The sequence below is a fragment of the Dipodomys merriami genome, unplaced genomic scaffold (genome assembly GCF_024711535.1).
Source record: "Dipodomys merriami isolate MVZ:Mamm:240054 unplaced genomic scaffold, mDipMer1.0.p SCAF_471, whole genome shotgun sequence".
Taxonomy (NCBI): domain Eukaryota; kingdom Metazoa; phylum Chordata; class Mammalia; order Rodentia; family Heteromyidae; genus Dipodomys; species Dipodomys merriami.
The window spans coordinates 551,982-624,070 of record NW_027206037.1 but is presented as its reverse complement, the minus strand read 5'-3'; the positions used below and the strand labels follow the sequence as shown (position 1 = coordinate 624,070).

The 72,089-nt window shown below is 42.6% G+C and overlaps 1 long non-coding RNA gene across 2 annotated transcripts; it reads right to left on the bottom strand.

The window, feature by feature from the left end:
- Window positions 1-35,906: 35,906 nt before the first annotated feature.
- On the bottom strand, window positions 35,907-48,973 carry LOC138808728 (uncharacterized). Of its 2 annotated transcripts, none has more exons than XR_011366596.1 (3): window positions 48,731-48,973; window positions 42,249-42,314; window positions 35,907-38,097 (listed from the first exon to the last, which is right to left on the bottom strand). It is a non-coding gene; the product is annotated as an uncharacterized lncRNA (long non-coding RNA). The 2 variants fall into 2 exon arrangements; XR_011366597.1 differs by lacking the exon at window positions 35,907-38,097 and adding an exon at window positions 41,877-41,933.
- Between the last annotated feature and the right edge of the window lie 23,116 nt (window positions 48,974-72,089).

The window sequence follows — 72,089 nt, the reverse complement described above, 5'->3', positions numbered from 1 at the left end:
TTGCGGTCCTACAAGGACAAATTGGAGAGATCTGAAACCAACAATTTAATAAGACATCCAAACCTCCTTGAAAAAGAGCAGCAAGATAAACCCCAATCCAGTAGATGGAAAGAAGAATTAAATGAATTAGAAACCAAAAACATCAGAGAAAGAATCAACAAAACAGAGAGTTGTTACTTCGAAAAAATTAACAAAATTGACAGACCCTTAAGCAAACCTTTTTAGAAAAAGAAAAAAACTCACCCAAATTTAAAAAAAAAAATCAACTCAGAGATGCAAATGGAAACATCATCACAAAAACAACCAAGATTCAAAAAATGATAAGGGAATACTTTTCAAACCATTATGCAAATCACTTTGAGAACCTGGCAGAAATGCACCTTTTCCTAGCAAATCTTAACATTCTGAAACAAACAAGATGAGTTAAATCAACTTAACATGCCCATATCAAGCATAGAATTAGAAACAGCAATGAGTCCTCACATCTAAGAAAATCCTAGGACCAGATGGATTCACAGCGGAAATCTATAAGGCCTTCAAAGTAGAGCTCACACCAATATTCCTCCAACTCTTCAATGAAATTGAAAGAGAAAGTTCATTACAGAATTCATTCTATGGTTCCATCAGAACCCTTATCTCAAAACCAGATAGGGACTCATCAAAGGAAGAAAACTGTAGACCCATTTCTTTGAAGAACATTGATGCAAAACTCCTCAACAAAATTTGAGCCAATCGATGTCAACAATTCATCCAAAAAATCATACACAACGATCAAAGAGCATTCATTTCAAGGATGCAAAGCTGGTTCAATATATGCAAATCAATTAATAAAATTCATCACATCAACAAGAGCAAGGATAAGAACCACATGGTTATCTCAATAGATGCAGAAAAAGCACTGACAAAATCCTACATCCCTTTGTGATGAAAGCTCTGTAAAAACTATGAATCCAGTCAACATTCCTAAATACAATAAAGGCTGTATATGACAAACCTACAGCCAGCATTATAGTTAATGCTGAAAAACTAAAGCCATTTCCTCTGAACTCAGGAACAAGACAAGGATGTCCACTCTCTCCACTTCTCTTCAATTTAGTAATAGAATGCCTAGCAACAGCAAAAGAAAAGATGCAAACATAAAAGGGCTCCAAATAGGGAAAGATGATGTAAAACTCTCCCTATATTCAGATGACATGATGTTGTATTTAAATAATTCCACCGACTCCACTCCGAAATTATTCATGCTGATTCAAAACGTTGGCAAAGTAGCAGGGGAAAATTAACTATCAAAAATCAATGGCTTTTCTGTATGCCAACAATGAGAAAAGCATGGCTGAAATCAAGAAAGCAACTCCATTCATAACAACCAATAAAAAATAAAATACCTAGGTATTTTATGAGAGGATCTTTATGATGCAAACTTTAAAAACCTGAAAAAGGAAATAAAAATGGAACTTAGAAAGGGGAAAAACCTCCCATGCTCCTGGATTGGCAGAATCAACATGGTGAAAATCGCAATATTTCCCTAGGCTATCTACAAATTTATGTGATGTTTATCAATATTACAAACTCGTTCCTCAAGAAAATAGAATAGGCAATCCAAAAATTCATATGGAACAATAAAAGACTCTGAATAGCGTAAAAGATCATTAACAGAAAGAAAAGTGGTGGAGGAATAAAAATACCATATTTCAAACTCTACTACAAAGCCATTGTAAAAAAAAAACAGCTTAGTACTGGCACAAGAACAGACCTCAGGACCAGTGGAATAGAATTGAAAACCCAGAAATGAAGCCACAGACCTATAGACACCTAGTCTTCGATAAGGGAGCTAAAAAATAGAATGGAAGAAAGAGCTTCGTCTGTAAATGGTGCTGACAAAATTGACTAATCACTTTTAGAAAACTAAAGCTAGATCCATATGTATCACCCTGCACAAGAATCAACTCCAAATGAATGAAAGACCTCAGAGTCAAAGCAGACACCCTGAAAACATTGCAGGACAAACTAGGAGATAATCTATGTGTCATTGGCACAGGCTGAAATTTTCTTAATAGAGACCCAGAAGCACAACAGATCAAAGAAACGTTGGACAAATGGAATTGCATGAAATTGCAGAGCTTCTGCATGGCAACGGACAGAGTTAGCAAGATCAATAGAAAGCCCATGGATTGGGACAAGATCTTCTTAATAGAGACCCAGAAGCACAACAGATCAAAGAAACGTTGGACAAATGGAATTGCATAAAATTGCAGAGCTTCTGCATGGCAACGGACAGAGTTAGCAAGATCAATAGAAAGCCCATGGATTGGGACAAGATCTTCACTAGCCATACAACGGACAAGGGTCTCATATCTAAAATATACTTGTAACTCAAAAAATTAAATCCCCCAACAACAAATCCTCAAAGAAACAACTGCCCAATAAATAAGTAGGCTAAAGACTAAAGAGAAACTTTTCTGAAGAGGAAAGAAGGATAGCCAATAGATACATGAAGAAATGCTCGACCTCCCTAGCCATAAAAGAAATGCAAATCTAAACTATATTGAGATACCACCTTACCCCAGTTAGAATGCTATAATGAAGAACGGTAATAACAACAGAAGCTGGACAGGATGTCGGTGGTTCTGCAATCTTGTTCAACCACTTTGGAAAGTAGTATGGAGGTTCCTCAAAAGACTACATATAGAGCTCCCCTATGACACAGCAACCCACATTTGGGCATTTATCAAATGATCACAAACAAGCCCATACTAAAGCTAGCAGCACCACTATGTTTATTGCAGTATTATTTACCATACCCAAGATATGGAACCAACACAGATGCTCCTTAGTAGATGAATGGATTGATTAAAATGTGGCAACAATGCTTGATAAAAAATGTGCTCGTTACCTTGCCCATGTAATTGTAACTCCTCTGTACAGTATTTTACAATAAAAAAATGTGGTATATATATACAATGGAATTCTATGCCTCCATCAGAAAAAATGGCATTGCACCATTTGTTAGGAAATGGAAACCCTTGGAAAATATTATATTAAGTGAAGTAATCCAGGCCCAAAGAAACATAGCTTCCATGGTTTCCCTTATTTGCAATAACTAGTATATGTCGGTGATAAACACAAACTCTCAGACAAGTTGATGTTAGGTGAAATGAACACCAAGATAAGGACTCAAATGGTTTTTCTTTCTTGCTGTTTTTTCTAGCATATTTACAAGATGATTTCTTTTTTTTTTTTTTTTGTCGGTCGTGGGGCTTGAACTCTGGGCCTGGGCGCTGTCCCTCAGCTCTTCAGCTCAAGGCGAGCGCTCTACCACTTGAGCTACAGCGCCACTTCCGACAAGATGATTTCTTTGTTGCTATTTATGTCCCTCTCCCACGATATAACCTCTATATTCACTGTATTTGATATTGGTATAATTTGGGGAGGGGAAGGAAAAAACAAATTGGGATACATGTGAACCCATTGCAACAATGACATGTATAAGACATTATGTCGAAAATCGAACATTACAACTTTGGCCCAGGGGGCGGGAGGGGGGGGCAGAAAGGGAGATGGGAAGGGATGGGAAGGGGAAACAAGGGAGGAGGCAACAATGCTTGATAAGAAATGTACTCATTAGTTTGTTCATGTAATTGTACACCCTCTGTATATATTTTCACATTAAAAATCATGAAATAATAAAGTAAAAATCCATGCCAATTTTTTTTGCCTGTCGGGGGCTTGAACACTGGGACTGGGCACTGTCCCTGAGCCCTTCAGCTCAAGGATAACACGGTACCACTTGAGCAACAGTGCCATTTCTAGTTTTCAAGAGATATATTGGCGATAAGAGTCTCACAGACTTTTCTGCCCACGCTGGCTTTGAACCACTATCCTCAGATCTCAGACTTTTGGGTAGCTAGGATTTCAGGCATTAGCCACCGAAGCCCAGATTCAAGACAAGTTTAAAAAAACAAGCTTATTGAAACTTCAGGATTTTTCTAATAAACAATGTTATTTTTCAGCATTAATTTATAACTATGAGTAATTTTTAGATGTAACTAGGAGTTTTGTAATACAATCAAATATGTTTTACTATTATTCAGTATCTCACAAAAACCCACTGTAATTGACTTTCCCCAAAGGCAATTATTACATACTATATTACTCATTATTATTATTACACTCTATATTACATATAGTGTGAAGTGAATATAGTTTGGACCTTTTCGTATAAATTAGTAGATGTTACTTTAGCACTATAAAATCACAACTGTTAATTTAAATGAAGGAAAGAAGTTTTTTGAGTTAAAATGAAATATAAATGTACAATGTGTCCCAATTGAATAACAAATTCTGAGTTCATACAGACAAAAATATTTTCTTTCCACTAAAGACTTTGAAGTAATACCATTGGAAATAGTGAGGCAAGAGGAGGAAGAATTAAAATCATGTCAAACAATGTCTGTTATTCTGCTCTCCCCTCCATTATGAAGACCTGCCCATTCCCAGTTGTCACAAAATTTCAAGTGTCTCGCTTAGAATCTATTTGGAATAATCATAAATCACTGACTATTTTTGTAATTTCTGTTATATGAACTATAATATTGACACAAAACAATTGAAATAAAATGCACACATATATTGAAGTCACCACAACTGGAAAAACAATCAACAAAGTAGAAGTCCCCCAGGAACAAAAACATGTTGTGCCCAGTTTTTTTAAGCACAAAATGCTGAAATACATGTTAACTTGGAGTAGAGCCATAAAAGTAACTGTGTCTCAGAAATATGGTTGCATTAATTTGTAATTAAATTCATCTAGATGAACCTAATATAGCAAATCCCTTGAATGGATCAAATTGTTTAAAACGAATGTATGTGGAGTGAGATCTGCACATATTTAAAAGAATAAAATAACAAAATCATGACATACTTAACAAATTCAGAAAAGCAATGAATAAGGCCAATATTATCCAAATTGAGAACGAATTCCTATTGACTTAACAAGAAAAAATATGCAAATAATAAAAGCTGAGCAGTGTACATGAGTGTATATAGCTTTAAACTACTCCAAATTACACTTTGTAGAAGACTGAATGTGGGTAATCTAAAGGAGAATATCAACACATGATATAAATGAAATTAAATATTTCATGAAAAGAGAGAAGTATTTCCTGGAAAATAATAGCTTAAGAAATGGTGGTCAAAATCTTTCTAGTACTGACAAAATTACATACTTATATATTTAGATCCAAAAAAAGACCCGAGTTACTCATGCTGATTTGAAATTTTGGCAAAGTAGCAGGATACATCTGTAACATTATTATGGATGTTGACTCTGGCATGGAATTCATTTCCTCTTTGATCTGACAAATGAATAAATGAAAGAACATAACTTCTCCAACTAAATATCAAGACCTAATTAAACATATCACCAGAAAAGTCATTATGTAAGCCATATTGCAGCTGGGGTAAAAGAAAAATCAGTCATAGTGATTCTGTATTTATTGTAAATGTTGATGTTTTTCATAAATTATTTCCTTTACTTTGCATTTTTAAAACATTGTGTTACATGATGTGTATCTTGGTAACTAATTTTGGATGCCTGCTTAAATTTTGTTCTGAGTATAATGTCTCTCTTCAGTTCCTAACTCATGAAATGATGTTGATTCCAAAAACATTCTAATAAACACTGTTTATAATACACAAAATCTCATAAGCACGACACCAGTAAGCATTGATTAACATTATGATACCAGGGTCTCATGACTTATGAGGACAATCTGCATGAGTCACATTGTACCTAGATTCCACAGCCTAAATTTAGCCACTGCTAAAAAATGTTTATATCTTTATTTGTCACCCATCAGTGATTAAATCTGAGTATAAAGCCTAAGGAAAATGATAAAGTAAGAATTTAGATTTTCTGGATATAAAGTAAACAAAATGCAGCATAGAGTAACTCATTGGTTTAAAGTCAACCTATTTCACCAAAACAGTCTAATCATTACCTTACAATGTGTATTATTCTCATGAAGGAAATGGGGAATATGAGAAGAGGACTAACCAAGCACTGTCTTCAAAATATATATAACTTGGATTTATCTCTATATTTCGCTATAAACATTTATGATAAAAACTGTTTGAATAATTGATTTATAATATATCCTAGTTTCATATACCAAATTACATTCAGAAAATGGGATAAAACAATTAACTAAGGAAAGTCCTGGTAGAAAAAATGGCACCTCTATACTATGTGACACCCAATTCTGAGGTGTTTCATTATGCCTCCATTTAATAAATGTGATTGTTTAAAAGTATCATAAAGTACTAATTAAAATTGATCAGGGTATTATACTCTAATTGTTTCCAATTTTATCTGAGAATCATTTATGAACTTCCCATTCAATCATGACATACATCACATTCCATTGGATTCATATGGATAGGAATGAGTTTCTTAGGATCTCCTGCCATTTGGAGGTGGCAGGACCAGGATTCAAACTGTGGGCTCCAGCTCCCAGCACTTCAACCCGAGGATAGGGAACTCACTGGACTGTTCAAGAACATCAGCAAGACCAATGATTAGGCAGGCACCAGTGGCTCTCAGAAGTCCTCCTTGATACTTACAAGGTTGTGATAGGAAGATCATGGTCAAAGTCACTCAAGGCAGAAAAGTCCTTGAGAGCCCTCTCCAACTTCAGGGCTAACAAGACAGAAGTATAGCCATATGACTCCAGTGTTAGAGGGCTAGCCTTAAGAAAAGCAGCTCACGGACTGTGCCTAGATCTTGAGTTCAAGGTCCAGGAGTGTCAACAAACAGACATACACAACAATCTGTGCAGCCATCTGCCTAAAGCAGGTCACCCTCAGCAGCCTTTATTTACATTTTATTATGAGGCCAATGCAGGAACAGTCAAAAACCAGGCTAGGGAAGAGAAGATCAGGTTTCTTAGAAGTAACAAGTATTCAGAAAATTAAAATTGGGGGCATAAAATGGTAGCATACTTATGTAAAAACTACCATTAAGAAAAACACAAGGGGGCTGGGAATGTGGATTAATGAGAGAGTGCTTGTCTAGTATGCAAGAAGCCCTGGGTTTGATTCCTCAGTAGTACATTCAAGAAAAAGCCAGAATTGGTCTTGGATGTCAGGAGGAAAGAAGGGAACACTCCCCAGTCATGAGGTCTTCTGCAGAGTGCCAGGACACCAACATGGTCTTCACACAACCACAGAGCAGGAAGACTGTCTCCCACTTCTCAGGCAGCCGAGGGCCCCAGAGTCAAGAGGGCAGAGCCAGGTTCTAACTCAGGTGCTTGGAGCCAGAAGAGAGAGGGCCCTGCCTCTCCTTGGACTGGGGATTTGCATTAATGATGTGGAGAATGAAGGAAGGAGAATGGACTGGCAGAGGTAGAAGAAGGGCCTTCAAATCTGACAGATGGAGAGTCAAAAACCCACTCCCTAAGACCAAAGAGCAAGGCTCTCTATTGTTAACCTAAAGATAGCCTGAGATTCCCGTCACCTGAAGAAGGAAGTTTAATTAGTCATTGTTTGAAGAGGCTGATAAAAGCCTCACCCTGGTGTAACTCTGACAAATATTTCAGGTTTCCCCTCATTGCTGGCCGCGTCTGGAATGAAGTGGTTTTGCAGCTCACTTCCCTGTTGATTGTGTACGTTCTGCCTCCTAATCCTGTAGGCCTAGGTCTCTTTGCCTATTCTGGCTTTTGAAACTGTTTTCTGCCTTCAAATGTTGTTACACTGGAGTTCTTCCTGCTAACAAGACTAGGCCTTGGAAGCTGAGAACTTCATTTGAACCCAGGATTAGGCAATGATTTTTATTTCCTGCATTTATAACTCAAGAACTCTAAGAAAATTTAGAGTGCAAGCAACTTCTCATTACCAAGGGAGACACAGGAAGCTCTTGAACATCTGACCTTTCAGTAGTAGAAGTCAGAGTGTCATAGACTTTCCAACCCTGGATGGCTTCATCCTGTGATACTCAGACTTCAGGCTCCTGAGCTAGGGTGATGGGCATGAGCTACTGGTGCTCTCCTAGGTTCAGAACTGTAATAACTTTTGCATTACAAGTCAACTGCTTATCACAAAGGGCTTGGGCAGCATATTAGGCCTTTCTACATTGGACCTCTTAGAACCATAGAACACAAGGTTATAATGCTAGAGTCTGAGAGGCTGTGCATATGGATGGGCTACGTTTGAACCTTGAGCTCTAACTCCAGTTCTGGTGTACGTGCACAATCGTTTTTCCAAAGAATGTTCTAATTAACAAAAAGGAAAAGTACTTTGCTTAACCCTCACTTTTTTTCCAGTTTTGTGTCTCAAACTCAAGCCTGAGCACTGTCCTTGAGCCCATCAGCTCAAGGCAAACACTCTACCACTTGACCCACAGAACCACATATGGTCTTTTTGTGGTTCATTGGAGATAAGAGTCTAACAGGTTTGCCATGCCTAAGCTGTCTTTGAACTGTGGTCTTCAGATCTCAGCCTCTTGAGAAGCTAAGGTTCCTGTTGTGAGCCACAGGCATCTGGCCTCTTTTTTTTGCCAGACCTCGGGCTTGAGCTAAGGGTCTGGGTACTGTCTCTGAGCTCCTTTTTCTCAAGCCTAGCGCTATACCACTTGAGCCACTCCACAGCTTGCGGGTATTTCTGAGTATGTGGCACTGAGGATTCAAACCTTACCATTCATGCATGCTGAGCCAGCTCTCTACAACTAAGCCACATTTCTAGCCCCACCCTTACAAATTTATTCCTCAACTTGACTATCCCCAAGAAAAGGCTTCTGAGTATAAATCATCTAAAAAATTCCTATAGGAAGGTTCTAAAGATAAAGAAGACAAAGTTCATACTTGGAACAGACTCTAAACATGTGAAGACTGTGACAAATGCTTCCATTTAATAATACTAAATACAGTAAACAATAAGTAAATGAGAAGTAAAAAATAAAATAGAAAATCAATAATAAAAATTATAATATGTAATAAACATACATACGTAAATATATATCATATATTACACATATGTAGAAATAATTTTTCCATTGCAGGGCCTTCATTCAGATGCTGGGAACTCTAGCCTGAATTTTTTTTCTTCAAGGACAGTGAGCTTTGCCTTCACCCATGGTGCAAAATAGTTACCTGGATGGTGAGTTCAAATACCAGCAATGATGGAAATACTGGCCCCAGTTACAAGACAGTGACTTAATTTTTTTAATGGAAGCAGTTATGTTTATTCAGTTACATACTGAACATTTTTTAAAAACGCAGTGTAGAATTTTGGACATCGATTCAGACACCTTGCTCTTACCCCCAAAATGCTTGTCTGAGCCCTCCTTTTTTTCATTTTTTATTGTAAAAATGTTGTACAGAGGGGTTACATTTAAATGAGCACGGTAATGAGTATATTTCCTATTGAGCATTGTTGCATCCTCCTTTGTTTTCCCACTATCATTCCTTCCCTCCCATCTCTACAAGTACTCCCTCTGCCGAGCTCAGTGACGTAATTTTTATTTTTGGATTTGCACTAGGTTTGAACTCAAGTAGTGGCAAATCTTCACTTTCCCTCACATTGCTACATATTTACCAAGACCCTAAGTTCAAATCCCAGGTTAGGAAAAAAAACTGGTAGAAATTCAAAACAAGGACTTTATTTCTTATTTAATATAGATAAATAATTTATTAATGTTTTTATGTATTCTTTATTTTGCCAACATGGGGCTTGAACTAAGGTCATGGCAACTCTGACTCAGCTTCAATCGCCCTAGAGTGGGGCACCCTCAGACCTTTAGTCAATCCAGGGATCCTAGGCCCAGAGGGCTTTCAGGAAGAAAAAAAATGTAGCATAGCACAAAAAGTGGCAAGCAGCAGAGGGCTGAGGGTTTTACATTTTTTTCTTTGCACAGTGACCATCCTAGGTCTGAATAACATGGCTGAAAAGTGGACCTGAACTGCCATACCTGAAGGCTGGCTTGCTATCAGGGAATCCATAGGCCAACCTGTGAACATAGGCCCCGGGTTCAAATCCCAGAACTGACACCTACCAGTGGCAAGAGATCACAAAAAATTCGTTCCTATGCACAGGAATACCAATTGAAAGAGTAGCTCATTCTTCAGTATAGTCTAAAATTGGATCCAATAATCCTAGGACGCTGATTTTAATTAATAGGTTATTATGCATGAAAGAAATAATATTCCTTCAATGGCGATATAATACATGCTTAAGAGTTGGTAGGAATGTAGTAGGTGCCATTCAATCATAGATAGACGGCTCTGATGCTCCTTACTAATATATATTTATTTGTATACCACACTCTGCTTATACTTGCATCACTGTTTTGGTCAATCCTGGGGCTCTATCTCAGTACCTGGGAACCACTTCACAGCTTCATTGCCTAAAGGCTGCTATGCTGACACTCATCCATTCATGAATTGGGTTGACTAAACCCTGAGTTCAGATCCCAGCACTGTCAAAAATTTAATCTTGGAGTATGAAGCCAAGTGTGACACAGGTTTTCCTTTTCTGTGAGAGTCCTGGGAGTCAGGCATGATGGAGAATATATTTACAAATCTGGATGCTGTGATAGGATGTAAACAATGTAATAAATGTTAGAGGGGTCATCAGAGTCAATGAAATAAATGATAAGTCAATGAATAAAACAAGAAATAAAATGAATAACCATACCCAACAAAATATGGACTGACTATGTGTATGGAAGTATAAATCCTATCTTTAAAATGGATATAAGGAGTATGTTTTCCAGCTCTTAGGCTTGAATTCAGGCCTAGGGAACAGGCCTGACTTTCTTGTCTTCAAGCATGTTCAGATTCCCTTCCGTCATGGTGCTGCATATATACCCAGACCTTGAGTTCAAATCCCAGACCTGGCAGAAAAAATGTCATGAATTGCAAACCAAGGCACTAAATATATTTTTTAATTGAGGGCTATTGGAGAAGCCATTGTCCCGCACTGCAACATAAGCCTACAGTTCGAATATAGTCATTACACTTCCAGATGGTGGGAGATCCTAAGAAATTCGTTCCCATCCACAGGAATAATGATGGAATGTTATCGATATCACAGTTGAATGACATGCTCATGAATGACACTTGTACACAATTAGACTTCATGATTTCAGTCGGCTGATTGATTTTATTTAATATCTTATAAAACATTAAAAGAATACTATTTCTCACACTGATTTACTTAATAGTTTATTAAAGATAAAAATAATAACATTAATTACATGGAGACATAATAAACACCCAAGAATTGGTAGGAATGTAGCCTATATAACTGAACAATTGATAGACATCTCTGGCACTCTGTAAATATATATATATATATATATATATATATATATATATATATATATATATATATGTATGTATGTACGTATAAATTAGTGTACTACGATCTGCGTGTCAATCTGTTCTTATTTTGTCAACCCCTGGTGCTTTATCTCAGATCCTGGGAACTGCCTATCAGCTCAATTTGTTCCAGGATGGCATGCTAACACACACACATTCATGAATTTGGCTCTGTGGGCCTTGAGTTCAGATGCCATCATGCCCAAACAATGAATCATGAAGTAAGAAACTGATGGTGACATCTGTTTTCTTTTTCTGTGAAAGTCCTGGGTGTCAGGTATAAGTGGAATACATATGCAGATCTATATCCTATTTAATCAATGTAACCAAAGTTCTATGTAGCATATTAGTCAATAAAATAAACAGTCAATACATGTTGTGTCTTTGTTTGCCCCCGAAAGATGTATGGGGCCTGGGAATGGTAAGTGGGCCACTCGTCCGTTCTCCCGTTCCCTTAGACTGGGAGACATTCACACACAATGGGGAGTCAAGTCAAGCAAGAACTCATTTACTACCACACAGCAAGCACCTTTTAAAGGGGAAAACTGTGAGGCATGGAAGGGGAGGGAAAGGAACCAACCAATCAATGTAAAGGTCACACCGTATCATGCGCCTAAGCTTTACCCAATCGGATTTTAAGGTAAAAAATTGGGCTGTGCCCACTCAACTTCCTCTCAGCACCATCTTTGCTGCCCATGTGCCCCACAAACACATGAATAAAACAAAAATTAAATGAATAACTACACTGAATGCAATATGGTATCAACCTATGTATGTAAATATAAATAATATATTTAAAATGTACACAAATAGGATGTATTCTTGTGCTGGGGATCGATTTCAGACCTAAGGAACAGACATGAATTTCTTGACTTCAAGAAGGTTAGCTTTCCGTTTCCACACAGTGCAACAGAGTTAACCAGACTTTGAGCTCCAATCCAGTCCTAGCAGTAAAAATGGCACCTTTATACTATGTGACGCCCAATTCTTAGGTATTTCATTATGCCTCCATTTAATGAACGTGATTGTTTAAATACTTCATGAAATATTGATTAAAATCAATCAGTGTCCTATAATATAATTGTGTATAATTTTATCCTAGAATTATTTAAGAGCTGCCCATTCAATCATAACATACATCACATTCCCTTGGTATTCATATAGATAGGAATGACTTTCTAAAGATCTCCTTCCATTTGGAGTTGGCAGGACAAGGATTCCAACTGTGGGCTGCAGCTCCCACCATTTTAACTCAAGGATAGGGAACTCACTGGTCTGTCCAAGAACAGCAAGACCAATGATTAGGCAGGCACCAGTGGCTCTCAGCAGTCTTCATTGATATTTACAAGGCTGTGATAGGAGGATAATGGTCAAATTCACAGTAGGCAGGAAAGTCCTTGAGATTCCTGTCCAACTTCAGTGCAAACAAAGCCAGAAGTAGAGCCATGTAGCTCCAGTGGTAAATGGCTATTCCTGATCAAAAGCAGTTCACAACACACACACACACACACACACACACACACACACACACACACACACACACACTGCAGTCTAATCATCTATCTGTTTATATATTGGCCATTCCTATGGGTTGATCTCAGGTCCTCAAATTTGCCCGCCAACTTCTCTTGCATCAGACTGGCGTGCTAACAGTTACCCACTCACGAAGTGGGCTGCTAGCCCCTGAGTTCAAGTCACAGAACTGCCAAAAACTTAATCCTGGGGAAAGCCAATTGCCCCACTTGGTTTCTTTATCAGTGAAATTTCTGCGACTCAGGAATGATGTAGAATACATAGGCAAATCTATGTCTTATGTAATATGATGCAAAAAATATTATATTTGTAATCATATTCACTAAAATATATAAGAAACAAAACACAAAATAAAATGAATATACTAACTGAATATACTAACTGCAATATGCAGTTAGTATACAGTAAAAATGTGTAGGTCAATAAAAATCATGTACTTAAAATATATAAATATATTATTTTTTGAGTGCCAAGACTTGAATTCAGGCCCTAGAAACAGGCCTGACTTTCTTGTCTTCCAGAATGGTGATCTTCCCCATCCCCCACAGTGCTGCAGATTTACCCAGACCCTGAGTTAAATTCCCAGGCCTGACAGAAAAAATGACATGAATTCTAAGCCAAGGAGCTCATAATTTTTTAAAATATTTTTAATATATGTACATATGTATGTATGCATGCATGTATGTATGTATGTATGTATGTATGTATGTATGTATGTATTTTTCTTTTGTCAAGCACAGGGCTTGAAATCAGGTCATGGCAATTCTGCCTCAGCTTTCATCACTCTAGCCTGTGGTGCAGCCACTGGACCCATAGCCGCACCTGGGTTCCTGAGACTCAAAGGCTGACAAGAAAAAAAAAAATTAATGAGACACAGAAAAAAAAAAAAAAAAAAAAAAAAAAAAGAACTGGCAACTTGCAGATGGCTACCGGATTTACATTTGTCTTCTTCTCAAGGTGACCATACTGCAACTGAATGACACGGTTGAAGAATGTTGGTAACTTGGCATTGCTGAAGGCTGGCGGGCTACCAGGGAAGCCATACATGGAAATATAGTCGCTGTGTTTGAAGCCGGGTCCTGACGCTTACCAATGGAGGGAGATCCTAAGAGTCTCCTTCCTATTCATAGGAATACCGATGGAAGATTATGAATGGCAAGGTTGAATTAGTTTTTTCTGAATACTACTATATAGAGTGATTTTAGGAGGCCAATGGATTTTAATGAATATTTTTGACACATTAAATGAATACTATTAATTACATGGACACAATAGTTTCAGGACAGTGGTTGATTTAACTAATAATTAAGGATGAAAACAATAATATTAATTACATGGAGGTATACTAAATACCCAAGAATTGATAGGAATGTAGCCTATGTAACCGAATAATGTATAGACATCTCTGGCACTCTATAAAAATCAATATTTATTTGTGTACTACCATCTGCATGTCTATCTATTCTAATTTTGTCAACTCCTGGAGCTGGATCCCAAGTTCTGGAAATCCTTGTGAGCTCAATATGCCTCAGGCTGGCCTACTGACACTCATCCATTCATGAATTAGGCCTTGTAGGCTGTGACTTTAGATGCCAGCACTCACAAAAATTGAATCATGGAGTAAGAAGCCCATGGTGACACATGTTTTCCTTTTCTGTGAAAGTCCTGGGTATCAGGTGTGAAATTTCATACATAGGCAAAACTATATCCTATGTAATAAATATAATAAATATTTCATGTGTAATAAATGTCAATAAAATAAATGGTAAGTAAATAAATAAAACCAAAATAAAATGAATAAGTACACTATGCGCAATATGGGATCAACATACGGGGTTCGATTTCAGGCCCTGGGAAGTGCCTGGCAGCTGAATTGGCTAGAGGCTGCTGTGCTGACAGTCAACCATTCATGAATTGAGCCTTCTAGGGCCTGAGTTAGATCCCACCACTGCCAAAAAATGTAATCTTGGAGTGGGAAGCCGAGCATAACACATGTTTACTTTTTTTTTGAAAGTGCTCGGTGACAGGTAGTATGTATAATTCAGATGCAAATCTATATGTAATATATGCAAATCTATATGTAATAGGATGTTGTAAATGTAAAAAATGTCATAGGTGGAAGAATTGTCACTACAATAAATGAAAAACAGATATAATTAGTAGTGAATCATTCTAGGATGAAATTAGACACAAAAACTATAGGATGTGGATTAAGTTTAATATTTTATTAAGTATTACCAGAATAAAAATTGCATGGAAACATAAATACCTAATAATTGGTAGTAACACATGATGCATAATTTAATAATATATAGATATCTGTCTCATTCTATAAAATATGAAATTATGTGTATGGCTGTATGTACATATGTGATAAACAATAACAAAATATTGAGTAATTTAGTTAATGCTTTATTAATTGTTAACTGGGAAACATCATTAAATGGAGACATAATTTAATAAGTAATAATTGATAGTAATATCCATAATTAATAATATACAGACATCTTTCTGTGTATATAATGCTTATCTACATCAATCTCTATCTATTTATATCTCGTTCACTCCTGGGGTTTGGTGGTTGACTGCTCACCTAGTGAGCATGAAGCACTGGGTTCCATTCCTCAGTACCACATAAACAGAAAACTCAGAAGTTCTGCTGTCTTTCGATCAATTGAGTTCTACCCTTGAGCACAAATGCTTAGGGACAGTGTCAAAACCCTTACTCAAGCCCCAGGACTGCCGCCAAAAAGAGGTATAATGTTCTAATTGAAACTATAAAAGGATAGGACTTCAAATACCACATGACAGAGCAAGCTAGGAGTCTGGTGCTGACAGCTGCCACCTAACCTGACTTAGCAAGATATAAACTGCTGCAACCCAGCTCCACGGGTTACCCCCATCATCCTGGTTTACCCTGGCTTACCCCTGATATACTGGCCGCTCTGGGGCTTTAATACATGGCAGGAAGTCTGCTAGACTCTTTGAAATATGGCTCAAAGTGGTAGAGTTCTAGCCAGGTGCAAATGTTATTAGAAAAATAATATCCCCAAGCTTTAAGCTCAAGCTCCATGACTAATCCCCCCCCCAAAATCCCACTAAACTGTTAGGTGTGAACTTGTGTGGTTTGTGAAATGTTCCTCAAAGAATGGTGATATTGATTAGAGCGCCCTCAGTCTAATGACAGCTTGTGGGACAGAGCTATTTGCTGAGTCCTCCATAGGGTACTCTGTGCTGAGTCCTGCACATGGTGCTATGTGCTGTGTACTTCACAAGGTGCAGTGTGCTGAGTCTTGCATTGGGTGCTGGGTTCTGAGTCTTTCACAGGATGCTGTGTGTTTAGTCATGCAAAGAGTGCCATGTGCTGTTTCCTTCACCAGGTATATTCTTTAATTGGGCCCTTGTGAGATCTCCCCACTGAGATGATTATGCAGACAAGAATATTGGGGCTCAGATATGTCTCCATGACAGGGACAAAATTACGTATTACTGAAGACTAGTAAGTTGTCTACTTCAGACAATTGTTCTGTTTTGTTTTTTCTGTCATGAACCTTGAAATAGGGACCTAAGCCCTGACCCTTACCTCTTGGGTTCATGATTAACACTCCATCGCTTGGAGCCATGGACCCCATTCCAGCAGATGCCACAGCCTAGGGGTCTATAGCTGAAGTCTCTCATCCTGCCTTCTCAGGCAGTTGAGATCTGAGGATCTGGGTTCCAAATTATCCCAGACACAAAAGGTACCATGAGCCTATTATCTCCAATTCACCACTAAGAAACCTGAAGTGGAAGCTAGGTGCTTGTCACTCATGCCTGACATCCTAGCTACTCAGGAGGCTGAGATCTGAGGATCATAGTTCAAAGCCAGCCTGGGCAGGAAAGTCATTGAGACACTTAGCTCCAATAGGCCACCAGAAAAGCTGAAATGGTGTTTGGCTCAAGTGGTAAGCACAAGACTTGAGCTGAAGAGTTCAAGGACAGCACCCAGTCCCAGACATGAACTCCTACAATAATAAGAAAAGAGAGAAACAAACTAACAAACCTGAAGTTTAGGGTTTGGAATGTGCCTTAGGGGTAAAGTGCTTTGCAAATATGAAACCATATTTGATTTGGGTTTGATTTCTCAGGACCACAACAGTAAAAAAGGCCTGAAGAAGCTCTGTGGTTCAAGTGGTTCAAGAAGGCTATGATTGTACAAGAGAAACTAGGTACAGTGCTCAGGTCCTGGTTTCAACCTCCAAGAATGGTGTATGTGCCTGTGCCCCTGTGTGCCCGTGTGCATACACATGCACACAGAGAGAGAGAGAGAGAGAGAGAGAGAGAGAGAGAGAGAGAGAGAGAGAGAGAGAGAGACAGAGACAGAGACAGAGACAGAGACAGAGACAGAGAGACAGAGAGACAGAGAGAGAGAGAGAGAGAGAGAGAGAGAGAGAGAGAGAGAGAGAGAGAGAGAGAGAGAGAGAGAGAGAGAGAGAGAGACTAAAAGGAATGCTGTTACCCAAAATGGTTAAACACCGGGCTTCTGCACTGAGTTCATGGTCAGTACCCTGGCCCTGTGTTCAACCCCAAAACCTAGCCACACAGGGCCCAACTAGGAGAGGTCAAATGTTTCAAAACCTGATGAGATTCACCAGCCCTAGATGATAGGAAGCTTTGTGATATCAGATATGTGCTTGGATTTCCCAAGCTTCCTGAAACCTAGAAGAAACATCACAGGCCCATCATCACTGGTACTGAAACATTTAATTAAGTTCAGTGCCCTAGTTGTCTGCCAGCAGGACTCTTGAGCACTGTATCTGAACAGCGGAATATAGTCTCACAAAGGAAGGATAAGTGCACAGGACTTGGCCTGACACAGGGGGTGGTACAAATGAAGGCTTCCTAGCAAACCACAGCACTGGGGATAGAGATAGTTTGGGGTACAAAGAGACCTTTTTCTCCTGACCTTCAGAGCCTGCCCAAAATCATCCTCACTATCTGACCCAGATGGAGTTGTTTGTTACACAGCTGTACAGGAGCGAGGCCTTTTGTCTGCCTGTCCAGACAATGAGAGAGACTTCTTCCAGCAGGCCTGGGATGCAGAGAAACCCTCAGGCTACACTGGGAACAGTGAGGGGAGCCCTGGATTATGCACTGTCATGAAAGCAGTCTCTGTTACTAAATCATTTTATTGAATACAAATTTCCTAGCTTGGTGCCATTCCTCATAACTACTGTGGAGCTTCACCTATAGGAATGCATCCATACATACCAAAATACATGGAGATACAGGCTATTTTTGAGGAGGCAGTTCCTGGGGTTGAACTATGAGCCTAGACATTGTCCCTGAGCTCCTTTTGCTCAAGGGTAGTGCATTAACTTTGAATCACAGCCCAACTTCTGGGTTTTTCTGTGATCTCTTAGAAATAAGAGTGACGTGGATTTTGCTATGCTGGCTGGATTCAAACTCAGATTCTCTACACCTCAGCCTCCTTAGGAGCTGGGATTACAGTGAGAAGCCACTGGCACCTTCTTTCTTTTCTTCTTCATTGTTTAATCTGGACAATCTGACTTCTTAACAGGGTCATTCCAACGGTTTGAATTTATGAATTAACTACCCAATGTTCTTTATAGCTGTTATCTCTGAGAAGAATTTTCTCTCCTCATCTTCTCCTCTCGGTCACAGGTTTGAAGCCAAAAGTTAGAAATGAGTGTCACAGGATTTGGGAGCAAATGTCCACAGGACACGCCAGTTCTGTCACTTAGCATTGAGCTGCAGTGAATTTGTTGTCTCAAGCTGAAAGGACCAAAAGCTGGAGCGATCCTCAAACTGTCTTCATTGCTCCTTTTGTCTATAAAATGATCTAATAATTATTAGTGTTGTGTGTCTCCAACTTTAAGTATCTAGAACACACTAGACGCGTCTTCATGTTTCTCTTTTTCTCTAGTGCCTCTCGAGGTTTAGACTAAGGGTTTGTGTGGAGGGGCTCCTTGGTGTATTCCTGAAGAAAGCTGCTTGATTCCTGTTCACGAGATTGCCGTTCAAATTCAGCCTGAGCAGAAATTCTGTGAGACTCTTATCTCCAAAAAACTACCAGAAAACCAGAAGTGGAACAGTGGTCCAGCGAGCAGAGCTCCAGCTTTAAGAGAGAAAGACGAGCAGGATGCACAGGCCTAACCAGGAAGGAAAGCCTGGGAGGAGCTTATGTCCAATTAATGACCAGATGGCTGGAAGTGGAGCTGTGGCAGTGGTAAATCCTCAGCCTTGGGAAAAACAGCTGAGGAATGCATCAGACACTGAGTTTAAGCACTAGTATGGCCACAAAAATTTTCAGTGCCCTACCTACTTATGCTGTATACTACCTCCCTGAATGCAAACAGACCTTATGCAATGCTTCTCCTTTTATTTACTAATTTATTTTTCAGATATGCTCCTTGTGTATACTGCATCATTCTCTTCATTTCAGCCCCATGGCTTTTCTCTTCCAGGGTTCCCGGCCTGGGTACTTATATGATACACTGACGCTCTCAGCAGCCTTTATTTAGATTTTATTATGAGGCCAATGGAGGAACAGTAAGAAACCAGGCAGGAGAAGAGAAGATCAGGTTTTGTAGAAGTAACCAGTATTCAGAAAATTAAACCTGGGGATGTAAAATGGCAGCATACTTACGTAAAAAACTACCATTAAGAAAAAGATGAGGGAGCTGGGAATGTGGATTATTGAGAGAGTGCTTCTCTAGCATACAAGAATCCCTGGGTACGATTTCTCGGTAGTACATACACAGAATAAGCCAGAATTGGGACTGTGGCTCAAGTATTAGAGTGCTACAGACAGGGCCCAGGCCTTGAGTTCAACCCAAGAACTGGCAAAGATATACTGAGGTGTTGGGACTTCATCTGTCCCATGAAAGACTGACAGGGTACGAGGAAAGGTCAGTGCAGCGCTCACCAGTTCCCTAGCCTCCCTCATCCTGGGAGACAATCAGACACAGCGGGGAGCCAAACCAAGCAGGAAGAAAAACTCATTTATTAACAGAGAGCAGCACTTTTTAAAGCCAAAAAGGGCGGTTGGTGCCACGTGTGACTGCTGCTCACCACAGTGACTCAGGGCCCAGTGGCAGGATGCCTGCACTGTGCCCTGAGAAGTCCCACCTGGGAGAGCATCTGTCCTGCCTCCAGGCCAGTTCAGGCCTGCCATTGTACACAACAACCCTTGTTTCCTCCTCTAACAAGCAGCTCAATAACCAACCACCATGGGAACCCAGTCTGAGAGGCACAGGCACAATGAAGGGGAAGCTGCCAAAGCAAGCGTTTGGAAAGGAGCAGAGATCACAGCAGGCAAAGCAGCCATGAGGATGTGTCTGCAAGGAGTCCTTAGCTGGGTTCAGGAAAGAGAGGACAGCGCATGTGGGCGGGGCACTGCCATAACCAATTTGAACATCTAATAAAGCTGCCTGTGGTGGATAGATGGCTTCTGATTTGACATCGGCAACAGAATAAAGGGCTGCAAATTCAATGAATAGTCTCTGACCAGAGAAACAAGGTCAAACGCTTAAGTTTCTGCACTTCCAGTGGTTCCTGGTATCTCCAGCTGAGTGGACATCTTTCTGTGGCCAGTAGGTGCCATGCCACCTTCTGCGGAGTCTGTGTGAGAGATCTTGTTAGACAAAGAGCTTCAAGGAAGCATGCCTGCAGGAAGGGGGTGTTGGTTTCTTTGTTGCTTTGTATGTCCCTCCACTCCCCCCACACACTATAACCCCTGCTTTCACTGTATTTGATGTCGGTATAATTAGTGGAGGGGAATGGAAAAAAGCAAATCGTTTAAATAGGGATACGAGTGGACCAATTGCAACAATGAGATGTACAAGTCCTTATGTCGAAAAACGAACTTTACCACTTGTGGGGGGGAGGAGAACTCGGTGAGGGAGGTGGGGTGAGATGGGAGGGCTATGAAGGGGAAACAAAGGAGAAGGCTACAATGCTTGATAAGAAATGTACTCATTATCTTGCCCATGTAAATTTAAACCCTCTGCTTAATATTTTCACAATAATAAAAAAATTAACAATGCACATAAAAAAGAAAAAAGAAGGGAAGTCTATGTTGCTTCATGGTTCAGAGTTTTAGTTGATCTTGGCTGAGAGACAATAGCCAAGAATAAAACATGATGGTGATTTCGGAGCAGAGAGAGAACTCCTGAAAAGTGTGTTTCTCATTTTCCCTCCTTTGATTCTAAGTTCTAAGACTTCAGGATAGTGCACGATCAGCATGTGTTTTTCCACTTTAGCTAAATTTCTCTGGGAACTCAGTCTCCCATACACCTAGTTGTGTATGTTATTGCTCTCCTGCATATTTTTCAATCCAACCAAAGTGACAATATGACTTAACCATTTCATTTGAACGCAGCACCCAAACACATCTCCTTATACAAAAACGTTCCACTTTTGTCTCCAAAAGACCTACATTCATGCTCAGACAGTAGCATAAATGGAGAGCTAACAGAATGCATTGCCCCTCTCCAAAACTCTTTGTAGCTTTGACTTCCAACACCATTCAAAATTCCAGCTTCAAAATGTCCACAGAGACTCAAAGAAAATTCTTAGCTGAGAGTTGCCATGAAAATAAAACAAAATATGGCTGGAAAGGTGGCTCAGTGGTAGAGTACTTGCCTTGCATGCATGAGGCCCTGAGTTCAATTCCTCAGCACCACATAAGTAGAAAAAGCTAGAAGTGGGCACTGTGGCTCAAGTGGTAGAGTGATAGCTTGAGCTGAAATGCTGAGGGACCGTGTGCAGGCTGAGTTCAGGCCCCATGATCAACAAAAAAAAGTAAATATATTTTTTTAAAAAAGCAAAACCAATTATATGCCAAGTATAAAGGCACATGCTTTTAATTAAAGCTACTCAGAGTGAAGACAGGAGGATCACAATTCTAGGGAAGCCTGAGTAAATGCACTAGACCCTATGTGGAAAACAAACTAGGATAGTCCAGGTTTAAGTGGTAGGGTGTTTACTAGGACAGTATGAAGCTTTGGTCCAATAAAGAAGAGAAAGAGAGGAAGAGAAGAAGAAGAGGAAACAAAGAGGTGGAGTAAGAGGAAGAAGAGGAAGAGGAGAAAAAGGAAGTATAGAAAGAGCAACAATGAGGAGAAAGAAGAGAAAGGAAGAAGAGGAAGAGGTTGACAGAGAGGATGAGGAGCACCATATCTTCAATATATAATAACATAGTGTAAACATTCCTATTCCAAAACAAACGAATTGGAGAAAAAGGAAAAAAATGGATCAGTAACTCAATTAATGGACAAAGAATTTGACTTGAAATTTCTTAATCGAACAATGTGTAAACAGACAAAAGCATTAGCACCTCTAAAATCACTTATAAAATAGAAATGAGATGTCATTTCATACTCACCAGAATGGGTAAAAGATGTGCATTAGAAGGTTTGACAAGGATGTAAAGAAATTGAAGCTCTCATACATTGTAAAATAGCACACTCATCTTGGAAATTAGTGTAAAAATTCCTCACAAAGTTAGTTATAGAAATACCAAACAGCCTAGAAACTTTGTACAGCCTAGAAACTTTGTCTATAATTTTTATACACTTAAGTTCAAAACAGGAATATTATCCATGACAGCCAAAGAATTGAAAAAAAATTCACGCTGACCAATAGGAAAACAGATCACAAAACATTTTATACTCACGAAATAGCCCATTATCAAGTAAAAAAGAGAAATGGAGAATTGATATTAGTGGAAACACTGACAACAGGCTAGATGGAAAGAGCCAGAACAAAATAACAAATAAAATGATTTGATTTTAATGAGAAATTTTTGAATTATCAAAATCAGGCATAACAGTTTCTTTGGGGGTTGGAAGTCTAAGGAGAATTCAGAATAGCTGCAGACAGGTATGAGATTTCTTTGTGAATGATGAATATTTGAGAATATTCCAAGGTGATGATGATTGAATATACTTTCAGAATACAAAGAATCCATAAATTTTATAGAATTAATTTAACAAATATAAAATTTTCAATTACATATAAAATGATTTTTAAAAGGGATACTAGATAATCTTTAACCAGCAAAAGTGTTCTACCATGAAAGTAGACATAGAATATAGCAAAGTGGTAGAAAGCAGGAGCACGTAAAAAAAAAAATCAATGCATATGCTACAAAATTAAGAAAAATCAGAGAATAAGTGGTTGGGAGAGATGAATGGAAATGTTAAAAAGGGATTAAAGTGATCAAGATGCATTGTATTCACAAATTACTTTATTGAATGGCAACTCCTTTCTTCAACTATTCAAATAAAATATTTTAAATACTAGCAAAAATAATTAATTAAACAAAAATAAATAATGAATAGATATATAAAATACAATAAAAATAAACTATAGATCTATAACAATATAGGCCAGAAATTTAAAACACAAACAAGAATAAAGTAGTTTTGTTGGTGCTTCTAGATATATAAGGTAGAAAATTTTGACTACATCTAATTTATTGAGTTCTTTTGTCAATAGCATTAATTATGCCAGTAGTAAAAATAATCATGAAGTTCTGAAATGAGCAACACAGTATCTAGGATATTACTAATTACTAATGCAAAGATAGATGCAAAGAAAGATAATGCAAAGAAAGATGGAATAGTATATGTTTGTATGATTAGATAAAATGTCAGAATGATGTCTGTATGTAACATAGATATCACAGAAATAAACAATAGAAATTTAAATGTATAAGCCAGGGTATTACAACATGATTACAGCAAGTAATTTATCTTTTTTTTCTGGAAATAAGAGAAAAATAAAAGCAATAGTGCACAGTACAAGAGTCAAAAACTACCAAAAGTGGTCAAAGTGACAAATACTACTTTTAATCCTATAAAAGGAAGGTGAAGTCACCCTAAAAATGACGTGTGGGAAGATAAACCAAGACTGCACTGAATTCTCTATACTCACATTTATACAGTGAAACATGACCACACATTCTTTTAATAAACTCAGCACCACCTTATGTTTATTAACACCTGCCTATGGTTTTCTAAATTGAAAAACTGGCCCAACATCACTGCATTGTTATAGATTAATTTAGTGCTAAATAAATTGGTTTGCAGAGTTTAAGCAAATGGTATGAATTCAACAGTACAGTACCAGAATTGTATACAACATACCAATTTTTAGCTTATTTTTGGAATATGATCTTGTGTTTATACTTAGGCTTTCCTGGATTGAGATCTTCCTATCAAAACTTTGTACATAGCTGAGATGACAGACAGATTCCAACTTGACTAGCAATTGGATGAGATGTGATCATTGTTAAGTCTACAGGGAACCTACCCCCTATGCCCATCTCCTTCACCAGTCTGAACCCAGTAATCACCTGAATGTCCATTAACTAACTGTGTGTCAGAAAAGGATCCTTGGATCTGAGATTACTTCCTCCAAGTCTATTTCTATTGTGACTTACTCATTTTAATTTTTTTCCTGAAATAGTCCAGGGGCTTAAAATAAGGATCTATGCACTCTCCTGAGCTTAATGTTGGATCAAAAGGCTAGTAAACACCATATATGAATAAGCTTATATTAAAATGTAATGGTAAATTAATATATATGATAAACTGATAAGAGAACCTACTAATGCTTGTGTGTGTGTGTGTGTGTGTGTGTGTGTGTGTGTGTGTGTATGTGTGTTTTATAAGAGCACACTTTTAATACTCTATTCACTATAAACAGTAGACAATTATCTAGGATGTTATTTTTAGGATAGTAAGTTCTGTAGAATCAGTGACATAAGCTTCCACATTCCAGGATCTTGAACGTATTCTGTTCTTGTTTGTTGAACCATGAGCTTTGAAAGCAAACTCTCCTATATCTGAATTGCCAACAGGGAAGTAGCAGTCTAACACTACATACATATCATTGAATCTCAAGGTAATAGTTTTTTTTCACATCAATAAGATAATTACAAAAGGGATGAACACACAACAATTAAGTATCTAGAGTGAAAGGGAAACAAAAAAGTAAGCTTTTTTTGGGGGGGTGGGTCCAGTCGTGGGGCCTGAACGCTGGGCCTGGGTGCTGTCCCTCAGCTCTTCAGCTCAAGGCTAGTACCTACCACTTGAGCCATAGCACCACTTCTGGCTTTTTTTCTGCTTATGTGGTGCTCAGGAATCAAACCCAGGGCCTCATGCATGCAAAGGAACGCTCTAACACTAAGCCACCTTCCCAGCACCAAAAGTAAGCATTTTTTAACTCCATATGATAATTTCACAGGGGATGAAAGAACTACAATTAAGTATCCAAAAAAGACCCATCATACCTTCACAGCATCCTGTTATATTGTTACAATTGGTAGCTCTTGTTAACTTCTCAGTATGCCTAATATATAAATTAAGCTTTGCCATAGTTATTATTGTGAATCTCTTAGCCTATCATAGTATTCTGTTCATTTGTAGACCCCCAAAAGATGACTTACTTCTTCTATTTAAAGACATGCCTTCAGCTTTAGTGTTCAACCATGCATTTTCAGTCTTCTCAATTATGAACAGCTCTTTTTCTGAGTATATGTTTTTTTCCCCTTATTTAGGAATTGGTACTGAATGTTAAAGAATCCAATCTAACAGAAAGTGTAAACACCCCTATGCTCTAGGAGAGAGGTGTTTGTTTTTTTTCCTCCCGGGATGGATAACAGGACCTATTAATAAAAAGGCTGCTCTAGAACTTTGTGTCACTGAAACTAGTACTGCTTTATTGTTCTAGCTGTTCCTGGGGCTTGAACTTAGGGCATGAGCCCTGTTCTTGTGGGATTTTTTTCTTCTACCACAGGACCACAACTCCACTTTGGTGGTTAATTGGAGATAAGAATCGCTTGGATTTTTCTGTTCGTCCTGGCTATGCATTATCCTCAGAACTCAGCTTGCTGAGTAGCAAGGATTACTGGTAAAACAACAGTGCCCACTGCTTTAAGTGTTGATTTTTATTGTTATTCTGAGCCCCAACTCCTTTCAGGGTGAAATGCAGTCACTGGGGACTCAGTTTTGCATGGGTTTATTTGTATAGCAATTTTTAAATATTTATTTGCTCTCTTGTTACATTGTTGCTACTTTATCTTACCTTCATTTAGTATTGGTGTCTACATTTTACATTTTATTATTACCAACATATTTCATGAAAAAATGGGATTACTGCACCGAGAAATTCAAATTAGTACAGTATTAGTGGTTTGCCTCATTTGAGGAAGGTTCTCTGCCATAGAGTTCCCAACACATAGAGATTCTCTTCACTTAGAACACCAGGCTACCACTGAAAAAATGGGGCCTGACAGGAAATTGGATAGCACCAGTGGGGTATCTCCAGATAAGGGAACTCTTAGCCACATTCCACAAACTCACACTGCCATCGTCAAGATCAAGAAACACACCAACCCGGCCCAGAGGCTTCTCTACATAGTGAGGCAGCAGTGGGGAGGTGGTAAAAATGGTGGAAAGTGTGTTTTCTTTCACAAACAAAAGGAGGAAAAGATCCTCAGATTCAGTGAGGTTGCTCTCTATGGAGGAATGCCTAGTAACTCCCAGGGCCCAGGTGGAAGAGTCATCCACACTAACCTCCCAGTAATGTTTCCCAGAGCTGAAGACTTGGCGTCCAAAAGCAGTAAAGTGGAAGGACTCTTCAGAATTCAAAACTGCATAGGGATTGTCGTGTCCAACACAGCTCCCAAGATCTTGATTCCGCGTAGCTTCATTGAAAGCAATCTCCACCTGGTACTGGCTGAGCCTCTCTATCAATCCAGGAATGGGAGGGGCACTGAGCTCTGGCCTCAGAGGAAGAGGCAGGAAGAACAAGACTGACTCACAGCTTTCTAGGGTCAACTCTACATCCTGAAGCAGGTCCACATATGGCTTCTGGTATGTTTCGATCAGCTTCTGATACATATTCCTGAGCTGATGCTTCTTCTGAACCATTTGGGTTTCCCTTCCTCTGAGTTGCAGTAACATGGCTCTTCCTTCATTGATCAGTAGCTGGGAATGGTGTCTTTCCTCCTCCTGGACACCCAGCTCTAAAAACAGCACTCTAAAAACATCCTTAGTCATGCCTTGGAATAGCTTCACATACCAAATCCATCGGTTGATGAGTCTCCACTTCTCCTGTAAATTGTGCTGGTTTTCTTGAGTCTTTTCCCATACAGCATGCATCTGCTTTGAAATCATCTCCCTCTGCTCCTCAGCAGCCCTTTCTATGGGATGGTGTTTGTGAGCCCTGTGCTCCTGAGACTTGGAGCAGCTCCTGCAGAGCAGGGCCCTGTCTACCTCACAGAACATCTGCTTTGTCTCCCTGTGTGTCCCACACATGTATTCCTCAGAGCTCAGAAAATGCCTGAGGCTGGTTCTTCTGGCAATGGCCACCAGGCTCCTCAGAACCACGTTGGTTTTGAGGTCTCTCTGCTGGCTGGGTCCCCTGCACACAGGGCACGTGGCTGGAGTCTGGGTCTCTTCCCAGCAGAGGCAGATACAAGGTCGACAAAAACTGTGCCCGCACTCTAGGGTGACTGGCTCTATGAAAGTATTTATACAGATGGCACATCTCAGTTCTTTCTGGAAGGCCTGGGCAGTGTCAGGGTCCATCATTCCTAGAATCTAATGAGGTGCTGGTGGCTCACCCGTAGAAGACTAGCTACTCAAGAGATTGAGAGCTAAGGATCAAGCTTTGAAACCGCCTCGGCCACAGAAGTCCCCCTGACACAGATTCTTATCTCCAATTAATCACTCCAAAATCACAAGTGGGCTGTGGCTCCAGTGGTAAAGCACTAGCTTTGACCACAAAGTGGCCCAGGGACAATGCCCAGTCTTGAGCACAAAGTGACCCAGCAACACTGCCCTACCACTGGGTTCAATCCCCGCAACCGACAAAACAATACCACCACCACCACCACCAAACCAAGGAGAGAAGAATTAAAAGAGGAGTGGATTCTCTCACTCTAATCCTCACCTGGAGTATCCAAGCTCCAAATGGCCTCTGTCCTGCTGATGTAGGATCTTCAGCAATGCCTGAGTCTCAGACTTCCACTCTATTTATACTGAAAGAGGGTGGGTCCAGGAAAGGAAGTCTCTGATTGGTTGCTTAGGGAAGCTCATTTACATATCAATAGGAGCTGGAATTTACATCCTGGCAACCACACCTTCCACTTCCTCTTTCAAGGACCTACTTCTTACTATTTGGTTAGGTTATTTGAGTTAGGTGCAACGTAGGTTTGTCCAGGATTGGAAAAGTTTATTGTGTTTGTTTTATTTTGTTTTGTTTTGTTTTTTACTTCTCTGTATGTTTTATAATGGAACAATGCATTTATTACTTTTCCACAGGACTGTAGGCCATATTACTGACATTATCCACTGTATCTTGTGGGTCTTCAAAAGTAGCTGAGTTCGTATTTCTTAACAGGTGATCATCCTATACTTTTTTTTATTTGTAATTTGTCAGGCCTGATGTTGGGCTGGTACTTTACCACTTAGGCCTTGTCCTCTCTGTGTTTGCTTTTGTTTTTGTAATAGAAACTTGTGTTTATTCTTAGGATCTCCTTGACTGAGTTCTTCCAATTCACACTTTGCACAAAGCTGAGATGACAAGAATTATCTCTTGCTTGAGTTGTGATCAGGATTAAATCTGCCCACAGACCAGCCCCTCCCAGCTTTCCCATCACCTGCCTGATTGATACCAGTAATCACGTGACTATCGTTGATCACCTGACTATGAGGGAACAAAGATCCTAGGCTCAGTGATCACTTCCTCTTGTCTATTGTCTATACTGACTCATCCTTGAGATGTTGTTTTTCTTGTAGTTTGTCTGTCAGTGCTGGACTTGAACTCAGGGTAGAGGATCTGTTCCTAAGCTCTTCTTCCACTCTATTTCTCTTACCTTTATTTCAAATATCATTTATGCCTTTTTATTATAAAATGATATAGTATTCTAATATATAATTTAATGACTCAATGCCGTTTTTGAGAATGATCTAAAAATTATCATAGACATAAATATATATATATATATACATATAACTATATACATTGCATTTCAAGAGCACATTATCAATATTCAATTCTCTATCAATTTTATCCTATCAGAATATTCTCTTTAGGGTTATAGGTTCTGTAGTTTCCCTGGCATAACCTTTCCCATTTGTGGTTTTGTTACTATAATAAATTTTGTACCTTTCTTGCTGTTGATCCACTTTCTTTGAAAGCATAATCCCCTATCTGAATTGTCAGCAGAGAAATAGTAGCCTAACACTATGTTTGCATCTTTGACATTCAGGCATTGACTCTCAATCTTTTTTTAAATTTTTCTTTTTTAAAAAAATTTTGTCGGCTGGGAAGGTGGCTCAGTGGTAGAGCGCTTGCCTTGCAATGTATGAGGCCCTGGGTTCGGTTCCCCAGCACCACATAAGCAAAAAAGAAAAAAGCCGGAAGTGGCGCTGTGGCTCAAGTGGTAGAGTGCTAGCCTTGAGCTGAAGAGCTGAGGGACAGCACCCAGGCCCAGAGTTCAGGCCCCACAACCGGACCCAAAAAAAAAAAATTGTCATTAGTGCTGCGGAACTCTGGGTCTGAGGGAAACCTCAGCTCTTCAGCTCAAGGTGAGCCCTCAACCACTTAAGCCACAGCACCACTTCCAGCTTTCTAGTGGTTTATTGGAGATGAGTGTCTACGACTTTCCTGAGATCTCAGATCTGTTTTCTGAGTAGCTAGGATTACAGGGGTGCACCACTGGTGCTGACTAAGTATTATTTTTTACCTTCATATGATAATGACAGCGGGGATGAATGCACAATAATTGGGTACATAGAGTGAAAGACAGACACCAACAAAGAACCATCACAACTGGACAGCAAACTGTTGTATTGTTACAATTGTTGGCTATTGTTAACCACTCAGTATGCCTAAAGGGTAAATTGAGCTTTGCCATTGTTATTATTAATCTCTTAGCCTGAATTAATGTTCTCTTCATTTTTACCCCAAAAATTATGACTTATTTTTTCTGAAGCCATTCTTTAATCTTTAGTGTTCAACCCTGCATTTTCTTTCTTCTCCATTATTACCAGCTATTTCTCTAAGTATTCCAATTGATTTTATTTTATTTTAGTTTTAGAAATTAGTACTGAAACTTAAAGAATCCAATATAATAGAAAATTTAACACCCCAATGGTCTAGTATAGAGGTGTTTCCGTTTTTTTCTTCCCAGGATGGGTAACAGGATCTAGTAATAAGAAGTCTGCTATAGAGCTTTGTGTCACTGAAACCAGTACTGCTTTTTTGTTCTCGAATGTACCTGGGGCTTGAACTTAGGGCATGAGCACTATTCGTGAATTTTTGTTGTTGTTGTTGTTGTAGTTGTTGTTTGCTTTTTGTTTCTCCTACTACTTGGACCACAGCTCCACTTTGGTGGTTAATTGAAGATGAGTCTTTTGGACTTTCCTATATGAACTGTCTATGAACTGCCATCCTCAGAGCTCAGCCTACTGAGTAGCAAGGATTACTGGGAAAACAACAATGCTCACTGAATTAAATGTTTTTATTTGTTTTGTTTTGTTTTGTTTTGTTTTTGCTGTTATTCTGAGATCCACCTTCTTTCATGGTGAAAAGCAGTCACTGGGGACTCATTTTTGCATGGGTTTATTTTTATAGCAATTTTTAAATATTTCCTTGCTATCTTGTTGCATTGTTGCTGCTTTATCTTATCTTCATTTTTCACATGCTATGTTTTATTATATGTTACCTCCATGTTTCATAACAAAATGGGATTACTGTGCATAAAATTCAAATTAGTACAGTATTAATGGTTTGCTTCATGTGAGAAAGGTTCTCTGCTATAGAATTCCCAACGTTTAGAACCTTCACTTGTAGTGGTTTATCATTGGAGAAAAAGGGTCTGACAGGAAGTTGGAAATAGCCAATAGCGAATCTCCAGAGAAGGGAACTCTTAACCACATTCCAAAAACTCACACTGCAATTGTCAAGATAAAGAAACACCACAACCCCAAGAAACTTCTCTATATAATGTGTCAGCAATGGGGAGATGGTAAAAAAAAAAAGTGTAAAGAAAGTTCCCTTTCACAAAAAGAGGAGGAATATGTCCTCTGATTCAGGGAGGTGGGCCAAGAAAAGGGTTTGTACCTGAGTTCTCATTTAAGGAAGTTGATTTACATATCATCTGGAGTTGGAATTTCCATCCTGTAAACCACAACTTTAACTTCCTCTTTCATGGAAATGCCTCGTACAATTTCCTTAGACAGTGACAAATGTTGTTTATTTTGGCTAGGCGAAAGTTAAATTTGAACAGGATTGGAAAACTGTTTTTTTTTCTTACCTTTTTGTATCTTTTATTTTTGTACTATGAATTAATTACTTTTCCACCATACTGTAGGTGACTTTTTATCTTGTGATTTTGAAAATTAGCTGAGCTTTCATTGTGGAGTTATTAGATGACCATCCAAGTCTTTTTATTTGTAAATTGTCATGCCTCCTGCTTGTCTGGTGCTTCACCACTTGAGCCATTGCAATCTTTTTATTTTCATCGGACTTCTAATCTCATAAAAAATACTGTATTAATTTTCTATTGGTAATGTAGTTCCCCAATTTTAATTTGTGCAAGAATTCTGAACTGATTTCAAAATGAAGGACATTTTAACGTAATTCATTAAAAAGCTATGAATATGGAGCTGTATATAATTCATTACTTTTGTTTAATTTTTCACACCTCAGTTGTAGAGTATGCTCAAAGGTGATTTTTACACTAATCTTTTTCTTTGAGGAATTTTTTTAATTAAGAAAATATTTTAGAGTTATTAAAGTTAGTTCAGCTATTTTTCTCCTTCATAAGGAATGTGATTTTAAGTTAATAAACAGAAAATCTAAGACAGAGGATACATTTGGTATTTAGATCAATTTGTGTAATTACTTTTTTATTTAAATACTGAATAGTTGTTTCTGAATTTTCAATTTATTACCTGAGTCAAAGGTGTATCATTACACATGCAGAATCTAATCCACTTTACAAAGACTAAGTAACATATTAGTTTGAATTTTATTTTTTAATTCAACAATAATATTCAAGAGGTATCATTCAGTAGGTTTCACTGAAAAATTATTAAGATATGCCATATCTATAGATATTTCATAATTCTATATTCTTATTTTTGGATTACATTTCTGTAATCCATGAGTCTGTACTCCAATTGTGTTAGACTTCCAATTGTTCATCTCATATCTTTGCTTTGTTCCAGGATTTCAGCAGTAATGTTTTCTTGTTTTCCGTGGTTTTTATTATTTTTTCATCTCACTATCACCGTTGTAACTTTTTAACAAACAAAAAAGAAAATTCACTATTGCTCAGCTCAGCATTCTTTACATTTTCAAAAAGCCAAGTGATGCTAGTGACATACAACATACATCATGAAATGATTGATATAATGTATACAATATGGTAATATCAAAATATTGCATAAAATGTAAAATATGTAATGTTATGAAATTAAACTACACTATTATTAAACTGTGACATCAAACATTTTCTATTATTATCATAATATAATAATATAAAACCGTGCCATCACTCTCCAACTTCCTTTGTAAAGAATTTACACTTTGTGGAAACCTACACCTGAGCCCTTTTCCTGGTAATGAATGGACTGTTAAATGTCTCTAGAATTTGGGCCAGCTCCCAGAAGCCTCTGGTATGTTTGGCTCCTCCCCTCTCTCACTCATTATAATTAGGCCTAAGAGTATGCCATCTAGTACTATGGCGACAAAGTAAGTTAGAGGACAAGAGCCCTATTCCCCAGCTGGAAGCTTCCAGGTCTTCATGCAAAAATGATCTCCAAGTTGTCATTTGTCTCAGTCCTGCAGCCATTACTGCCCAAACATGTAAGCTCAGATAGGTGCTTGAATAGAAAGCTATTGTAGCACAATCTGCTCTGTAGTAGGGGTCCTTGAGATGCCAAGGTACCCCAGCCTCTCCTTGGGCAGTATCCACATAGTCTTCAAGCTTTAAATCTTTAAAATCTGTTGCTTCTTCATAACTTCCCTCTTCCTGAAGCCTGAGAGGTCTGAGGGTCCCTCATCTGCAGGGGTCTGGATGGCTGCCAGGATCTTGTCCTGAAACTCAGGTGCCTACATCTGTAAGAAGCAATAGCAGCTCCTTCTTCTTCTCCTTCTCCTGGAAGAGCTGGTTGACACACTCATCTTTCTTCTGATATAGCTCATCCAGTATTTCCATCTGTTCTTTATAGAAATCTAGGGACTCTTCAATGGGGCTGATAGGTTTTGACAGCTAGCTGCATCCATGTTGGAGTTTATCCACTTGCCTCTAGTAGCCCACTTTTTCCAGGCAGCTTGTGGATGAAGCAGAATTTCAGGGTCTTCCTGGGCACTTGTGTGTCCTGCTTCCTTTCCCGTGGTTTCAACTTCTGGAGAAGAAACCCTACTGCTTCAGCTTTCTCTGTCTCTTGACTACCATATTAGCCAGGAACCCATAGTAGGTCTGTTGCTCCAGCAGCTGCTGGCTAAGCTTCACCTTCTTTAATTCATCAATGGATAAAGATAACAATCCCACCTAGTCTTTGGATTGTCTGTCCTCTAGGACAGTCACAACAAGTAGAATCACCCCCTTTCCTTTTTGCTCACTCCTCCTTCTCTAGTGAAAGCCAGAAAGCTCAGCTGGGGCCCATAGCTGCTCCTGCTTCTGTCTGGTGGTTTTAAGGCACATCACAAGTGTTGTGTAATTTTTGATGGTCCTTCTTGGTCCTGCAACTTTGTCCAGCAACTGTGTCTGCTTCTGTAGGTGCTGCTGCAAGGCCTCATTCTTTAAGGTCAGCTGCAAATTGTAGGCCTTGTGCTGTTCACAGGTAGCTCTGAGCTCCTGCAGCTGTTCATGAAGCTCCTGAGATTCTGAGCCACTAGACTCCTTAACTCAGCCATCTCTTTCCATTCTTCTAACTTCTCCTCTTGCTGGTCCAGCTTCTTCCTTCACTTGGAGCTTTGAGTGCAGCACACGAGAGAGCTCCACCTTCTGTTTCTTAGCCTGTGGAAGGCATCCTGCAGCTGGCCCAGCTGCTCTTTGATCTCTAGATTATGCAAAATTGTGTATCTCATGGCCTCATTAATGTGTAATCTTCCCATTGTCTTGAAGAGCTTATGCAGATCCCAGGCCTTTTCCTGCTGCTCCAGTTACCACAGCTGCTCCTGCTGCTTCACATTTTGGAGACTGAGGCTCTAGTTTTCCTGCCTTTGAATGTAACACTGCTTCTCACATTTCTGTTGCTACTTCTGCAACTAATAGGTCTTGGCTGGCAGCTGTAGCTTGGCCAGAGTTGGTCCTGCAGGCTGCTGCTGGAGGGTAGCTCTGCCAACTGCCATTGAAGTTCCACCATGTTTATCTCTAGGTCAAACACTTATCACACCCATTGCTCTTTCTCATCTCTCAGTTGGTTCATCTGTTGAACCTTGTCTTTCCTCATGGACCTCTCCAACTTCAGGTCCTCTGCAACATGGTCTCTCTCCAGGCTTAATTTGGTAATTAATTCTTTCATGTTCTCTAGCTTTCTCTAGCCATGCCTTCTCTCTTATTACCTTTGTTTATCTTTTGGTTACTCTCTTGGGGTAACGTAGGACTTCTGACATATTGTTAGTTATTCCAGTGTCAGAGGAAAGGACACTAGCTAGAAAGGAACCAGAGGAAGATTCCAGGTCTGCATGATCTTTGGTCTCACCCTTGGTTGATTTACAGTCCACAGTAATGATTGTTATGAGGTTACCTGTTTTCAGTTTTCATTTTGTTGGTGTTAGTGGGTCCACCAGGTCAATTCCTCTGCAGATACTCTTGCTGTTGTTTCTTGCCTAAAGAAAATTTTATTGTGCATGCATTTCTGGTTTGGTTAGATATCCCAGTAATGGGATAGGGAAGGTGGAGGGGCCATGTTCCCAAGCTTTCTGAAATCACTTCTATTCTTGCAATCACCCACTTCCTACAGGATCTCTGAAATTCACTCAGTCACCACATAGCACCTTTGCTTCCTTCACCTGCTGGTAGTGGTATGAGCCAATAGAGGAAAATGCCAATGGTACTAGGCAGCACAGAATGTGGATGTGGCCTTGATTCTTGTATCTTATTGTTCAGCTAGAAACAGGTATGCATTGTGGGATCATTGTGATCCAGACACAGTGGGGGAAGTCACCCCATACCTGCTCTTACAGTCCTCACCCATCTACATATCTACTTGGGGAGCAGGGCAACACAAGCTCCTGTTTGCTGTGCCCATCAAACCTGCCCACTTGGGCTGATAACTAGGATTAGCTCTAGTTTGGTGCCTCCACAGTTGTACTGGAGACTGCTCAAAACAATGTCGTCCATCCCACAATTACAATCACCAAGTGATCTTGAATGGTTGTTCTCAGGAATAACCACTCAGGATCACTGTCATAGTCCCTCTTATGCTGGGACTATGGAGGGATCAGACCCAGAGCTTAGGGGATGAGTGAGTGACAGAGAGTAGAGATACTGGATAATGCATCATTTTGCAGTCTATTTCCTCATATTACAACTTGGTCCACATATTTTTACATCACAGAAATACCGTCCAAATAATTTCCATCCAATCCTCCAGACTGCAAGACACTGCTAGTCCCATAATTCGCTGACTCCTTACTGCAAGTTTCTAATCTGGGTCTGAATCTGTTCCCCTGCCCGCCAGGTCTCTATCCCACACCTAGCATACCATGTTCCCATAAGAGAGAACAATGGATTGAACCAGCCTTTGTCTTCTTAAAAAATTTTTATTGTGAAAATACCATACAGCGGGGTTACAATTACATGGGCAAGGTAATGAGTACATTTCTTATCAAGAATTGTTGGCTCCTCCTCTGTTTCCTCTTCCCATCCTTTCCCATCTCCCCCCCCCCCCGACCAAAGTTGTAAAGTTTGTTTTTCAACATAACGACTTGTACATCTCATTGTTGAAGTGGGTCCACCTGTATCCCTATTTAAATGGTTTGTTTTTGCCCTTCCCCTCCACAAATTATACCAACATCAAATACAATAAAAGCAGTGGTTATGCTGTGGGAGCGGGGCTTATGAAGCAACAAAGAAATCATCTTATAAATATGTTACAAACAATCACAAGAAAAAAAACAATTCAATACTTATAGTGGGGTTCATTTCACCTAAAATCAACTTATCTGATCTTTTCTGCTTGTCTCAGACATATACTAGTTATTGCAAATAAGGGAAACCATGGGACTTGTGTTTCTTTAGGCTTGGCTTACTTCACTTAATATAATTTTTTCCAAGTCTTTCCTTTTCCTAACAAATGGGCTATGTCATTCTTTCTGATGGAGGCCTAGAATTCCATTGTGCTGGAGTCTGCCGGCAACGAAAGGGAATCCTGAATTAGGGGGCGAGGATGCAGAAAAATAAAGACATAAGACAAAGGATGGGGTCGGGAGGTCTGCAGCTCAAGATTACAGCCCCGTTTATTTTTAATTTTTCCTATTATATACTATTAGAAGTCAAGAGGTAACATAAGGTTACCATAGTGCAGAAAAACAAGGAAAGTTTTAATAAAAACAAAGTGCAATAAAAACAAGACAAGATCAACTGATAGAAAGTAAAACAAATTCTGTAGACATAGCAAAGCAATCCCGGGCACCTAGTGTTTTTTCATGAAAGCCAGTTCCTTATGCGTGCCTTTAAGTGAGCACAGGGGTCAAGATGACCTTAGAGCTTTACTGTGGACTCCCAAAATCTCCCCCATCTTTGTTTGAAGAAGCGAACCCGCCTGTCTTAGGCTTGGTGGATCACCTTGTCTGCCTTACCCGTCATCGGGAACTTCTTCAGAGTAAAGCTGAAGGCCCTGTCTTAGGTTGGTCAGACTGGCACCCCCTCTTACCCGTCTTTGGCTACAGTTCCTCTCAGGGGAATTCATAAACTCATAAGAGAGTTTTGCAGTGCACGTATAATACAAGGAAGGCATAGAAAAACTATCAGCAAAAGCATTCCCACGCCAAGCAATGACATTAGCAATCCTTTAACATAAGTCAGGGAAGTGATATAGAGTTGAAATTGTTTTAACAGTTTTTTTTAGCAGTTTTTGCCACTTTAGCGTCCAGAGGTAGGGCTTGTGTCGTACTATGAGCAAGCTGATTGAGATAATGGGCAGTTTGTACGTTTTGTGTTAGTGCCACAGCAGCTGCCCCTGAAGAGGCAGCTAACAAAATAAAAGCCAAAACATCAGCTACAAGTAGCCCAACAAATCGATGAGGACACATTAGTTTTTTCAATTGTCTTAACACCTGAATGCCAGAATCTTTATACCAAGTTTTAGAAATATTTACAGGAAGAATAACAACAGATTGTTGTCTAACAATAAGTATAGATTCAGTTATGCCGCTATACAAGCAATTAGTAAAAGAACAATTAGAACAGGTGACATTAAAATAATTAGCTCCTATAGAGATATTGAATGGTCTATACATAATGACATGGGGTGGTGATACCCAACTCATATTTTTTAAAAGGGATGAATTGGGCCAGGTTATGTTGTTGAGTGCAGCCACCAGCATCCAAACATGATGTTGAGGATGCCCATTCATCCACCACAGTCCACAATTGTACTTATTAGTAAGATTAGCTCCAAACCAGTCCATTAATTGAAATTTAGTTCCAGAAATATTGGTAACAAATGGCTTCACATGCCTGTACCTTATTGGCTGAGGCTTTCCTGTAGATACTACTATTTGTGAAGAATTAATGCAACGGGGTATCATATAGGATGGAGTAAAATTTGCATGAACTGGGTACCCAGTTGGTAAAGGTGTCATCTGTATATTGTACATTTGATTTTTGTCTGGGATCCAAATTTTATGAGTCATTGATAGCATTATAATACAGCCTGGAATGGAGCCTTTAGAGCTGGTGGTAAAGTAGAAAGGACTTCCAATGTCTGAAGCTGAGGTATCTCCCATCTTGGTGTGCTGGATGAAGGGATCAGGTGCTGTACTGTATGCTGATCTATTGACTTGAATGAGTACTTCAACTCTCTTCCAAGTTGTAGGGTGCACAATCGGGGGATCTGGCACATAAGCCCAATGTGTCAGGGTTTGTGTCATCAGAATGAGCCTCCACAATCCTAATGCAATGCTCAGGCAATCAGCGGGATTCATTTTCTTCCTGCGAAAAAACACAAACATGTACTCAACCCCATGTTAAAACTGGATCGAGCCCGTGCCAATCACCTGTTAAAGGATCCTTCCACTTAACTTGGCCAAAAGCTCTTTGCTCTCTTTTGTTCCCAAAGTCACTGTACTGTGGAAAGTCCATTACAATCTAAACTTAAAAATTTAGTACAAATAAAGCATGAGAAGAATATTAACAGGAGAGAAGGGGGATAATTCCCCCCTTTTAATTTAAAAATTTGGTGTTTAAACAGCCCGTTGGCTTGTTTAACAATTTCTTGTTCTTGAGGAATATAGGGAATATCTGTAGAGTGAAAAATCTGGTAAGATTTACAAAAAGTTTGAAAAGCTTGTCCGACATATCCCGGAGGATTATCAGTTTTAATATGTTTAGGAAGTCCCATAAAGGCAAAGCAGTGTAGGGAATGAGCAATACCATGTTTGTTAGTCTCCTGGCAAGAGGAGTAGCCATAATAAAATTAGAGTAGTTATATGGTAACATGGACAAAACGAAGCCATACAAATGATGGAATCAGGCAAGAGTTTAGTCTACTTTTTCCATGGTGGAGGAGGTCAGGGTAACTATGTCGATTTCCTCCCCGTGACTGTAAGGCTGTAGCAGCCACAGCAACAGCAGGGTCTTTCAGTGTCTCCAAGGGACTGTCACACCTTGTGCTATATTTCTACACAGACTGGTTAAGGATACAAGTAATACCTAGGCTTGCCAGGCTGTGGCCCCACTAGTTTTTAAGACTATTTAGACAATAGCCCAGGACAAATTACCAAGATGACAAGCTTTTAAACTAGATAGTTCTTTTAATAAAGCTGATTTTCTAGGCAGATGTAGAGGGCTCAGGCCTGCACTACTATTTTCCATGCGTTTTTCTTCTGTCTATTTTGCCACATTTTTTTTATGACTCTGGTCCATTATTCTAAAAAGGGGATGATGGGTGAAGATTCATCTTCTGTAACTTCCTCAAGCTGACTCAGGGGTGTTGATCCTACCTAGCCAGGAACCTATAACCTTAGTCTATTTTAGAAAGAGATTACAAGGGTTAGATGTCATTAAGAACAATATTTTAACTTTTGACAAATGCACAGACTTTTTCTCCAGCTACAACAGTGTAGCTTGTTTAGCACTCTGGTTTGTAAAAGCATCTTTAGGAATGTGACCCCTAGTGACCCTAACAATGCCTAAGTCACCCGTGCAGATGTTAATAGACAGATGTTAATAGAAACACACTCTCAAGTTTACAAACGATTTTCTTGAACAGATAAATTTCTTGTAGCTGGTGTTAGCTCAAAAGTTACTGTCAATTAGGGCTTTTGGCACATACAGGCGCTGGGATTTAAACCATCTCCCACATTTTATAACTTTACTTTTTAGTACTATCACAGATTACTAATGTTTCTGTCCCTACAAGGTAGATAGTCATGGACATTAGGCATGCTTACAAACTATCTTCCCATGACATTCTGGCTCTGACCAATTTTTGAAGGGCCACACACAAATGACTCTAGGATCTGACATTTTTGCCATTTGAGCAGTGGCTTACTGCCTCTGGATGCTCCTCCATAGCTCTTGTCCCACGAATGTCTTCTCTACACTGGGATAAATGCCTCATCTGCATTTCCCTTAGCTGGTCGCTGGACTTGAACTCGGGGCCTGAGTGCTGTCCATCAGCTTTACAGCTCAAGGCTTGCACTCTGTCACTTTGAATCCCAAAGCAATTATTTTGGTAATCCTAATTTTTTCACTTTGAGGCAAATGTTAAGAACAATTTTACTTTTAAACTTTATATCCAGAAATACATTCCTAATTTTTAAGCCTCCTATTAATCTCTTTTATTATTTTATATTTTAGTTTTTAGTTACATTTTTAAAAAATCCTTTAAAATCTTGAGGCCAAGTGTCACTCATTGTCTCCTGGATGCTTGTTTTAAAACAGATACACATTAAAACTTTTAAACACACATGACAATTTTTCCTTAATGCAAGAATTACAATCACCATCACTGTGCCAAGAAGGTAAACTTCACACCTTTATGACTTTTAAAAACCTATCTTAATTGTAGAACATCATTGAAAGCAAGTCACATTATACAAATACATTTTAACCCCCTTTTTAAGTCCAAGGGGCAGTTTTAGCAATACTAATCAGATCATCACATCATTAATTTTTTTTTTACCAACATGTTTCTAGTATTTACCTGTAGAGAAAAAGGACAGAACAAAGTGGGCCACTTGGCCCCTCCTGTGGAATGGGCACACACCTAATCTCACTCTTTAGGGTAAGATGAAATGCGTTTGTGCCAACTTGTCCTCTTTCACCATGCGTGGACTCCTCCCATGGCCTGTCCCACCATGTATGACCAGCTGAACTGAACTTTTGCCGGTTTACCCCTTACTCCTAAAGCTAGGTCTTTTGTTCGCTTTTACATTTTTTCCTTTTCTTATCTCTTGGTTTTTTGAATGAAAATACATACTTTTAGACAGACAGGACAGTAATGTCTTTGAGAGTGTTAAACAAACTTTTATATTTAAACTTTTAATATTTAGCCCCAAATTTTAGCCAAGAGAACTAAATTCCAAACAGCCAATGCATTTTGTTAAGCCAGATAACTTGATTACAGTGAAACCACCCTTATGCATTTTAAAATACCAGATTTTTTAATTTTTTAAGTTAAAGAATCCTTAAAAGGCCATTTAAAACAATGTAAAAATTCTTTAAAATTTTTGGTAATGTCCAAACCTCATAACCTTTTGAATTTGAAACTTAAACTGACCCAATTGTTACAGCATGCTGATAATTCTTATCTTAAACATGTTCACAAACACACACAAAACACACAGATCTTAAAGCGCACAAAAATCAATCAGTTTTATGTACATTTAAAACTGGTACCAATTCTAAAACGGAACTAGACAAGACAACAACAAAAGGCTGAGTTGGGGGCTAATGGGCCCCCAGTTCATCCCTACCTCAGAAAACATAGAACAGAAAACACACCAAAGTAAACAAGACAAACAAGTGGCCACAAAGACCAAATCAGGTCTCAGTGAATGGGGCGACATCTCACCACCACTCACAAGTGGGACTGAAATCCACATACCAGGGGATTCAAACCCCGTCTACTCACCACCGGAGGATTTTTCTTTTAGATTCCTGCAAACATTGACCCAGGGGCCTTCCAAGTTAGAGGAAAATTCCCAGTCATGTTGGGCAAAGGGAAAGAAGTCCCTAGCGGCCGTCCCCTCAGACTGACAGGTTCTCCCCCATATTCCGACCCCCTGGGTCAAGGCTGGAGGCTAAAGTCTTGCTGGTGTCATTTGTAGGTGATCAGTGGCATTTACATCCGGCTGTGAATTCTCCCTGCCGGCCCTTTTATGTTATTGTTAGATCCTCCAGGTTTTTCACCCCCACCACCCCACTACTTCTGGATCCAGAGAGGGTGGAGGAGGTGGCTGTGAAGGGTAGAAAAAGGGGTCAGTTTAAAGTATAAGTAAAAAAGAAGGAGCTAGAGAGAAACAGATATTGAGGGAGTGTTAGCTAGTCTCCTCTAGGCTCTCAAATCAGGATGAATCTGAGAGAAGAAACATTCCAAGAATTCCAGAATACATACACACAAACATTGAGACCAAACACATTTACAGCGTGCACATTGTAGACTGTTAGACAGAAAGTGTTGGACTACAGATGGGCCCAAATGTCCGCACTAGTGGATAGTTTACCATGATGGGGATCTGGGGGATGGCTCCCAATGGCCCAGTTGGCTGTCTTATAGTGCGTCCGCCAATACCTCTTGCCAACCCCAATACAGAACCTGCAGGCTACACAGATACCAGACAATTACAAAGCAGCAATGTTTTAACTTACAGGGCATTTTCATCATAGTGTCCCTGAATGTTTTTTGGGTTTTTTTGCTAAGTTTTTAAACTAATGGTTCCTTCCTCCAGGAACCAGGGGTATACTTCCTCAACAAAGTAAAAGAAACATTCTAACTGACTCTGTCTAACTTTCACTGCTTGAGCATGAAGCACACCCTTGAGAGCCTGCACATATAACATGTGGCTATTACCTTGCCCCATAATTTCTTACTCCCGACTACACTCTCTCCCGCTCTCTATTTCTGGATGTCCTCTTACCTTAGCTGGGTCCTCTGCCATGATCCCAGGTTTTCAACTCCCTGTTCAGGAGCCACTTGCCGGAGCCTGCTGGCAACAAAGGGAAATCCTGAATTAGGGGGCGAGGATGCAGAAAAATAAAGACATAAGACAAAGATGGGGTCGGGAGGTCTGCAGCTCAAGACTGCGCACAATTTATTTTTAACTTACCTTAATATATACTATCAGAAGTCAAGAGGTAACATAAGGTTACAATAGTCCAGAAAAACAAGGAAAATTTCAGTAAAAATAGATTGCAGTAAAAACAAAACAAGGTCAACTGGTAGAAAGTAAAACAAACTCTGCAGACATAGCAAAGAAATCCCGGGCACCTGGTGTTTTTTAAGTAAACCAGTTCCTTGTACTTGCCTTCAAGTGAGCACCAGGGTCAAGATGAACTTTAAACTTTACTGTTCACTCCCAACACCTCTCTACTACTTTTTCTCTTCCTTTCTCTACTTTTCTCTTCTTCGTCTTCATCCTCCTTCTTCTTCAACCCCCTCTTTCTCCTCATTCCCACCCCAGCCACCATGATAACTAGCCCTGTCTGCACCATGTGATCCTTAGGCTCACCCCAACCCCAGAGATCAGCAGACACAGTCAGACTTGGACCCAGGCCTCTGAGACCAGAGCTAGAAGTGTTCCTTTGCCCTCATTCCTACACGGAGACCAGAGATGTGGGCTTGGAGCTGGGGAGAAGATACTGTTGAAACTGAATTCCCCATGAGGTGCTCAGAGACTCAGAGTCTGTACCACTTCCTGAGAGATGGAAGGAGGCACAGGTCTTTGAAGAATAAGTTATCTCAGAAGTGCCGCGTTCAGGCAGAAAAGCCTGGGCCTGTGTTATATAATTTGAGAAATAAAGGACACGCAAGCCTGGTTCCTGATGGACATACCTGTCATACTAGCTGCTCGAGAGGCTGGTTCAAAGCCAGCCCAGACAGAAAAGTCTTTGAGAATCTGTCTCTCAAATTACCAGCAACAATTCAGACTGGAGGTATGGCTCAGATGATAGATCGCCAGCTGTGAGCAAGAAAGCCAAGCAAGATTCTTTGTATGCTTCTTTTCATCTCTAGAGTGAATACAAGGCCCTGAGTTTGAGGGAGGGAGGGAAGAAGAGGAGAGCGAGAAAAAGGGAGGCCTTGGTTTCAAACAAAAAATGCAATTTGAATTTCTGTTTAATTCAGTTTTTCCCTTTCCACAGCCACCCCTTCATCCTCTCCCTACCCCTGCCCACCTCTGCTGCCCACTCTCTTGTTGGTGAAGAGAGGGAGATCTATCCTCCTGTCTTTGTTTCTTTGTTCCAAAGCCTGGTAGTGATGTGGAGACTCCACATACCCAGGGAGCCCTCCCCCATCTCTTACCTACCCTTTAGCCCTCAGACCTCCCTTAATCAAAGTAGCTGCAGGAGACACACCCAACTCACATCTCCCCAAAGCCAGCCCAGTGAGCCTGCCACCCCACACCCACCCCAACTCACACCTGAACTCAGACTACCTTTGGGGTCCACGGGCATCAGAAAATTAGCTGTAATTACTCTGTACTTAGCACCTTCATCTTCTCGGCGCTCAGCTGGGGCACCATGTCTGCGATTTCACTCTTAATCAAGAGGCCTTCCAGTCTGACTTCAGAGACTTACTTGCTCCACCATGCAGTAAATCAGAGGCCTGGCAGAGAACTGAGACTGTATTTCACAAAAAGTGAAGGGAAGAGCCTGGCACAGGGAAGGTAGAAAGGGTGGCAGAGTTGAAGGCAAGACTCAAAGCTAGGTTGAATCCTGGGCTGCTGGGGAGGTCAAGGTAAAGAAGATCATAGATCACAGCCAGCAAAGCAAAAAAGCTCCATCTCAACCAGCAAGCAGGGCATGGCGTCTCACACCTGTCATCCCAGCTCTGCAGACAGCATCCGTAGGACTACAGTCGAGGCTGACTAGGACAAGAATGTGAGGCTCTACCTAAAAAGTAACTAAAGCAAAATGAGCTGAGGGCTTTGGTTTGCATCTGTCCTTCCAAAAGTGCATGTGTTGCAGGCTGACTCCCATGGGCCTGTGTCCGTGGCCCTTCAAGGTGGGGACGTTGAGAAGTGACAAGTGTCCCATGGTGTCATGAGGGTAGGCTACCGATGGTGGCATTTGTGGCTTTATCACAACAGGAAGAAACTGGCACCATGGCACGAGCCTGTATCCCTAGCTACTTCAGAAGAGGAGTTCAGAGGGTTGTGGTACGAGGTCAGCCCAGACATGTTAGTTTGTGAGACCCCATTTCAACCAGTAGCTTGGAGTGGTGGCATGCCCCTGGCATGTGGACACAGTGGAAGCACAATGGCTAGGAGCAGTGGCACGCTTGTGCCATCCCCAGAGATATGAGTCAGCGCAAATAGTAGGACCACAGACCACTCCAGTGCAGGCATGAGCAAGGCCCCACCTCGAAAATAACCAACCAGCAAGGGGCAGTAATTAAACAACACAGTATATCTAATATGTCTACTAGTTTTCCTTCCTCTTCTTTCAGAGTCTTTTTGATGGTGCTGAAGTTTGAACCGAGGCTTTTTGCTTGCTTCTTGCTGACTGACCAGTGCTCTATCATTTGAGCCATGCCTCCAGCCCAGATGTTTCTTGATTACATTGGAGATGGAGCTTCATGTGCCTGGTCTGGCTTTGAGACGTAATCTTCCAGATCTCAGCCTCCTGAGTACCTAGAATTATAGTTATGAGCTTCTTGCCCCTGGCTCTTTCTAGATTTTTGAGTAAAGCTCTGTTCTCTTGACCCTAAGGTCACATTCTTCCCCATCTTTTATTCTTCTGTCTCTTCCATCTTTTCCCAAAGCATCAGGAGAAAAGTAGAAGAAAAAGAACAAAGCTTTGGGGCTGTGAATATGGCTTAATGATAGAGTGCTTTCCTAGTATGCATGAAGTCCTGGGTTCGATTCTTCAGTACCACATAAACAGAAAAAGCCAAAAGTGGTGCTGTGGCTCAAGTGGTATAAAGCTAGCCTTAAGCAAAAGAAGCTCAGGGATAGTGTCCAGACCATGAGTTCAAGCCCCAAGACTGGCAAAAAGAAAAGAAAAGAAATTTCCTGCCCAGGCTGGATTCACACTGTGATCTTCAGATCTCAGCCTTCTGAGTCACTTGGTTTACAGGTGTAAGCCATCAGCACTCAGCAAAAACACTTTAAATATAAACTAACAGACAAGTCGAGTTGTAGATTTACAGCAATGATATTACTAAGCAGCCAAAGGTCCCTTGCAAGAACACCAGATGGGCAGGAACAACAGAGCCAAGCACGGCTCTCTCCACATGGCCTGTGTGGGAGCAGTTCCACTGGGACAAGAGGATGCCCTCCACTCTCACTTGCCAGGGGAACCTGAGCCTGAGGCCCTGGAGGTAGCCAGGGACTCCGCATCGAGAGAGAAGGTAAAGGGCAGGTCTGTGCTAATCAAGTGTCCCAACACATCGTGTAAGACCATGTCAAACATTTGTCCAGATATTTTCTCTTGTTTTACCATCAAGTGACCACCAACCCATGCCTCATCTCATGGGGAGCTGCTCAGGAGCAACTGGACAGGTGTTGTCCCTTGTTCCTGTCCACTGCCACTCTGTGATCCCCAAATGACCCCCGTGGCAAGGTACAAGGTGTGTCTGATGAGTTCTTGTGTTCTGGTTCATAACCACAACTCTGTCATCGCCAAGATTTCCCACTACAGAAAGGTCCAGCAGCCCTGGGCCTGGGTCATGAGGCTGCAAGGTCCTCCACACTAAAACTCCCCAAGCAATCACATATCTGCTTTCTTGTAAATTCCCTCTTGTCCACTCCTGAGAGCCTCAACGACAAGCACGCATCCCATGCTTCTATTTCCAAAGGGGAGCTGGGAGTGGAAGTCAGTCCACAGTGAGCAACAAGCACCTGGCATAAACCAGCCCTCAGCCGGTGAATATGCCAACAGCCCAGTTGGCTTCTCTACCCAGGCCCAGGTGCGCCACGGTTACTCTGGCCCCCATGCCTCTTGTCCTCAGGCAGTGGTGCTCAGATCATCCATAAAGGCAGTGTCTACCTGAACCTCCAAGATCTGAGCTAGTCAGCTGGGAGTCCAGGACAAACTTGCTCTCAAAAGATTCAGTTGGAAGTAATCACATGAGCCAAGTAGTGAAAGAACAAGGCCTGGGATGAGGAAGGTAAGGAAAAGAAAAGGAGGAAGAAAGGGAGGAGAAGTAGGAAGAAAGAGGAAGGGTAGTTGAAGAAAGAAAGGGAAGAAGAGAAGAAGGAGGAGAAAGCAGAAGGAAGAAAAGAGATGTGAAGAGGAGAGAGAAGAGGAGAAGGAGGAGGAGGAGGTGGAGGAAAAGAATGAGGAGGAGTGGGAGTAGGAGGAGGAGGAGGAGGAGGAGGAGGAGGAGGAGGAGGAGGAGGAGGAGGAGGAGGAGGAGGAGGAGGAGGAGGAGGAGGAATGTTAACAAGCACAATATAAGATAGAGGACAAATGGAGATCTGAGCCAATCTTCCCATGTCTTGAGGTTTCAGCCAGTGACCAGAATTTTTGTGAATGTCCCCCAAGCCTCTAAGTGTGAGGAGAGCCACAATTATGCCACGTCCCCTCATCCAGCCATGTAGCCCTGGGTGCTCTCTTTCTCAGAAACCTTGTGACACACTCTCACACATTGGCAGAGCTGTAGAGCACACAGTAGAGCACACCATCTCCACCCTATCCCCAACCGTCACAGCCTAGAGATCACAGCAAGTCCAATGTGATGCTTCTGCTAGCTCCAGAGTGCCCCCCTCTCGGGCCTGCTCTGAGCCCTCTCCTCTTCTCCACCTCGCGCCTCCCCATACAGCCTCAGGTCCTTGAGCTTGCTTTCACAGACAGTGTCGGTCTGCTTTCCAATGCTGTGACAAGATCTAAGGAATTGAACTCGAAGGAAGAAAGGTTTCTTTGGGCTTGTCTCCATCTGTGGTTGGCTGGAGCTATAGCTTTGAGCTGAGGTAGGCAGCACATGTGGCAGCAGAAACACAAGGTGGAGAAAGGAGAGGGGAATGGGCTGGGAAAAGTTACTCCATTCAAGGGCACATCCCCCACCCTGTGGAGGCATTAATCCATTGATGAAGGTAGCAACCCTGGAATCCAATCCCCTCTCAAAGCCCCACCTCCTGATAGCTCACTCAGCTATGAGGTTATCAGTGGATGAGCCTGTTGCTAGTGCCAAAACCGCATGATCCAATCACCACTCAAGGTCCCGCCTCCTGACAGCCCATTCAGCTATGATATCATCATTGTATGCTCATTGGTGGAGCCCAGATACTTTCTGATGAGTTCCAATCACCTCTCAAGGCCCCGCCCCCTGACAGCCCACTCAGCTATGAGGTCATCAGTGGATGAACCCATTGGTAGAGACAGAGCCCTCAGGATCCATTCACCTCTCACTATGGCCACCAGCTGGGGAGCAAGCCTTCAACTCAGGAGCTTTTGGGGATATTTCAAGTACAAACCATACCAGAGGGCATCATTGTTCAAGTACCCCAAAATCTTCCACCCCACCTGGGACCCTCCTACAGTGGGGCACCCTAAATGGAACACAGTATGCCACTGTGGATAGCTGAACACAGGATCCAGGACTCCCTTACTGGAATGTTACATTTGCATAAAAACAGTCTGAGGTCTTATTATGGTTGTTGACAATCATTGTGTTTGTCTAATTGAGCTTGTAAGAACCAAGAGGTTCCCCCAAATCCTGACCAGCTGCTCTGATGGCTTTTAAAGCAGGAGCTCTTCTTGATATTCAATATAAAGAGACCATATTTCCTCTCCAGGGAGACACTAATGACAGAGAAATGTGATTTCCTGCTGCAAACTTACCAATCCTACTCCACCTCCACCAAGCCATGTGTTAAACCCTTGGTCCCAACAGTGCTCTTTCCCCTTCACCACAATAACTACTTGCAGAAAACATCCTCCTCCATCCAGCTGTTTATTTTTTTGTAATATCGATTTGTGATACTGATTGATATTCAGCTTTGGGTAAGGAGAAAGCACAGAGAACCCCTAGGATAGAAGTGTGGCTCTGTCATGAGTCAGCTCTGTGTTTTCTGCCAGTCACTTGACCTTGACTTGGACCTTCCCTCTCAATGAGAGAGGTTCCTCATCTGTAGACTAGAGATAACAAAAGCACACATTGTGGCTGTGAAATTCAAGGGCAAAGTGCATGTAAACTATTTGGCATGAGGGTCACATATCTGGTGGGCGCCCAGCAATAGACTGATCATTTGGTCCAATTACTTGGTGGTAATTGAAAGGGGGAAAGGGGACATTATTTCAAAGTATTGAGATCCGTGGCCTGAACCTGGCCCCTGTCTATTTTGCTTCTCCTCTGACCCTCATTTCCCACTCTGCTAATGCAAGTTAACAGCAACAATATTCTGGAAGTATTGAGAGACTTCTATGACAACCAAATAAAATGTCCAACCATAAAACATACCTTCTTCTGTGTGTTACTTTTATGGCTCCCCACTCAGAGTTCATCTCCTCTGTGGCCTGTCCCTTCTAACATCATAGGTAATGGTGAAATCATTCTTCTCTCGGCTTCATCTCCAGGTCCCACCAGTCTGTAACTGAGGAAAAAGGAGTTGCCACATGATGAGAATCAATGTGACTCTATTTTCGGTTCTATATGATGAATATAAATGATTGGAAAATTAAAAAAACCATTAGGCTATTAAAAATAACTTCCAAAAACCATCTCACAATAAATTATTTTCAGTCTTAAAAAACCCATCTGCAAAGAATATAAATGGTAATGCCAACCATCTGAGAAGTCAGTAATCAGATATAATGGTCAATTTCTCTGATATTATTGTCTAATTAAGCAATTTGGCTTTCGTGGAGATTGTATGTAACTGAGTCAGTTTAGTCTAAAAGGGATGTAGAACCGATTTCTTTTGAGATAAAGACAAAAAAAGAATATTAAAACTTTAGTACAAGGAAGAATAGGTTACAATTTATGTTTTCTGCTCAATTGGCTGCTTTTCCAAAGCATAATTCAAGAGTTAAAAAGAAGCCTGACAGATGAACTGTGAGGGGAGCGGGACTCCATGTAGAGACTCCGACCCTGGGTAGGTACCACTGCTCTGCATGGAGGACAGGTCTTGAAGCCAGTCTCAAGCAGATACCAAAGGGGCCTGACATTCATTCAGAAGTATGGCTGTAACCAGGAGAGGAACTTGAGAAAGACTTCAGTCAGCACCGTGAGTCTCAGAGTGATATAACAGAAATTATTTTAAATAACAGCACTTCCATTGTCACTTTTCTTTCTTGGATACTTCTCCTTTTGGCACCAATGGATTTGTTGCTGCTGCTGCTGCTGTGGAGACAAATACAGGAGAGAGAAGTTATTTAAAAGGTAGAGAATTTCATCTTAGCTCATGGTTTTGATCCAAGGTTCACGGGTTCGACAACTCTGGTCCTGCACTGAGGCAGAGCATCATGGCAGCACATGAGAACCTGTGGAGGGGGAAAATGCTCACCTTATGGCCTGGGAGCAGAGAAAGACAAGGAGGAGGAGCAGGAGGAGGAAGGGGAGAGGGCATTGAAACAATGAGAGCAATGAAAGCTTTCTCCATCGGCTGGTGGCCCAGGGAGGAGGAGGGAAGAGAGGAAAGGAAACATGTGGTTTAATTCCATTTTGGGTCAGCCGTGCTGCTGGCCCCAGGCCAATGAGTTTTACGTCTGACCACACTGAGACAGGTAGAAAGAGGGAGATTAAGAGCTCCAATGGAGACACCACTTGGTGGCTCTCACTTGTGTCAGCCTACAGCAAAATGATTGGGTCCCCCACATGCATAGCCAGAAACTGTAACACTCCCTCTGGCTGGAAAGGACAGTGGGACCACTGGGCCAAGTACAGTTCCTTGCATCCAGGACCTTTAAGGCAGCCTGGAGTGTCCTGCCATGAGGTGTTGGAATGTCTGAGCTAGCTAGCTAGCTGTGTGAGCCTGCAGGAAGGTTACAGCCAGCACCGACAGGAGCTCACTGCTCACTTGCCATTCTGGAGCACCAGCTACACTGGCTCATCCTTGGCCCCATAAAACAAAGACACATGCACTCACCTATTTACACATGAGCAAACACAGGTACAGAATGATTCCATATCTGCCTAAGGCTGCAACAACTGGATTCGAACTGGCTGGATTCCACAATGAGTGCTTCCTGCTAAAGCCACACCTGCTGAAATTATACCACTGCTGAGGCCCTACCCCTTGCTGAAGCCACACCCCAGCTGAAGCCACACCTCCTGCTGAAGCCACACCCCTAGCTGAAGCCACACTTCCTGCCAAAGCCATACCTACAGCTGAGGCCACACCCCCTGCTGAAGCCACACCCCCAGCTGAATCCATACCTCCTGCTGAGGCTATACCTACAGCTGAGGCCACAACTTCAGTTGAAGCTACACCTTCTGCTGAAGCCACACTTCTACTAATGCCATATTATCCACTGAAGCCACGCCTCTAACAAAGGCCATGCCTTTAGTTCATCTTCAAGCCACCCTAGAACTATGGAGCACAACAGTAAGGTTTGTAGAGGAAAGTAGAGCAGTTTCTAAAAGTCTTCCACTTTTTATCCAAACTCACAGCGATCTGCGAAAATGAATTACATGATAATTGGGCAGTATGTGTTTTCTGACTGGTAATTGTTGTAATTAATTCAGCCTCGGTGAAATGCAAGGAGTTAAAAAAATGCCTGGAAATGGTTGGAAACCCATTGTATGAGGGAAACACTCATCTTAATTCAAAGTACTTAACCAAATATGACGTCTTCTAATAAATCTTCCTTATGCGTTTCCAGCTGCATATGCAGCTGTCAGCAGAGCAAGAGCACTGCAAAATTGCTCTACATCTCGCTCTAATTTCCTCTTGGTATGGGGAGCTCGTTTGGTGATAACCCTTCCCTCTGGGCTTGGAGGCAGTATTTCCCAAGAGGGCTCCATGCAAGGTCCAGGGCCACATGCTGCCTCATCAAAGATTCTAGAAACATCGGCTCTGACAGTAGTTTGGGGAGATCTGCCAGGAGAAACACTGTGCTGGTGTTGGGCAGCACTGGGTTCAAACCGCTGCTCAGTCGCCCAGGACTGATACTCATTCTGCCAAGGAGGCTCCTGACTTTCAGACATAACCACACAGCCCTCTCCCAGGACCGCTGCTGGGATTTAGATTTGCTGTTCCAATGCTATTATCAGGGTCTGAACCAAAGATGACCCCAGAGGCTCATGGGACAAAGGCCTGGTTCTGGACAATAGGGTTTTGAGAGCTGACTTAGTCATAAGCTCTCATATTTATCCCTGGGTAACACTCATGAGCGGACACTGGAACTGAAGCCCTGTTGGAGGAGGGTGTAGTCACTGTGGAGTATCCTCCAAGCGTGGGTCTTTTTCCCAGAAACAACTTGTCTGCCTCTACTTCCTGGCCGCCAGGCAGTGCACAGCTCAGCTTGGCCCCAACGTACACCTGATCACAGGCCCAGAAATGAGACAGTAGAGCTTGCCACCAGTGTCCAATTACAGCCACCCCCTGCTTAGCTGCTTTTTGTCCAAAATTTGATCACAATTGGTGAAAACCCAAAGCCACGATAATCTGCTCAGATATACAGCTAAAACAAAAGGCAAAAAAAACTTTGTGTATTATTATTATTATTTTTAACATTTCCTTTCCTCCCGAAGACCACTGTTGGAGTGTGAATGGGTGAATGAACTGGTCTTGTTGGCCACACAATCACTGACAAGATGGAAACTTCACCCTATAGAAAAAGTCATGAAAGCAGAAAGCACTGGGCATGTGGCACAAGTAGTAGAGTGCCAGACCTGAGTTCAAATCCCAGGCCAAAGAAGAAAGGAAGGAGTGAAAGGGAGAGATAGAAAATTTGGTTTTATCATCTCTTTTGCCTTTTCTGTCCATAAATCCGCATTTAGATGACAGAGGTGTCTAGACACCTTGAATCCAGAAAATCCCCCTTTCTGAGAAGAAATCCCCCTGGATTTGGGAGGAGTGCATGAGGCAGTGGTGAGGTACAGGAGTACCGGTTGCTGAGCTCCTGGGCAGGTCAGCGTTCCTGGTCACAACAGGGGATACACCTGCTCTGTCCACCCCAGTGCTAGGGTTGGTGTCTGCAACCTCACTGACTCTTGACAGAGACTCTGGAGGGTGGGGACAAAGGCCGGTCTTCCATGGCAGGGGAGAGGCTAGGACAAGGGAGAGACCTCTCCAGAGGACACAGCCCAGTACCAGTGAGAAGTGTACATGGCCAGCAAAGGGCCCATCAAAAGGGAGCCGGGATTACTGAGGCTACACGGCCTGGTCCCTAGTCCCCTTGGCCAGGGTTCCCCGAAGAAGCAGAGCCCCTCACCAGTGTGGGATAGGATGGTGACCTGCAGTGACCCCTAGCCCGGGGTGCCAACACAGGACAGTGACCTACAGTGACTCCTAGGCCTCATGGTGTCTGGAAGCCTTAGCAGGAGGCCAGTCTAGCTCTACTAACTGCACATGAGCAGTCACAGCAAACTTGGGCATGCGCAGTTGCACAACAGGGGCGTAAGTTCTACCTGTCGATCAAGCTTCCTATCAGTTCACACTCAGTGAGGGACGGTTCACCTGATCCTGACCTGAAAAATCTCAGCCAGGCCTGCGTTCCCTGCAGCCGACTCACTGTCTCTATAATAAACTCTTGAATGTGTTTTTCTCCATCATTTTCCTCACTGAACATAGCAAGCAGAGCAAGTATGCCAGCCCAGGTCTGTTCTCTCTTTATTTTTTTTTTAATTTTTTAAATTTAATGTTATTTTATTTGTGAACATACTGTACAGAGGAGTTACAATTACGTGGGCAGGATAATGCGTACATTTCTTACCAAGCATTGCAGCCTCCTCCTTTGTTTACCCTTCACATCCCTTCCCAGCCTCCCCCCTCCCCCCAATCCCAATCCTTCTCCTTCCCCCCCCTTCCCCCCTCCCCGCACCGACGTTGTAAAGCTAGTTTTGGACATGACAACTTGTACTTCTCATTGTTGCAACAGGTCCACCTGTATCTCTTTAGAAAGCCAGGAATTCCTTCCTGGGAGCCTCAGGAAGGCCCCATCCTCACAACAGCTGCCTCTCATCTCCAGACAAACTAGGAGCACACCACAAACTTCACCCTCCTGCCACCAAGTCAGCAGCTGAGGTCTCACCAGATCTGAGCTGGGAGCTCCCTGGCAAGCAGGGAGAGTGGATCAGCGTATTCTTCCCCAGATGTCTCACTTGGAGCTGACTACAGTTCCCCCACACACACTGGAGTTGTGCGAATACAGCCTGCCTCTGCAGTTGTGGCACACAACAGCACCCAGTGGGCACCAGCTGTCTCCATGGCCTGTGCCAGCCTGGCTGGGGCAGAGAGAATGTGTTTGCCTCCTCCGCCTCCTCCCCCCCCCCTGTACCTGGCTACATGTCAGCTCTGTTTCTGATCAGAGATGTTCCAAATTACAGCCTGTCATATCTGCAGCACATTAAAAACAAGCTCCTCTCTCTTCCGTATCTATACCTTCTCATTCCAATTATTCGAGAGAGAATGTGCTGGAGTTGCTTCTGCCTCTCTGCATTTGAACATCATTTCTTTTCTCCACATTCCCAAAGGCAGGGTCCTTGGTTAGCATGCTGGTTACCTCTCCCTCCCTGTCTGCACCTACATGATCTAATCTGCCTGGGGCAGGCCGGTTGTTTGGCAATCAAACTTGGCGATCTAACCATTTGAAAGACAGATTAATTAAAGAAGAAAGGATTTTTCTCTCCTCCTTTCTCACCTTTCAAAGGCTTTTTGAATAAGAATCAACAGAAATCAAAATAAAAAAGTGAGAACACCCCCCCACCCCTGTCCACCCCCAAGTCCATCCTAGCCCCCCCACAAGAGTGTGCTATTGACATTCATCTGCTTAGCTCCCATCTGACACCAAAAGTCAGCCCTCAGCCCTGGGAATCAGAGGGACAGGAAGAACTTTGAATGGGATATTTATGAATTCCTCTGATACCAGCACAAAAGAGAAGCCAGACAGCTTTATTGATTTAAACATTAAAATTACATGTGCTTTTTTTTCATTTTCCCAGAGGTGATAATGTTTCTTATTTTTAATGTAGATTGAAATCTCAGAGACTTTCCACAAGCTCCTTGTGGTGATTACGAAAGATTAGTGATAACACATCTAATTAGTGTAGAGAGACATAAAAATCAATGGCAGCAGTGTGGAGAGTTAAATTGAAGGACTCAGAGTGTCCAAGCCAAGATGGGCCTGCAGGCTGGGCTTTGCCAGGCCCCAGGCATGTTCCTGTCCCCAGGCTTTGTGGAGGCCTTCCAGGCTCCCAACAGTCCTTCTACTGCTTCCAATATCTGCGTTGCTGGAAATGCAAGGAAGAACAGAACCCTGTTCATTGCCAGAAGAACACAAGCCAGGCCAGCAAGTGTCCCATGCTCAGAACCACGTGCTAGAGAGACCCAGGTGGTCACCAAGGTCCTCCAGGGGCTGACCCCTCCCACTTTGACCCAGGGGTCAGGAGAGCTAGGGGGATAGAAGAGGCCCAGGGCCTTCTCTGAGAGTAGGGATAGATGTGGACCTGAAAGGCTTGCTCCAAGACAGCTGTGCTCCAACTCTGGCACTTGTGGGAATGGCTGAACCACAAGGGCTATGACACCACTCATGGGGACAGAGCTCTGGCTGGTCCTCAGATGCTCCCCATGGTACCCCTGGGACTTTGGGCCTGCCCAGCCTGAGAGGAGGTGGACGTAAGGTCAACAGTGCCACCGTGTGTCTGTAAAGAGCAACATCAGACTCTGACCAGATCAACATGGTTTTTCAGTATAAGAGAGATAGGAACTTCAAGAGAGGGATCCTAACTTCCTGAAGGAAAATGTGTTTTAATCAATTGCTTAGGGGAAATGAGAAATAAACTCAAGAATCTGGGGGGTGGTATGTCATACCTGTAATCTTAGCCACTCAGAAGGCTCACATCTGAGGATCGAGGTTCAAAGCCAGCCAGGGCAAGAAAGTCCTTGAGACTCTTATCTCTAGTGAATCTCCAGAAAACTGGAAGTGGTGCTATGGCACAAGTGGTAGAGTACTCATCTTGAGCTGAAGAGCTAAGGGACAGTCAAAGCCCAAAACTGACAAGAGAGAAAGAGAGAAGAAGGAAAGAAGGAAGGAAGGAAGGAAGGAAGCAAGGAAGGAAGGAAGGAAGGAAGGAAGGAAGGAAGGAAGGAAGGAAGGAAGGAAGGAAGGAAAGAAGGAAGGAAAGAAAGAAGGAAGAGAGGAAGGAAGGAAGGAAAGGAGGGAGGGAGGGAAAGAAGGAGGGAGGGAGGGAGGAAGGGAGTTAGGGAGGGAAGAAGGGAGGAAGGAAGTAATTCAACAGAGCTTTACTAATAAAACAAATAACTCATAACTGCCATGTGTGCCATTTACCCCTGCTGGCCTCACACTGAAGATCCTCCTGTCTCTACCTTCTGAGTAGCTGAGACTACAGCTATATGTCACCACACCTAGCCCAGAACCTGCGTGTTTGTGAGAGCTTTAAGAAGATAACAAGGAAGAAGTGTGATTTGTATTGCGAGCTCTTCACTACATCGTCCGGGATAATCTGTGCCTAAAGAACAGAGCAATGCAGTGGAGATGGCTGCTGGGTGATTGTACCTCACACCTGGCATCCCAGCTACTCAGGAGACTAAGATCTGAGGACCTTGGTTCAAAGCCAGCCCAGGCACTTATCTCCAATTAGCTGTGGCTCAAGAGGTAGAGCACTTGCCTCGGGCAGAGACAGCACCTAGGCTCTGAGTTCACTTTTCTTATTTCCATCCAAAAAGTTTAAAATGTCTGAGGAAAGCTGAGTGAGAAAGACAGCGTTTGCCTCTCCAGCCAATCTGACTGAAGTGCATCCTGTGTCTCTGCTGACAGGGAGAGAACGATGGCAAACCCAGTCAGTCCTCTCCCTTCTATCTTCTGTTCCCTTCTTCAAGTGGGGGCGCTTCCTAACCTCCGGTACTTCTCCTGAACAAGGATGTGTACTCTTCAGGCTCTGAAGCTTGCCTGCCTGCCTGAATGTGTCCCTGGGAAATGAGCCACAAAAGATTCTGGAGGAGCAAATGTTCCTGCCTGTGGCAGGTGGGAACACAGGGACAGGGAGCGCTCTTCTCTGTTGTGTTTTAAAACACAAGAAGTTTGCCATCATTACAGGACCAGATGCTAATGTGGTTCATGGCCGAGGTTGGCCTGAGCAACCAAGATCTTGGCCGATTTCAGGATGAGGCTACAAACCAGCATCAGGAGAAAACAGGGCATAGTGTCAGTTTTTAAACAGGCCAGAGGATAAATGTCTTGTGTGGTGTTTTTTTATGAAATTGAATATTTTTTAAAAGCATATGCAGGGCTGACCATGGTGACTGACTCACCCGTTATTCCAGCTACTTGGGAAGTGGGAACAAGAGGATCAAATTTCAAGACAAACCAGGACAGAAGAGTCTGAGTCCCCCATCTTGACCAGTGGCAGAGTGTGGTGGTGCATATATGTGTAATCCCAGCCAAAGAGGAAGCACAATGGCTAGGCATGGTGGTACACACTAGGCATCCCGAGCAACACAGGCAATACGTGCAGGAGGACAACCCAGGCCAGGCCAAGCCAGGCATAGAGTGAGACCTTACCCGGAAAATAACCAGTGCACAAAGGAGCTGGAGGACCCTGGCTTAAGTGGAAGAACACCACGTCTAGCAAGTGTGAGGTACTGAGTTCAAACCACAGTGCAGGCACACACACACACACACACACACACACACACACACACACACACACACACACACACACACACACACACACACACACCTACACCTCAAGAATAAGTTCTGGTGTAATGTTTGGAATGGAAAGAAAAATAAAAAGGGGGAAAATTCCTAGCCTTGACTTCAATTTTTCTACAAATTGGTCAAAAAGAATTGCAATTATTGCATATATAGGAAGTGGTAGAAACAAATCTTTCCTTTTAATACAGACCCGACCCCCACAGCAGATGCACAATAAAATCTATGTGGAGGCAAAAAAAAAAGCCATCCATTTACATCGCTGTAAATCTGAGTATTGTTTCCTAAAGGAGACAGGAAGGGAAGGCTCAAGGAAATAAAATTTATTTAGAGATTAATGTGGGTCCAGAGATTTGGCATTGTTCATGCTCCACAACATTTGCTCCAGCTAACATCAGTGAACTCAAGTTTCCCCATACACTTTAGGCTGGCCTTTGCTTGAAGTGTTTGCCCTGCCTCTTTGGGAACACTAAATTTATAGTAAATGCATCTTGTTTCCATTTTTATTTCCTTAGTTGGAAACATATTTTCCCACATCTTGGAAACTGCAAATTACCATTTGTGTCTTTTACCCACTACTTTGACAAAGGTAATCAGCCTTCATCTTATTGATTTGTAAATGCTCTTGATATATTATTATCACACTTGATTTCTATGATGGATGCTACAAACAGATGACAGCCCAGATCTTGCTAAGCTATTTTTTTTGTTTAGTCTATGCTGGTGATTTTCCAAACTAAAAGTTTTTAAACATATTAAGTTGTCAAACTTACCAATCAGGGGTTGAAGGTGTGGCTCCTTCGGTAGAATGCCAGTCAATGAGGAAAGTGCAGGTTCTAGTCTCAGTCTCAGACTTAAAAGAGAAAAAGAAAGTCACCCATCCATATTTAAATTTCATGTTGGACTAGAACATAAAAGTAAGCACATATACTGTTCCAAGGTTTCTATGCTTACTCACATATATATATATATATATATATATATGAAGTATATGTACATATATATGAATATATACGAATTAAATATATTAAATATATACAATAGAATTAAATTAAGAATAATATTATGTCTTTCTCAGGGAAACAAGTAGCCTGTGGAGTGAGTCAAGCTCAGAGGACAGATGTGGAAGTCAGATCTAAAATGTGACCATCCCTGAAGGCACACACTGCACTACAAACGCACTTCCACAACCGCACTGCTTGCACAGGGAGGATTTCCACGGTGTGACTCCTCTGAACAATGAGCTGACAGTCTTCCAGATGAAAGCTGCAGAGCTGAAATATGTCCTGTCTGAGGGGCTGGTACGAGGGGAGGTGGCAGACAACGTGAGAGGGAGCGTGAGCCCAGATCATTCTGGAACCCCACTTGCTCCTCAGCCCCAGTCAGCATGTAGAGCCTCTGAGGCCATCCATGCCTCAGTGGATCCTTGAGAGTAAAAGGTGGCTGTGGCTGTGGCTGTGGCCGTGGAAGTGGCTGTCAGTCCATCAGTCAGGTATGGCGGCTGTACCCACAGGGTTCAGCTCCAACTCCTCCCCAAGCACCAGATAAGGCTGTGGAAAGCCAACCAAGCCTCCCAGTCATTCACCCCTACCTCAAAGCGATGGGAAGTGAAGAGGCCTGAATTACATCCCCATTCTGTTTCCAGGGAGATGAGGAATTCTGCAGGCAGGGTGTTCTGTCTGTCCGAAGGAATTGGGGGTGTCCCATCCCAGCATCCCAGAAGCAACATTGCTCACTGCTGTAGAAGATCTGGGGGTCACAGCCTCCTAGACATAAAAGCAAAGAATCTTGGAGCTCCATTCACTTGGGCCTCCCAACCTAGAAGCCAGCCTTGTGGAAGCAGTGGCCAGGCCAGGCCAGGCCAGGCCAAGCATGGACACAGACATGGAGGGTCCTTGCACCCCACCATGCCATCGTCCTTCTTGCATGGAGGGTGAAGGTCGTCAGGAAAGCAACGAGGAAGTGCACCTTGTCCCTGTCTCTGCGTCTCATGGCTACAGGACTGGAAAGCTGTATAAACTCAGTGTCAGGTCCTGGCTCAGATTACACTCCTGCCATCCCAACTGCTCAGGAGGCTGAGGTCAAAGGATTGCAGTTCAAAATCTGCCTCACCAGAAAAGTCTGAAAAACCTCATCTCCAGGATAACCAGCAAAAAGTGGGGCCAGAAACACGGCTCATGTTGTAGTGTGCCAGCCAAGCAAGAGCAAAATCCTGAGTTCCAAGTCCAGCAGCCCCAAAGAAGAAAAAAGAAAAGACAAAACACCAGGACCATTCAGAGAGTGGTGAAGTACTTTCCCAGAAAATGAGAGGCCATGAATTCAAACCCAAGTCCTGTCAGGAAGGAAGGAGGGCTGGGTCACATTGGACAGCAGGGATTTCCACTCTCCTGATTGCCTCAAGGTGAACACAGGCGTGGGGGGACGAGGCCACACTTGTCCTGATAATCCCACATCTCATTTTCTGCCCCATTTGCAATGCAGGTTTGCAGGTGTGTGAGTGAGCGGGATGCCTGTACTCAGATTTCTGGTCCTATTATGTAGAATGCATGATTCCAAGCCAGGAACAAGGCTTAGAGAAGATGAATGCAGACTTGGGGTTCTCTGAGTCATAAACCTGCTTGGGGGAGTCATGTCCTATGGTTCTGTGCTCATTTCCACCTCTCCTCATTTCTCTCCCAATTTCGTTATGATTTCCTTTCGGGCCGTGTCCCCTACTGGGCCTTAAACGTCATGCCCGGCTCTCATATTTGTTACTGTGAGTCAACAGCGGAGGGGAGTTGTTGAGTCCCGGCCTTGAACTCATTGGATACTGTCCCCAGAAAAATATCCCTCACTGAGAACCAAGCCTCAAAAGTGTGTGGGGTGTCTCTCTCTCCCCAGGGTGACACTGGCCATTTCCCAGGTCTCTCAGCATCATGGCATCAGGGAACCCAATGGAGAATGTCAGCAAGGCTGTGATAGGAGGATGGAGGACCGACAGAGCCATCACCTCAGGCCAACTCACTGACTGATCCACAATCCCAGCTGCTGGGCTGGCTTCTGTCTCTCTGAGCACATGAATACCAGCTGAGCTTTCTTCCTGCAGCATCTCTGTGCTGAGGCTGGGGGGGGGCGGTCTTCATGCTTGCCAATTCACTTGTTAGATTCACACCAAACACCTCACAATTCAAATTTCCCGCAGATCTCTCCTTCTGGTTGACCCGTGGCCTTGAAAGAAGGAGCTCGGTGTTGGCCAGACACAGTTGGATGAGGCTTCCCTGCATGATAGAGAACAGTATTTTGCTTCTTGTTTTGAGCAGGCTGATCTACCCCAAAATGAAAGACGAGGTGGACCCCTGGGAAGCAAACCCTATTAGTGGTGACAACTTCACTTGTTCCATCTGACCTTGCCTAATACACCCCAAAACACAAAGTAGGTCTACTGACCCACCCTTGACTAGCATACCCAGGAGCACACAGTAGGTCTATTGGCCCACATGAACTGAACTTCCCAAGAGCACACAGTGAATATAAAACATTCAAAGACACACAAGGGCATAGTATGCACAAGCCCACACTAGGTCTATTGGCTTATCCCTGAATAATATACCCAAGAGCACACAGTGTGCCTACTTCAACCAAAAAGACACAGTAGATGTTCTAACCTGCCCTTCACACCCAAAAGCACACACTGGGCCTAGTGACCAAGCCTTTCTTAACACAACCAGGAGCACACAATGGGTCTCAAATGCATAAGAAAGAGTACACAGTGTGTCCAGAATGGAGGCCAGCCTTCAAGACTGAAGACCCTACACCATTCCTGGGCCATGTGTGGATGGGTGTTCGGGGTTTTGAAAACTCAATGTAAGTGCTACTCCAGGGAGGAAAAGGGCCAGGAAAGCTCACTTCCTCCAATGCTCAGTGGAGCCACTGCCCTGCTCTGTGTCCAAGGGGAACTCTTCCTCCCGGGGGTCCGGCAAGGAGCAAGCACCTCCACCCCACAACCTAACACATACGTTCCCAACCCATACCACCCCAGCCTCCCTAACCATCTCCCCATTTTCCAGCCAACTCCATCCTTGCTCTGATAGCCCCACCACACTCCTAAACCATTGCAGGATCCCCAAAACAGAGTTTCCGTGGCCAAAGGTTTCCCTAACACCTAGCCATGAATATCCACCCATGAGCCCATTAGAGATTAGGAGAAGCCCAGCCATATCCAACTCCACACTGCCCGCTGCACTTGGCAGCATACTCCTCCTTTGTCTGTCTGGTTTCACCAGCTGACCCGGCCACCCCTGTTTGCTGGGACACATGGGTGGAGAGGAGGCCCCCATAGATTTACAAAGCCAAGATCTGAGGCTCCTGGAGGGCCCTGCCCCTCCCCTCCGGGAGCCGAGCTTGGCAGTCCCCGCTGCTAGATGGAGGGTCCCATTGCCTTTACAACCAGCACCGAGCTGCTATTTCGGGACTTTTTCTCTCCATCCTTGGAGCCCCATGAAAGCAGGAAATGCCATAAGGCATTTGTGTGAGTGTGTGAAATTTTCAGCAAAGCGGCATTAATAATGTCATGGGGTACCTCAACATCTAGGGCTCTCCCAAGATGGGCAGGCAGAGACAGGATGCCAATGGCGACATTTCACACAGCCTGTCACCTCAAAAGCCACTACTAATGACGACAGCCAGGCAGTAGTGGGAGTTTGTTCCTGGGGGAACACCCGGATCCCACAATGCCATGTTCTGTCATAGTCAACAGCTACTATGTGCCTGGTGAGCATTGTACAGCAGCACCATCTAAGCCTGGGGGGCAGGGAGTTCTTCAGGACCCTCATTATAAGAACATAATTTCCACACAGTCCCTGGGAAGAGAGGCAACTGTGCCTTCCTCCACACAGTCAGCCATCACCTGCCAGTCTGGAAGGAGCCCCAGGGCCCCACCAGGAACAGCGAGATGCACAAAGCTTTGTCCTGATGACACCCAATGGCCCATAGCACTAAAATGGCAAGCCCATCCAGGCGGCAGGGGAGTGGGGGCTGGGAGGGGTTGGGGACACAGGGATCTGCGGGTCAGCTGAGTAGAAATGGTGACAGATAAGCCATGTTGGTGTTAGAATCGATTTTCAAAACGGCTTTTGCATGATCCTGTATTCTTTCTACAATCACTCTCGAGTCCAGCATGCTGTTCTCACCATGTGACGTGTGTTTTCCAGCTCGCTGTGACTCTGCAACAGACTATCCCAAGATGGAAGGTTGCTATGGCTTGAACAGGTGGGGAGGATAGGGGGGAGAATGTTGCCTTTTAGAGGCTGAGCCTCCTGGATGGTAATTAGCTTATGAGGACCCTCCCTCATGGATGCATTAAGGCTGGCCTTGGAGTAGTGTGGGTCCCAGAAATGGATTTGTTCTCAGCCACCACTGCCCACTTACTTTGCTCTCAAGTAGTGGATATGGACAAGGCCAGGTCAAAAGGGTGGTCCATTGTGGACACATGGAATGCCTGATGGGCAGCATCTCCTGGACTCCAAGTTGGCACATGCGCTCAACATCACAGAGTTGCTAGCTGTCATCTGGTGGCTCCGGGTAGAGTGAGGGCCCCAGCTCCTTCCCAACGGGTCCCATAGGCCACCTCGGCATCCTCATAACATGCAGCCAAGGACATTTGGATGATTTTGATAGCAAGATATAAAAGCTGCCATTGTCTTCAGATTTGGGCCCAGAGGTAGGTCCGGCACTCCAGGCACATCGTCTATTCTTCATAAGTTGCCAAGGCTCAGACACATGGGAGCTACCAGAGACCCCCCTCTTTCCATGGGGTTCATCTTTAGTCAGTGTGATCACCTTTAATCTAGGAATCCCCTGGGAGAGCTATCACCCACGAGGAACCTTCTCTGGGCCTCTTGCCAGGGTGACACCCATCTACTCATTGTGCCCTGCTCCTCTCACCATGCCAACTGAAGAGCTGAGCTGAGAGTAGTTTTTTAAAAATCCCCAGGGTGACACTGCTAGGAATGGGTGGAGTCGGGATTGGTCTTCCCTGCAAGTGTCCAGGCGATTCCCCTCCTCTCCTTTCCCCATACAAGTCTGTCATGGAGATTGCTATGGCTGGTTGTCTGTGCTGACATTCGCTGCCCCCATTTCCCTGCTGACCTCCTGCCCTCCTGTACGCCTTCCCCCGCCCCATCTGTGCCTCTTGAATCTGTCCCAAAGCCTCCCATTTGCCCTTGATTCTCAGGCCAAACTTCCTCCCAAGCTCTCCCAGCATCCTCCCAGCAGGGCCCCTACAAAAACACCCATGGTCCGCCCAGCCATGTGGAGGCCTGGCATACCACCTGCCATGTGGTGGCTCACCATCAATGTCAGCCTAGCACCAACACATCTGCCCCAAGCGCTCACCAAAAGCCAACTGTGCTGGCCTTGAATTCAGACTTCTAACCTCCACCTCATGAAGATCTTTTCTATTGCCCAAGCCAAACTGCCTAGCTGTGCACTTTTCTGTCATGACAGACTGCCCAGGTCCCAGGGTCCCAAGAGATGCCCTCCCCTAGGGAGAGTCAGACATCTTTGCCCTGCAGCCACCACCACACAAAGCTAGCATGAGTTGAACCAAAGGATTTCAAAAATCAATGCCTTTCCTTGATTCTCACTGCATCCCTCTTACAGGAATGTAAAAGCTATAAATGACTTATGAATGCATTTATGAGAGGTACAAGATGCAGATAAGGAAAGCTATCATATTTACTAAAATCCATAAAGCAAATTCAGGATGTAATATGACATTCCCAAAGTGTAACAGATAATTTGACACAGTTCTGCTCTCTGTTGATCTGTTTCAACTCTGAAATTGCATGCATATTTTAAACAGTCATTTACTGGGTGCCAGTGGCCCATGCCTATAATCGTAGCTGAGATCATGGCAGCCCAGGTGGAAAAGTCTTTGAGAAGCTATCTCCAAAACAGCCAAAACCCAGGCTGGAAACATAGCTCCATTAGTAGAGCACCAGCCTTACAAGCAAGCTGAGCAAGTGCAAGTTCTTGTGTTCAAGCCACTTAATAAGGAGAGAAATCAGAATGTGATGCCCTTTTTGTATAAATACTAAATTATGAAAAGATTAGTCACTTAGTTGTAAAATAAATACTGGATTCTTTATAAACTGTTGGGAGACAGTGCATTATCAATCAGAAAATTTTGAAAGAGGAACCTCATCCACTTGTAGGATAAAATCAACATTACATATAGGTGAAGACATACATGTAAAGTGAAAAAACATAGGCCTAGTGTAGCAGCACATGCCTACAATCCCAGCTATATGGATGGCAGAGATAAGAGTATCACAGTCCAAGTCTGGTCTCAGACACAAGCATAAGACCCTAGCTGGAAATCAACTAAAGCACAAAATGCTGGGGACCTGCCTGGCAAGCACAAAACCCCAAGTTCCAACCACAGAAAGCCTTTCCAATAAAAACGTAAACACCAAAAACTCCAAGAAGGTCACAGGTGCCATTAGGGAATTAAACAAACTTTCTAAACAATATTGGAACTCCTCCCACCCTAAAATTAAAGATATACATATATGAATGATGAAAGGAGTGAAGTTGATTGACTTGTCTGCATGAATAACCCCTTGGCATAACTATTTTAAGATAATTTTAATAATTAAATATGTATACCTACTTAATTATTTAAAAATGTAGAACTTCACCATGTAAGAAGGACCTAAAGGAAGGTGATTTGGGTCTGGGAAGAGCTTTTGTATACAGATGCGGGACACAAGGTGAATAACTAACTTGCAAAGAGCTCTGGGTAATTCACAGGAACCACTATACTTCAGAGGGTAAACATGGAGTTGGGCAGGAAATGGGATGGCACATGCCACTAGTGAAAGAGATGTGAATTCCAGTGGAACTCTGTGTCATCAGCACCTGGAATACACTGACACCCACGGGGGAAGAAAGTGCTGCCCCACCTACAAGGTGCTTCTATCTCTGAGAAACACCACCACGTGGCATTCATCACAACATTAAAATTAAGTATCTTGAACCCAGGATTTCCGCTTTGAGAAGCCATGACACAGAACTGAAAATAGTAATGGATTTCCAGCCACCTTCTTTCTGTGGTGACTTATGCACACAGAACAGATTGTGAAATGAGGAAGCAGAACACATAATGGTCCATTCAGAGTGTGAAGTAGTATGCAGTCTCTAAAAAGGAAACATCAGACTCTGTCCAGATGGTTAAACTGTAATTTCTCACACATTTTGTCTAGGTTATACTCACCATGAGATTTTTATCTCAACAGATAATCAAATAGAGCTGCTCTTGGAAAGGTCACTGATCATTGAAGACCCAAGTAAGGTTTCTTTCCCCTTGCAAAAATATCCTCTCTGTTAAAAAGGGATCTCAATCCAGTCAGAATGACCATCTTCAAGAACACAACAACAAATAAGGCAGTAAAGGGACATAAAAGAGATTCATAGAGGGAAAGAAGAAATCAAACTATCCCATTTGCAGATGATATGATCTTATACCTAAAGGACCCAAAAAATCCATCCCCAAGCTCCTACAGCTGATCAACCACTTTGGTAAAGTAGCAGTAAGCAAAATTAACCCACAAAACATCAGTAGCTTTTCTGTATGCCAAAACAAGGTACAATCAGAAAGGGAAATCATGAAAACAACTTCATTTGTAATAGCCTCAAAAACAAGTACCTAGCAATCAAAGACCTATAAGATCTTTACAATGGAAACTATAAAAATCTGAAGAAAGAGCCAGGTGCAGTTGGCTCACACCTGTAGTCCTTGATACTCAGGAGGCTAAGCTATAAGAATCATGGTTCAAAGCCAGCCTGAGCAGAAAAGTCTCTGTTGAGACTCTTATCTCTGATAAACCACTCAAAAAAGCCAGAAGTAGTATTGGGGCTCAAGTGGTAGAGAACTACCTTGAGTACAAAGAGGCTCAGGGACAGTACCCAGTTCCTGAGTTCAAGCCTCACGACCAGCAAAAAAATTCTGAACAAAGAAATCAAAGAGGACACAAGGAAATGGAAAGATAGTCTATGTTCATTGATAGGTAGAATAAATATTGTGAAAATGGCCATACTGCTAAATTCAAAACAATACCCATCAAAATCCCAATGATGTTCTTTCCTGAGATAGAGAAAATTATCCAAAAATTCATATGGAACAACAAAAGACCTAGAATAGCCATAGCAATTTGGGGGGAGATGGAGCAATGTGGTGGTATCACAATACCAGATTTCAAGCTCTACTACAAAGCCAAAAAAACAGCTTGGTATTGGAACAAAAATAGATCCAAAGGTCAATTGAACAGATTAGAAGACCCAGAAATAAAATCACTATAAAGTCATCTGATATTCAACAAAGTAGCCAAAGACATACAGTGGAAAATACATCGCCTCTTCAACAATTGGTATTGGGAAAAATTGGCAGCTATATGAAGAAAACTAAAGTCGATCCCTGCCTTTCACCATGCACTAACATCAATTCAATGTGGATCAAAACCTCAACATCAGACTCAAAAACTGAAACTACTACAAGACAGAGTAGGAGAGACATTAGACTTTCAGGTATAGTCAGGAACTTCCTGAATAGAGTCCTAGGGGCCCAACAGATAGGAGAGAGACTGGACTACATGAAAATAAAAAAGTTTCTGCACAGTTAAGGACAGAATCACCTAGAAATACAGCCAACCAATTGGGAAAAGATCCTTACCAGAAATACATCAGACAAATGCCTAATATCCAATATATACAAGGAGCTCAAGAAACTAACCCCTCCCCAATCTAGTACACTAATCACTAAATGGGCAAGGGAGCTAAGGACCGATTTCTCAGAAGAGGTGAGAAGCGGAGCACTGGTGACTCACACCTGTAATCCTAGCTACTCAGGAGGCTGAGATTGGAGGATCATGGTTGAAAGCCAGCCCCGTTAGGAAAGCCCATGAGACTTTTACCTCCAATTTACCACAAGGAAACTGGAAGTGGTGCTATGGCTTAAGTTGTAGAATACTTGCCTTGATCTGAAGGGCAGTGCCCAGGCCCAGAGTTCAAGCCCCATGACAGAAGAATAAAGAGAGGAGGTGGAAGGAAGAGGAGAAGGAGGAAGAGGGAGGAGGAAGAGGAGGAGAGGGGGGAGGGAAGAGGAGGAGGAGGAGGAGGAAAAGAAGAAGAAGAAGAAGAAGAAGAAGAAGAAGAAGAAGAAGAAGAAGAAGAAGAAGAAGAAGAAGAAGAAGAAGAAGAAGAAGAAGAAGAAGAAATGGTAAGCATGGCAAAGAAACATGGAGGAAATATTCATCATCCCTGGTCATAAAGGAAATTCAAATAAAAACAACCCTGAGATACTATCTCACCACAGCTAGACTGGCCAACATTTTGCATTCCAACAAGAAATGTTGGAAACAAAACCCTACTGTACTGCTGGTGTGAATGTAAACTAGTACAACCATACTCTGGAAAGCAGTCCCAAGGTTCCTCAAAAAACTAAACACAGATTTCCCCTATGACCCAGCCATCCCACTCCTGGGCATCTACCCTGAACATCATGAGCCAGGATATGATAAGGACACCTGCACATCCATGTTAATTGCTGCACTATTCACATTAGCCAAAATATGAAACTACTCAGATGCCCACAATAGATGATGGCATCCAAAAAATATGGTACCTATACATAATAGAAATTTACACATCATTAGAAAGAATAAAATAATGTCAGTTGCAGGAAAATGGCTGGAACTAGAACAAATCATGTTAAGTGAGGTAAGCCAAGATCAGAGACAAATAGCCTATGTTCTTCCTAGTATGTGTTTTTACTTTTTGACGATTCAGTCGTCTTTTCTTTATGTATGGTATATTCACGTGTATGTCTTTGCAAGAGTGTGGGAAGGGCACAGAACTGGAGGGGAAGAAGGTGACAAGTGCAATAGTGGAGGGCACTACACACTGGTGAAAGTGTCTCGGGTGGAGACAGAAGAGAGGGACCGGGAGAGAGCAAGGGAACGGAAGACACTGTAGGAAAGGTAATGTACTTGTTACCTGACTCATGTAATCAGAATCCCACTGTAGATCATCTCTAGAAGAACAGTGAAGTAAATTAATGTAAAATAAATAAATGAATTGTAAAAGATGTAGGATTTAGAGGCACTTCCACTGGTCCCAGTGGAGTGGGCAAGGCACCGTGACCTGTGAGGAAGGGCGAGACCAGAAGTTCTTCTGTGTGGGGCTGCGTGGGGCCACAGATATGGGCCCAGGCCACCCAACCCAAACCTCTGAAAAGCCTCGTCTCTATTTTATTTTATTTCTTGTGTGTATGTGGTGTGTGTTCATACTTGCATGCATGTGCATGCACACATGAACAAGTCCTGGTGTTTGCTGTCCCTGAGATTTTTTTCACTCAACGCTGGAGCTTTGTTATTTGAGCCACAGCAGTACTTTGGCTTTTTGGTGGATAATTGGAGAGAGGGGTCTCACAGACTTTCCTGCCCAGGCCAGCTTCAAACCGAGTCCCCAGATCTCAACTTGCTGAGTAGTTTGGATTACAGGCATGAGCTTCTGTGCCTAGCTTCATCTTTCTTCTTTGCAGTTTTTCTTCTCACAAGTATTTGTAACAGCAATGGTAGCACTCTAACTCGGCTCCACTGTGCCCAGCCCAGCCTAGCACCGAGTCCAAAGCCAAGACCTCAAGAATATTTGTTAACTGACTGGAGGGTGAGGAGGAGCTCCCAAAGCAAAGCTTTCAAGGGTATCCCTAAAACTAGGCAGGTTGCAGAGCAGGCAGGAGGCACTGTGGACAGTAACACTTCGGTCTCAGCAGGGCTCTTCCATTCTGCCAAATCAACTTAATAATGAAAATGTCTTTAATGGGGGCAAGATGGTGAAATGTAATGAACTCTCTAATTGAGATCTAGAACTTTAAAAGTAATTAGTGGCAGGGCTAAATTGTCCTTAACAGGAGTGCTGGAATAGACCAGGCAGCGGCTGGGAGGGCAGAGACCAGCTGGGAGGGGATATGTGTCATTAGCATCCCTTAACCTGTGCACAGGTGCCTCCCACCAGGCTGGCACCCTCTTAGAAGGAGCTTTAGCAGAAGACCAACACAAAGAGAGAAGGGTGGATTAGCTAGACAAACAGATAAGACAGACAGATAGATGGATTAGAAAGAGAAGACAGATAGATCAGGCAGACAGATAAAATAGACTCATTAGATAGGTAGATAGGTAGCTAGGTAGGTAGGTTGATAGATAGGTAGGTAGATAGATAGATAGATAGATAGATAGATAGATAGATAGATAGATAGATAGATAGATAGATAGATAGATAGATAGATAGATAGATAGATAGATAGATAGATAGATAGATAGATAGATAGATAGATAGATAGATAAAGATAGATAGACAAATGAGCTAGTCAGGCAGACATTTCCTCCACAAGGAGGCCCTGCTTCAGCCCTTGGGTGAAGCCTGCAGGTCTAGGCCTCCGGACCTCCAGGCCTCTGCTTTTCCCTGGCCCCATGGACACCCCAACCCAGCAGCCGCATGAAGTGATTGTTAAGTGGGCGACCAGTGATCACAAGCCAGCTGGCGGCAGATGGCTTCTATATTTAAAGGAGGAATTAATGTGATTAAGAACACATCACAGGCCAAGAAAATGAGCACAGTGAGGGCTCCCAATGGCTCCCAAAGGGGAAACAAGGGGCAAAGAGAGCCTTCACTTGTCCTGTGTTGTGGTTTGCCATGTCTCCCGAGACCTCTCCTTGTCTCGGTCCTGGCACCCAGGGTGGGTCGGCCTGTGTGTGCAACCCAGGATGAAGATGGGGTCTGGCTTTGCTGGCCAGGTACAGGCAGGGAGATGTGTGTATGGGATCCCAAAGACCTGGAACCTGAGCACCTCCTGTCTCTCCCTCCTCATCCCAGACTTCCAATCTCCAGGAGATTCACCACCTTCTCCCTCTCTACCATAGCTGGCAATGGTACCCCCTGCTAACCAGCCCCCACAGACCCCTCCAACCCTCTGCCTCCTGTGCCCCCACTGTTCTAATCACTTCTAAATACCCAGGGCTGGCCCCGCCTGCAATCCTCCCACCTACAGCTCCTGTGTAGCTGGGTGATAGGCATGTGCTACACACCTAGCTTGTTTCATTGAAATGAGGTCTCACAAACTTTTTTTTTTTTTGCCTGAGCTAGTCTTGACCCATAATGTTCAAACCAAGAAGCATCTGGGAGGCCAAAAGTAAGTGTCCAAAGATGGAAGCTGCATCCTGAGGTTGATGCAGGAGTCAGATGGCAAGGTGGGATGCAGGCTCACCCACAACTGCTCAATTCCAAGACCCCAGGACACATTCAGTCTCTGTGTTTATGTGAAATCATGGCACAGTGGGCCCAGTCAACTCCAGATGCTTTCATTGTGCTCCAGATCCCTAGGAGAAATGAAAAAGCTCTAAGGTCAGTCATTAGTTGAGATGCATCTGTTCTGATTGGTGGAAACTTCTCCCTCACACAAGTGTGCACACACTCACCCAGGCACATGTTCGCACACAGCCCTGTCTTTTCTTGGGAGAGCTGTGTGTCCCATTATTTAGCTTAGGGAAGAGCTATGTGGCTTCGAGTGGAGGATATGAAATTGAGGGACAAAGGGCCAACACTGGGATGCTGTCAGCTGTCAGCTGCTGCCGGTGCAGATATTACCCCGCCATTGCTGAAAACAAAAGACCACAGCCTGCCACGTCTCCATTTGTCAACCTGAACCTCTGATAGAGCCAGAAGATGCCGTCTCTGAATTCTTCATTCTTCAAGAAGCCCAGGCCTGCTACATCCCAGTGAATGGAGTCATGATCACAGGCTGTGTGGCTCTCCCACTGCCATCTGAAAATGTCCACAGCAGGGAGCAGCAGGCAAGGATTGCTCAGGACTACAAATAGAAAATTCCACAAGTCTGGGAGATAACCCTCCTCTACCTGAAGGAGAAAGGAGAGCCTGTGAGTCTAGGAAAGTTCTGGATCCAGGCGGAAGCAGCTCCTCTGTCCCCTGTGGTGGCAGGCACACCACACCCCGAGCAGCCACGCATGGGCCCCTGGCAGCAGAGCTTGGTGATGCACAGGACCCACCTGTCTCACAGGACCCCGATTTCACTCAAAAGCAGGAGGAGACAGCACTTCCCACAAGGTGGCACTGATAAAACAGTTCTCTGTGCAATGGGAATTTTGTTTGTTTTCCTTTGTGCTGGTCCTGGGGCTTGAACTCAGGGCTGGGCGCTGTCCCAAAGCATTTTCATTCACTTTCACAGCTCCACTTCTGGCTTTTGGTTGGCTCCATGGAGCTAAATGTCTTGAGGAGTTTCCTACCCATAGTGGCTTTGAACCATGATCTCAGCCTTCTGTAGTAGCTGGAATTACAGGTGTGAGGCAACAGGGCTGGGCCAACATGAATTTCAGATCTCCACCATCTGACAGACAAAGTGGGAGGGTGGAGTCTCCACTACAAGAAACACTTCTGTACCATGGTGCCTTGGCCAGGAGGGGTTCCCACCCCTGAGGTGTGGAAATGGGGTGCTGACATCGACAACCCCGCTCCCCCCTCCCCCCCGGGCTGTTTTGATCATGAAGACCCTACAACACGGTGCTGCATACAGAGCCAGAAACCATAAAGGTTCAATGAATCACAGCTGTTACTGCCGTGGCACTCTTCCCTCATCAAATATGGAAAAGGGCAAGAAAAATAAACAAGTCACTGGGAATCTCTCTACAAAAATAAAAACTTTAAATTAAAAGAAGAAGCCTGTGATGTTAGTGCATTGGTAGCGTGTGGCTAGGACCGGGCTTGGGCTCACTGATCGGTGGAGGTCCCTGTCAGGTGCTCGGTGGGTGCCACGTGGAGCCCGGTCGCTCAGATTCCCCCGACTAACCCATCGAGGTTTTTGCTGCCAGCACAGACACGTGGGAGTGATGGACCCTGAGCCAGTCCACAGACAGGGGGTGGACCCAGGATTA